Source organism: Ischnura elegans, chromosome 6, assembly GCF_921293095.1.
Source record: "Ischnura elegans chromosome 6, ioIscEleg1.1, whole genome shotgun sequence".
Classification (NCBI taxonomy): domain Eukaryota; kingdom Metazoa; phylum Arthropoda; class Insecta; order Odonata; family Coenagrionidae; genus Ischnura; species Ischnura elegans.
Window position 1 is genome coordinate 1,783,850 of NC_060251.1, and position 72,089 is coordinate 1,855,938.

The window sequence follows — 72,089 nt, forward strand, 5'->3', positions numbered from 1 at the left end:
TACCAACAACTGTCAGAATGTCGAGGAATACCTACTGGCAATATTGAAGGTAATAAAGTATATGATATCATGCTCACAACTATTGATATGTTTACTCTACATTTTTAAATTTTTGCTAAGTTGAGGAAATTTAACGCCTAACAAGGGCTACTTATTTTTCGTAAAAAATGCAAATAAATTAAATTCTCCTATTTGGGTCATCCATGTTGTAATGGATGTGATAAATATCTACTTATTCCGAACACGAATAACAGAGAAAAAGAGACATCTAAATGAGGCCAATTTAAAAAACAATTGTTTGAAATTATCATAAAATATAATTCATTCAGTGAGTGCTAGTGGTTTCAATTCATTTGGATGTCATTTCTCCATTTTGGATTAAGTTGTTTCATTTTTAGGCTTATATAATCAAGTTTCGTGTAGGTAAACGATCTTTTAAATCATTTTTATACTACTCTTGCAATTTCCGTGAGATTTTGTCTAATATTTCAGCTGTGAACGGAACATTTTCATTTACTATTTCAGTTAAATTGGCATTCACTCAGATGCAGAGTCAAGTTTAATTCAAATGCGTGGCTGATAATAATGCGAAAAAAGCGGTTCATGCCACATTCATAATGCAATTTCAAGGTTCGTTGATGCAATTAATCCGAGGAAAAATTACTCCATTCATAAATGCCAACTGAAGAAACTTCAGATACGATTACGCACTTTAGATACTCGCGCCGCTTTCATAATATTTATTTAATCTATGGTGTTAGAAGCTAAGTATGATAATTGTCATGATAATAAAAATCAAGTGATTATTATTAAAGTATTCTACATGTTAAGGTAGTTTTCCGTGGAGTACTTTTGAAGCATCCTGGCAGCCTCCCCTTCCTTCACGTATATTCCCTCTTCAATTCACAATAAATCCTACTTTCTAATTAATATCTTAAATACCTACCTCTTTCTATCAAAAATACTATTCTCAACCAAGTGATATATGCATTAAAACTTTACTTACGATATAGGTAATTTTTTAAGTGAAACGGAATTGCTTCCACTTTCGGAATACATTCGCAAAATATGTTAATTAGATTCCTCCCCTTGTTTTGACGGTTGGTGAACCACGGAGTCAATAAAACTCCATGTCTTGGCTTGCGATCGCAATATGATCTCCATAGCTTCGTTCGCATTACATTTCCATCCCTTAAGGTTATAAAAGGAATAAGAGAAGGCTAACTATCGAAATGCGTTCTGTATCGCTCGTCATAAAAACATTGATCCCATCCGTCGTTCAGATCACCCTTTGGGCTTGGGATGCTGGGAGATACACGCCGTAGTATCGCGAGTGGAGACGCAGGATCAGATGCGCTCACTGGAGGAGATGAAACAGCTCCCGGCTTTGTTGACGATCCAAGTCGGGCGGAATTCCAGTTGGGAAAGGAATGGAGCCGGGTGAATCAGGCGCGTGTCTGCATCGCGTGATGGAGACCGAGAATGGGGTGCGGGTCAAAACATCCTTGCACGCAGAGCGGAGCGAACATTATTTTTTTTGGAGCTATTCGTGATTTGAGTCACTTTAGGTTAGAATCATTCGCTCTGCTTGCAGGAATGCTTTGACCTGCCATCGCATTTTGTGTCTCCATCATACGATGTAGACACGCGTCTGATTTGACTATTACCTTTTATGTACTTGATCATTACTATTGACTTGCCTTGTAAAATTGAAGATTAATAAATTTATTATTATTATTATTATTATTGACCGGGCTTCATTCTTTCCCAAATTGGAATTCCGCCCGACTTGGATCGTCAACAAATCCGGGAGCCGTTTTATCTCCTCCAGCATCCATCTGATCATGCGTCTCCGCTCGCGATACCACCGTGTGGATCTCCCAAATAATGAAATATCGGCCTAAATTAAATATAAATGGCTCCTAACGGCAACAATCAATTCAAACAGTGACCCCTCACGGGAATGAAGCTGCCGAGAAAGGAAAAGTTGGAATTTTATACGAACACTATTACTTTAAACTTTGTTTAATTCAAACTAATTCTTATATTATATTAGTAATTCAAAAATATTAAGAACTTAATTATGTTTTGTGTCCAAAAATCATGATTTCATGAAATTTAAAACATCGAAAATATGACAGTTTTTTCCTCAGCTCTAAAACGTTGGTATGTACGTGAATTAAGTAAAACTGAACAAAAATGAATTGCTACTAGCTACTGAAAATGGCAGGCACTGAGGATGAAATTGCACGGAACATCGAAAAATGGAAAGGAACATCGGGCGTAGAAGAAATATTGACTCTTATAATCGCCATTCGAAAAAGAATAACCTATTTTCTGGAAGAATAAGTTAGAAAAATAATAACCTAGCTCTCCTGGAACTAATAGCAGGGTAAATATCAGGGAAAGGAGATTGATGCTGGAATGGAGCCTTTTATGTAATGAGTGAGAATGAAGTCATTGAGATTGAGAGAGAGCCGGAGGCGAAAGCCCCACTGTGTGATTTTACCTCAACGGTGGATGCAGAAGTATATGGCGCTGCCGATCGACATCACGAGAATGCGCTTTGGAGACGATGGCTGCACCTGCTTGGAGGCCACAGGTAGCTTTGCGACTCCCGACCTGGAAGATGCTGTCCTCTATAGTATTCCACTCGGGGTTAAAGACCATGCTTTGGAGTAGCATTATATAAGTTTTAGCGAACGAATTCTTCTTCTCCGCAACCAATTTAAAGTTGACCTAAATCTGAGAAAAATATCTACACAAAAGGGGGTTTCAGTGAAATGAATCAGAGAAATAAAATTCTATCTTTAATATCACATTTTTCATGGTCTTCCTTACAACTTGAAAAAAGTCTCCAAAATCCCTCTTAGATGCTTGAAACATAGCTATAATAGGGTCTCCTCATAGTTCGTCTCAATTGATAAAAGCTTTGTACATGCTCTCATGCTGTGCTCATGTATAATCTTGCAAATACCGAATCAATATTATATGTTTAAGTAAATTAATTAATTAATTTTAATGGTGCCAACAAATTTACACACATAAAACCGGTTCACTTTGATTTCACAGCTATTTTCCGTGGTCGAAAATAATACCATAACCAAGAGCTGTTTACTCGAATATAGCAAAGGGAAGGTCACCTAGCTCAGAAGAAAGGATTAAGATTGGAAATTTAAAAGGGCTAAATTATTTACCGTTCATGATAATAAATTTCGTAGGCAAGGTAATAAATAAATAGCAACTCAAACTGCCAGAGCGCTGAAACCACATCGGAAAATATTTGTTGCGGTGGAAAATATCTAGAACGTCAACACACATAAAAAACGCTAATCATGTCACAGATTGAAGCTCGAACTAAAAGAAAATCTCCTTGAGAAATGCGTGATCTTGCGCTCTTTTTTCTAATCCTCTCTTTCAATCTCTAAATCAAGCATTGCTCACTAATGGGTTTACGTTTTACGTCACCTTGCAGCTCTGCTCGACCGAAAACATTATCGATAGGCATATGAGGACTTGTGCCAAAAGAATCGGCTTTGATAACCTTCGAAAATAATTTTCTCTCGTACCTAATGCAGACGTAGGAGCCTGCGTCCGAACGCTTGCCCTGGGGCAATGTCACACATGCTTAAACTATGACACACAATATTTAAACTATGCCAATAACTGTAAATATGGCACATATGCAAATATCAATCGTTAAAAATTGAATCCCGTTGTTTTGGACCGTTGATATCATGCAAACTTTGTCACTAAGGTGAAAGATTTACTGAATTCATTATATACATACATATTGTTCACACTTTTCCTGTTTAATCCTTTCACTTCTGTGGTGCGTTCGTACGGCAGACTGCTGCGAACGTACGTACCTTTTCTTCCTGCCTGCCGTGCGCTCAGCGCTTTTACCGCATGTGACGGGTAGGCTTCCGAAGAGTGTGCTGCAGCAAAAGGGTTAAATTGAAAAATAATTGACGAGCATAATAAAATGCATCTAATTTTATGCAAATAATTGGTTACTGAAACGTTTATCGTAAAGGAATCCTCTTCCAGGATCCTAATATGGCATTTTAATGCACAGGATGCTTATTTGAAAATTTCTGCACTTTTTCTCTCACGTCAGCATCTAAAAACGATGCATAGAGGAAAAATCAAATTAATGTATCAAACTTTATTTCAAACTTTGCACGATATTAGCTAACCAAAACAAAAGGCCTCAATTTTAGCCATTTTTTTACGTTCTCTTACCACTGTCGTTATCATATACCTCACCTCAACTGAATTTTAGTATAAAATTAAACACATGGACGCTGTATAATTTATTCAATAAATAGTTAAAAAAGAGATAATGATTCCTAATAGAGAATATACTGTAAAAGGAATTGATACTGGAAAGACATTGCATAAAACTTACTTAAGAAGAGGGAAAGTCAAATCCCATTACAAAGAAACACAGGATTTACTTATTTAATTTATTTAATTGTAGTGATATAGTTACCTTGTAAATTAAGGCTCTACAGCTTTCTGCTAAGGCTAAGGCTCTACAACTTTCGAAAATGAAGTATTTTTCAAAGGAAATGACGGCAGTATAAACGTTTTGAAAACACAGTCATCCATATGCTGAAGAATAAGATTTGATGGAAAATTTTGATTCAAAATATTATTTTAAATTATTTAATGTCCCTATTTGTATTTTTTCCTGATTTTATACAGTCACTGGAGATCGGCTGAATCATGATAAATAATTATAAACATAAATTATAATTAGAAATAGTGTATTCCCTTGAAAGACTGATATCATTAATACAGTAGTAAGCTATTAGAATATTAAAATTTCCAAAGAATAGTTTCGTGACACCAATTCAACGCAATGTTGGGTATCTACCTACTAATGAATATAATTTATTTCGTAGGATATCGGAAAGGAAGGTTATTACATACGTTTGGTAAAACCTTCGATCACTATTCACGACAAATTAGTCTTCTGTCCAGGAAAAATTGACCGTGAGAGGAGAACTATCTATTCATTCTAACAATGCATCCGTTGGACGTGGGCATTAATTATTCCAGTAAACAAATTACATATTGCGAGACAGGCCAATAAGTTACCCGCACTACACTGCAAAGAGACGGATAATTCCGATTTCACAATTCTTACCCGCGATCCCTTTTCTAATTCTCGTCGCTGATTTATGTTTTGCGGAGCAAAGCCCTAAATTCTCTGATTTGGATGACAGACTTGGTTAAAAACCACCTCGCTCTACATTCGCAAGCAAAATAAGGACATCATTTAATAAATTCTTTGTGAATTACACTCTCTATCCCCGGCCCATCAACTATTATCGAACTAAATAGGGAAATAAAAAAATGTTGGTGGTTTCTTTGGTTACCAAACTTGAAAAAAAAATAGAGAGTCGGTTTTTCTCTTACGCATTCATAGATAGCAGCATGAGTCCTAGCCCTTCCTGAGACCAAGTGACTACTAACGAAGTTCACCGCAAAAGTCGGCGGACCAGATTACGAGCATTAGCGAGCAAGATTCCAGTACAATTACCAATTCCAGTACAATTGTAAGTTTTGCAGTACTCAGAGTTGGAAGGAGTTGCTCTAGTCCGCTAAGCTGCTTTTAATATTTCCTTAAATGGTCTCAGATTATAACTCGTCACGTAAAGAAAGATGTCTGCAGTGGGTTTTTAAGGCAAGCTAGCACACTCAATGCGGATGCCTTGAATTCAAGGCATCCCGCGCTAGCCTAGGACGCGGATGCCTTGAATACAAGGCATCGGTCTCGTTAGGTTTCTCGGCCCGCCATCTGCCTCCGCGTCTTCTACTAGACCCTGCCATTGTGCCCAGCGTCTCTGTGTGTCTTCTCCTGTGACTGGATACATGTCGTTTGCTTGCAGCAGATTTTTTGCCTTCTTTTTATTATAATATATTTATTATAATTTTATTATAATATTTAATATTTTTTTTATTAATAGTGAAAATTTTAATGATTTTCAACTATGTATGATTGTATACGATTAAGGAAGACACAATATCTGATATTATTGCAACATATTTTTTCCGCGTGGCGGTATGTTATGATAAATTTTCTCAGCATTGAGTGTGCTAGAGAAATGATAAATAACTTAGAATGGCCATGCGGACAGAGATGACGAGAAGTTTAGATGACGACATGCTCCATCCTCTGGCTGGAGTAATGGTGAAGACGCCCTGGAGATGTGATGTTTGTGTGCAAAGTGTATTACATGCTCCATCCTCTGGCTGGAGTAATAGTGAAGACGCCCTGGAGATGTGATGTTTGTGTGCAAAGTGTATTTCCAAGTTATTGATGTTGTTCTAATTTTTTTCGTGCAAAATGTTTTAATTTTTTTCTTCATTACGATCAATCTGTTCTTGAATCTTTTGCTTAAACTTCAACCCTTTTACCTCATGTCACAGCAAGCCAAATGTTTATTTACATTTCTAATATAAAAATCTTCTATGTTAATGTACTACTTTTATCTATTTTTCATCCTACTCTCCTGAGGGTGAAATGTTAATCTTTATAACTCTTTTGTTTTGCTGAATACGTTTTCATAATTCAATAGTGAAATACGCGGAATTAATTTTTTTATTATACATAAAGGCTGAAAGAATTGTCCTTTCAAATTTCTAACATTTAAACCTCTTACTTAATAGTGTGAAGGAATAAATATGAAGTACGTCATCTTACCCCTTCATCCCCCATATTTCTAACATTCTTCAGTAACTCAATGGGTGGCACTTGAAACATCTTTCACCAGTGGTGAAAGATAAGATTCATAATGTATTGTAATTAAAATGTTTACCAATAGAGCCTTTATATTTCCCACATTTACGCATTGCTTCCTAGTTTACATTTTTACTCGTAAATCTTCAATCTTAAATGGCGGCAGAAGTAAAACAAAGGACTGCTTATGCAAAGGAAAAATGATTTCTTAGTTGATGATCAACCCTCAGGAGGGCTGATATTTATTGCATTTATCCATTCGCTCATCTTTTCTGTGAGTTGGTTAACATCGGTATAGGATATGCAACCAATTCCTTCCAGTAATCTCTTTGATAATGCAATAATTCATTCTGAGTGTATTTAATTTCATAAATATTACTATACATAACCACGGATTTTAATCAAATATCCTATTTAGGCTCTCAAATTTTTGATTGTCATTACTAAATATGGTAAAGTTCCTGGAGGAAGATTAATTTACCGGTTGTCATAGTAAAATATAGAGGAAACATCAAAGTCCATCGTCCGTTCAAGCAGGGGCTAAACTGGAGCGGATGTGATTTGGAAAATACGCAATATATAACATATACTCTGACTGTTCGTCAATAACAGATATTTAGAACCATTCCTTTTACTGAACAGGATAAAAATGGTCAATTCATTAAAATGAACAGTTTAACCCTCCTCCAGCTCCAAGCCTTTACGCGTAGCGATTCCAATATTTTCGTGTTTGAGAGCAATACATAAAAATGCTCCAAACGTACATATGGACACATCCTCCCCTTAGGGTAGCGACTTAGTGACTTAATGGCAGTCTTTTTCCTGTACAGTGCTACTTTTGCCATTTTCACTCACTTAAGGGAGTCACTCCGTGGGATGAAGTGCACGCAACCTTCATGGAAATTTCAAAATACATCCTTCTTGTTTTAAATTCATGGCATGAATAAAATTTAATCTCGTTATCAGGCTACTTCTAAAGTAATAAGCAAATTAATTCCAAAAATATAGCATACCACCTGAAATTGAAGCCAAATCGTATTATTCATAAAAAAAAAAGTGCTAGGGTGGGTTCACGTAGCTGAAATTAGAGCTAGCTACAAATTTAATTGACTGAATTACCAATATTCTAAGTATCAAGCACAATTTTTCGTTTAATCTCGATGGACGTCGTCTTTCGCACAAAATCTAAGCATGAGAGGCATTCGGCTGCAGCTGCGTGTTACGCTGTGTCGAGCGAGCTTTCGCGGCAATTGCAGTTCACAATATCAAGCGATTAATAAGGCTACAAAGAAGCCTGCGCTTCAAATTACACAAAAACTCATATTTTGCAGGACATGGGAAAACTATTCGGTCTGAATTTGGCATTCGCATATCTTAATTTCTCTATATTAGAATGGAATTAGAATTTCAATGAGGGAAAAACGTCGAAAACGGTGATCATTTTTAATTCTCGATTACGTTGATGGAGAACATGTTGTTGTTGAAGTGGGTTAGGCTCGCATTCTGCGACCTTGGCCATCTTTCTCCTGCATCATTCGCGTGTGTGCATTGGCAAGACGCAAACCGCAAGCGATTCCGGCATTCCCAAGCCCTCTGGTCACGCGGGGTGACCGCAAACAGTGACCATCTCTCCCCGCTAGCCACACTCGCGACCTCCCGCCGACCTCCAGCGCAAACGCCTCATCAATCCACGCCTCCGACGACATACATCGCTCATCTCTCTCTCTTTCTCTCTCTCTGTGGAGGCGAGAGAGAGAGAGAGTGTGTCACTGTGAGTCGTGAGAGGCACCAGCCGTGCACCAGCGAAACTTCATCACATATGCACCTCTGTTTTGGGTCAAGCCTTCCTCCCCAAGGATTAGACATCACGGATATCACGTAGAACAGGTAACATGATTACTATCGGCATGACATGTTTATCCATACGTAGTCTAAGGTTTTTAGGCTGATACCTCCATTTCGTCCACTCCCAGGCCAGTTCCTTCAGTTTCCTAAATTTTATGAAAGTATGCGAATAATCCACACAGAAAAAAATCATTCGCCTTGAGCAGGATTCAAACCCGGATTTCCCGAAAATGGCTCCTCGGTAGCGTAACTGGATAAAGCACTCGACATGAAATCGGAAGATTCGGGTTCGGATTCCGGTCAAAGCGAATTAGTTTTTCCCTGTGGATTTTTCGCACAATTTTTGCATTGCGGGTGAATAAGCATAGCTATCACCGCGAGAAATCCTGGTTTGCATAAATTTATGAAAGGACTGAAAACGTGAAATAATTTAAAAATATCGAAAGAACCGCGACGTAAACGCGCTGTGTGCCGACGAGAAGATACACAAATAAACAGTATTTAAATGAAAGTATGTCTAATTTCGTTTTATTCAACTTGATAAATGAAAACAGTTTTTTCGTCCGAAAAAGGTATTTTTTCCATTGATTAAATACTTCAAGAAGACCAGAAACTATTGAAACTGGGACTAATATTAACTTGTAACATGAGATATGGCAGCCTGTTCAGAAGAAAAATGAGATTAAGACAGAAATAAATTAGGAGAAATTCTAGAAAAATTGTGTCATAGAGTCTTTGAAGCTAAGATATACCTGCAGTAACTTGAAGGAAAATTGCAAGAGACCCAGGAAAAGTAACAGGCAAATTTTACTGTTACAGTGTTACTTCTACATGGAATGGTAAGTTAAAAGATCAGCCCTTATTAATTCAGGTAATCGAGAAACTCCTCAGAGTCTTGTTTATCCCAAATTTTCCTCTCTATGAGTCACCGAGAGACTTTTTTTTGATCGAACACCTTAAAGTCTCGCGGCTGAGCTAAGAGCCACCGAGTGCGTCCACCGGGCTGCGGATGGTGGGTCGACCTTTAGATATAGATGTTAGCTGCGAGAAAAGCGAGTTCTCTCGTCGAATAAGCAGTCGTGGACAATTAGCGGCGGTGTTATGAGGGGGTATTGCGCTACCCTTGGGTAAGGTAGACCATTGAAATGATACCGAAACCAGTGACGATACCGTGACTTGGCGACTGGGGGCCGCCACCAATTATGCCTCTCATTACCCGGGGGAGAGGGCAGCAGCTCTTCTTCACATGTGCGAAGATGGAGACCATACTGGTCGGTACAGCGACACACATTTCACTACGGGCGTGGTAACATTTACTTTAACGGTTGTAATACTGCGATGTGGAAGGCAAGGGGAAACCACCACATTATCATCCCGAGGAGTCGCAGCTACTCCACTCAATTTATATGATGACATGATGGAATTCTCTCAAGTAAAATATTCCGGAGGTAAACTAGTACCCCATTCGGATCTGCGGGCGGGGACTACTCGAGAGGGTACATCGGTGAAAGGTGATAGAATGTTAAGGATAGGAACATGGAACGTTACATCAATTCGTACTAGCGGTAGGCTAGAAAACTAGAAGGTGGAGATGCGAAGAATGAACCTCGACGTATTAGGCATCAGCGAAATGAAGTGGCCCCAGGAAGGAGACTTTTGGAAAGGAAGCTACAGAATGATACACATAGGAATGCTAAACGGTAATGCTGGAGTAGCTATACTGCTTAAAAAGAGTGCCGGGATGCAAGTTAAAAGCTACCTGCGGAAAGGATAGTAATGGTGAAGATAGATACTAAACCCGCAGCTACTGTAGTGGTGCAGGTTTACATGCCTACGTCAGATTATGAAGATGAAGAAGTAGAAGATGTCTACCAAGATATAGCGGAAATTATCAAGCAGGTAAGAGGGGAAGAAAATCTTAATATTTTAGGTGACTGGAACGCCGTTGTCGGCGAAGGTCAAGACGGAGCAATAACTGGGAAATATGCGTCAGGTAACCGAAATGAAAGAGGTGAAAGGCTACTTAAATTCTGCACTGAGAACAGGCTAGTGGTTGCCAACACTTATTCAAACATCCCCTGCGAAGAAAAAACACGTGGAAGATTCCAGGAGACCTTAGAAGATTCCAAAGCGTCTACATTCTAGTGAAACAAGAATTCAAGAACTAGATGAAGGACTGCAAAAGTTATCCAGGGGCAGATATCAATAGTGACCATAACCTAGTTATGATGAAATGCCACCTTAAATTTAAAAAGTTGAAGAAAGCCGTGTAAAACATATGGCAGGTTGAAAAATTGAAGTGGGCTCAACATCAACTGGCTTTTAAAGAAGCTGTAGAAAAGAGAATAGGGGAGGATACGACCAATAAACCAGTAGTAGAGAGTTGGAAAACCATTAGAAGTGGTCTGCAGACAGCAGCTGAGGAAGTTCTTGGTAAAAGAAGAGTCGTTATGAAAAAAACATGGATCACGCAGGAAGTATTAGATCTCATTGAAAAGAGAAAAAAAATACAAGGCTGCGAAAACAGAGGAAGGACAGAATTGGTAAAAGAGAATAAGGAACGAAATATGTCGTAAAGCGCGGAAGGCTAGAGAAACGTGGATGAAAAATATTTGTGAAGACGTACTAAACAATCTTAAACATGGAAAAATAGAGGCCGCCTATAGGATAGTGAGGAACCACTTTAAGGAAAGGGGCGTAAGATGTAATATCCTAAGGGACAAAAACGGAGAACTAATGATTGAAAACGACGAAAAAGGGAAGAGATGGAAGGAATATCGGGAATATTTGTACAAAGGAAGCAGCCTAAGAACTATTGCTATCGAAAACGAGAGGGCAGTGGATGCCGATGACATGGGAGCCCCAATTTTAAGATCAGAATTTGATGCGTCTGTAAGAGACCATAGGATAAATAAAGCGTCTGGCATTGATGATATTCCCGCAGAGCTAATTAAAAATGCAGGAGAGAAGACGTTGAACCAGCTATACAAAATCATTAGTGAAATGTATTCGACAGGTGAGATACCAAAGGACTTCGATAGGAACATTATAATCCCTATTCCTAAGAAGAAACGAGCGGAGAAGTGCGAAGATTTTAGGACCATTAGCCTTTCTACACATGCGTCGAAGATACTGACAAAGATCATCTATAGAAGAATAGAATGAAAAGCAGAAGAGTACTTGGATGAGGACCAATTTGGATTCAGAAAAAACAAAGACACAAGGGAAGCAATATTGGCCCTTAGACTGCTCATAGAGAAGAGAATGGAAAAGAACAAGCCAACATTCGTTGCGTTTATGGACACAGAGAAGGCATTTGACAACGTGGATTGGAGCACAATGCTTAGAATCCTGAAGGAAATTGGGGTTCTTTCAATGACAGAAGAATCATTAATAGTTAATACAAAAACCAAGTAGCCGTGATAAAATCAGGGCCAAGCTGTGAAGAAGCAAGAATTAAGAAAGGAGTGCGACAATGCTGTACATTGTCACCCGTAATTTTCAACGTTTACATTGAAAAAGCCATTAATGAAATCAAAGAAAAGGCATTGGGAGTGAATATCCATGGAGAAAAAATAAGCATGCTAAGATTTGCCGATGACATAGCCGTTATAGCAGAAACAGAGACGGATTTGAAAAATATTCTGGTTAATATGGGTAGGGTAATGAGTAGATATCAACTGAAAATAAGCACGAAGAAAACCAAGATCTTAGTATGCAGCAGAAGAGAAGAAGTCAAGACCAACATTAAAATAGGGAGGCAAAACCTGATAGAGGTGGATGAATTCGGTTATTTGGGAAGGAAAATAACTGGTGACGGGAGAAGTAAGAAAGAAATTATCAGCAGAATAGCTCAGGTGAAGAGAGCATTCCACCAAAAGAGAGACCTGCTTACAGCGCGAGACTTAAATATGGAAGTAAAGAAACAATTTATAATAACCTACATCTGGAGTATGCTCCTATACGGAAGTGAGGCTTGGACAATGACCGCAGCGGAAAAGCAGGATAGAGACCTTCGAAATGTGGTGCTGCAGAAGAACGATGAAGATTAAATAGAATGACCGTGTCAGTAACGAGGAAGTCCTAAGAAGAGTAGGAGAGAAGAGAAGCCTCATGAAAACCTTAATAAGAAGACGGAACAACCTTATAGGCCACATCTTGAGACATGATGGCCTGATGAAGACAATTGTCGAGGGACAAGTGGAAGGCAAGAACGGAAAAGGAAGACCTTGAACAATATATATATGGAACAAGTAAAGAAGGATGTGAAAGAGAAGAAATACGTAGGTGTGAAAAGATTAGCTGATTGGAGAACTGGGTGGAGAGCTGCGTCAAACCAATCCTAGGATTGTTGACCAGTGATAACCTTAAAGTAAGGTGATCAAATATTTTTCGAAAATTATTAAGATTGATCTTTTAATCTTCGGATATGTAATAGCCCTTTCCCTTGGGCTACAACATTGTCGCAGTGGAAAGCCTTGCGCGTTCCTATGACCCCTAGAGCTGAACTGGCGGGATTAATTCTAAATTTTTCCCGGTAGGGCCACCTATGCCAGATAGGTCGAAGGTAGGAGCCTGACGAAAGGCAGTCCACGTGATGGTGTCACGTGAAAAACACTGTTGGAATGGAAGTGGGAAACCCTACCGACCATCCCTTCCCTGAAAACATGGAGTACAATCAAATGAGCCTCGGAGTATCATCGACCAGGACCCGTCCGCAAAGGACGGGTGTCGGTCACGGCAGTGAGGTCGGCAAGGTCCTCTGGGTCGTCAACATGCGAATTGCTTGCAGAGACTTATCATCATCATCATCATCAGCAGCAGCAGCAGAAATGAAGGAGGAAGAAAAGAAGACCAAAAAGATGGAGAAGAAGAAGTCGGCAATAAATGTAGGGACGTAGAATGTGAGGACGGTGATGAGAGCAAGGAAGTTAGAAAATATCAAAATGGAAATAGCTAAAGGGAGGATAGATATCTTAGGATAATGCGAGGTGAGGTGGAGGGATGCGGGGGACCTTTTGGAGTGATGGTTATAGGGTTATATAAAGTGGAGGGGAGGAAAGCCAGTGAGGGGTAGCTTTAGTATTAAATCGGAAGAGGGGTAAGCGTGTGGTAGGTATAGACCAGGTAAGCGATAGGATTCTGGTGGTAGAAATCGATGCTCGGCCCACAAACCTTGTGGTGGTCCAAGTTTACATGCCCACTAGCAATCATAGGGAAGAAGAAGTAGATGAGGTGTATGAACAGCTCCAGGAAATAATTAGAGACACACCGGGTAAGAAAAATCTGGTAGTGATGGGGACTGGAACGCTTCAGTTGGGGAAGGGATGGATAGACACGAAATAGGAGATTTTGGAATAGGTATAAGTAAAGAAAGGGGAAAGAAAGCAGCAGAATTTTGCAGGAGAAACAAATTATTCATCACAAACACGTGGTTCAATCATCATAAAGGGCGAAAGAACACATGGAAAAGTCCAGGGAATATGGGGAGGTATCAAATACACTACATTATGGTAAGACAGAGGTTTAGGAATAGTGTGAAAAACTCGCGCAGCTTCCCAGCCGCAGATGCGGATTCAGGCCACAACCTAGTACTTATGAAATGCAACGTAAGATTCAAAAGACTAATGAAAGTTAGGAAGGCGAAGAAATGGAACGTAAAAGCCCTAAAGGGGAGTATGAGGAGAAAATATCAGGAGCTAGTGGACAATAGTATACGGGAGATTGAAATTACTAAGACTGTTGAGGAAAGATGGGATAATATTAAAACGGGAATAGTCAAAGCGGCGGAAAAGTCAATTGGCTACGTTGACAGTAGAAGGATAAAGAAGCCGTATACAACGGAGAACATGATAAGGGAAATTGAGGAGTGGAGGAAGTGGTAGAACAAGGACACAGAACAGGGAAAAAGAATGCAAAGAATGTATAGAGAAATTAATAATCGATTACGGCGAGAAACTAAGAGAGCAAGGGAGGCTTTGTGGAAAAGACAATGGAAACGTTACAAACGAGGAAATGGAAACGTTCCAAAAGTATGGAGAAGTAGGCGCGTTGTACGCCAAAGTTTAGTCGCTATCGGGCGGCCAAAGAAGGAAAACCAAACCTAAAATTAAGGCTAAAGATGGAAGGATGCTAAGCGAGCGAGAAGAGGTAGAGAGTAGATGGAAGGAATACGTGGAGGATGCGGATTCAGACCACGGCCTAGTGCTCATGAAATGCAACGTAAGATTCTAAAGAATTATGAAAATCAGAAAGGCGAGGAAATGGAATGTAGAAGCGCTGAAGGGGACTATGAGGAGAGAATATCCGAGCGAGAAGAGATACATAGTAGATGGAAGGAATACGTAGAGGATATGTACGACGAAAGAAACAGGTCGGAGAGATTGACTGTATAGGAGTAAAGTTCGGTGGAGGAGGATAATCTTGGACCGGGGATATTAGATTAGGAAATAGAGAGAGAACTGAGGGATATGAAAGCTAGGAAAGCAGTAGGCGTGGACAATATCCCGCGTGAGCTTCTGAAGAATCTAGGGAAGGATAGTAAGAAAAGGTTTTTCGAACTAGTACACAGGATCTATGAGTAGGGATGTTGGCCGGAGGATTTCGTGAAGACGGTTTTAATTCCGCTACCGAAAAAGAAGATAGCAGTGGAATGCGGAGATAATAGGACTATCAGCCTAATATTGCATGCGGCGAAATTGGTACTGAGGATATTGAACAGACGTATGGAGGCGAGGGCAAACGAGTATTTGGGCGAAGATCAATTTGGTTTCAGAAAAGGGAAGTCAACTCGTGATGCATTAGCAACAATGAGGTCCCTCGTCGAGAGGAACCTAGAATATGAGCAGGACGTGTATGCCTGCTTTGTGGATTTTGTAAAAGCTTTTGATAGAGTGAACTGGGTAAAGTTATTGGATATTCTCAAGAAAATAGGTGTAGATTGGAGGGATAGACGACTAATTCGTAATCTCTATATCGCCCAGACTGCGCATCTGAGGGGAGCGGACGGAGAATCCGGATGGGCAGGCATTGGACGAGAAGTGAGGCAAGGCAGTCTTCTCTCGCCGCTGCTTTTTAACGTATACGATGAGGAGATGGTTAGAGAAGCGTGTAACGAGTTGGAAGCTGGAGTGAAAGTGGGAGGAATGATGTTTAATCGGTAAGGTGCGCGGATGATCAGGCGCTGATTAGCTAGTCAGCGAGGGGACTGCAGCCTGTAGTGGATGCTTTAGACGAGCAGTGCGAGGAGTATGGGATGAGGATTAATCACGAGAAGACTAAGGTTATGCGGTTTTGTAAAGTATCGCGAGCGAGGAATGTGAGATTCAAGATAAAAGTAGGTGGGGAAAAACTTGAGCAGGTAGAGCAATTCAACTATTTTTGCAGCACATTACAGGAAAACGGACAAAGTAACAAGGACATTAGGAAGCGAATTGCACCAGCAAAGGAGGCGTTCATGAACAGGAAAGAGCTTCTGAGAGGATCGTTTTGCAAGAGTTTGAATGAAAGGTTAGTGAAGAGTTTGAATGAAAGGTTAGTGAAGAGTTCGATCTGGAGTATAGCTCTCTATGGTGCGGAAACGTGGACACTGAGGAAAGAAGACGAGAGAAAATTGGAGGCATTTGAGCTATGAGAATGCAGAAGAATGGAGAAGGTGAAATGGACGGAGATTAGGAGGAACGACGATGTGCTGGATATGGTTGGAGAGAAGAGGCAGCTTCTAGATGAAATGCGGTGGAGACAGAAGGTATAGATGGGAGGAGCACTTAGCGGGTAAGGGATGTTGAAAATGGTGTTAGAGATTAGAATGTCATGGAAAAGAGGGAGGGGAAGTAAAAGAATAGGATTTTTAGATAGAGTGACAGGGAGTAGGCCTTACACTTAATAGAAGAAGGCAGCGCTGGAAGGAAAGGGAGGCTTCCAGATCACTTCTTTATTACGCCATGGAAACCTACAATAATCGGTAGAATACTATAATAAAATAAATATGTAACAGCCATTGAACTCTCTGAATTGACCTTTTTCCTGTTATTCCGTGCATTGAAATCACTCCTCAGCTATCTCAACGATATAGCTCACATAAATCCACCAATTCAGTTGCCGCTATGTAGAAGGTCACTCGGAGCAACAAAGATGACATGCAAGTTTAAAACTAAGAATCTTTTATACCATTTACATCACAAATTTAGATTCACGGTCAAGGATAGAAGCGAGGGGTATGCGCGTAATTGCACTTAATTCTTGAAGAATGTTCGCAGGCTTTCTCGGCGTATAGACTCGTGGAAGAGTATTCAAGAACGAATTGAGATGAACGAGTTGTCCATCTTACATGATAACGATGGATAACTCGTACATCGAAACGTCGCGTCGGCCGATATGGAGTTGGAGACTGTGACCTGGTGGAATTCCCGACTAACCGTCACTGCATTCTTAATCATTATCATTTTCCTCAGCGCTATTGGCAATTATTGGCAGGGAAGAATTAAGGTTAAGGATAAAAAACTGAATCTCTAACGGGAGGAAAACGATGTAAAACACTTGGAATAACTTATACGTTTCTTTCGGGTATTCTGCGTGGAATTAATTTTTAAAGTGCCATCTACATATCTTAACCAAAATGTTGGTTCATCTTCACTAGTTTCAAGTGTCTCCTTCCAAGAAAAAACTCAATACATAAATTGGCTATGACGGGAGAAATCGTGGAACCCATTGCTGCGCCACTTTTTCAAACCAGAAAAATATAAGACAAAAAAAGCTGAAAAATCTTCAAATGAAAGCTGAAATAACTGTTTTGAACCACCTTCTTTGATAAATTCTATTCCAAAACCTATCTTATTAACAGTGCACTCACATACGTAAACCACTCTTTGCTAATTCACTGATTAATTGATAAGTTAAATACTTGAATGCATTAAAACTCTAATGTTTTTTTAATTTTTCAGCAGGCATTTCAACCTTCAGCATGATTTTCGAGCGCCCAGTATTTTGCGCATTAGTACTTCAAAAAGGCGATGCCAGCTTTCTCTAATTTCATGCAATTCACTCCTACATCAAGATTCTTTTTTTTATAAGCTTGCAGCACCAATTGAATGGGTGGGTAAACCGTGCCAAGGCAATTACCTTGCGTTATGCGATCTCGAAAAAAAATGGACTCCTACATGCATATCTCATCCAGCTGCCATATCTACCCACAATAAGGAGGATGCATGCATACACAGAAACCGGTCTGGTGACATGCATGTTTTTGACGATTCAATCAAGGCTCTCGGCGATTTATATATTTCCATCTGATTTAGAATTATCTGTGCATCAATTGTTTTTCCAAATCATTTATTTTAGGCTCCGGTGACGTCATCCATCGGCTTTAGTTACAATTACTTACTTGACAAATGATTACATGAAGCTTTAAACACATTCTTGGCCTCTAACAATTCATTGCACCTGCAAACTCATTTTTCTTCCTCAACCCTCCCTGCTACCAAATACCCTAACCTCTACCCCTTTTTTCTGCACACACATCAGTTAGCGATGGAAAAATTAGATTTCGATTAAAATCGAAAATCGAGTTGTATCCGTGAAAAATGGAGGAAACCGGGATCGAGCCATTATCTTCGAGTTTCGAACCAAACTCGATTTTCAACTTCGATTCTGACCATTTCGTTTGATCTCAGCAACGTCACTACCGCCCCCTGATAACGTCATCCGGCAAGGCTTTTTCTCTCCGGCCGGTGAAATTGAAAAGGCACGCTCTCAATCATCAGGAAGGAATCTCGATCACAGATTTTTATTAAAACCTTTAGAGAAGCGAAATGGTTCCAAGCGGTGATCCCAAACTTTAATGTGTATGCATTCGTTAATTTTTCTACTATTAACTCAAGCAGTTATTCTGAGTAGATTTTTTCAATTAATAATATGTGAATTTTTAGTGGGTTTTATTATGAATTATTATTAAACATATTTTTGAAAAAAGTATTTTATAATAACAGTTGATTTTTTCGATAATTTGACCTCTTGGATCAAATTTCGATTTTCGTTGAAAACTCGAGATTTCCGTTTCGATTAAAAATCGAAAGACGTGTTTCCATCTCTAACACTAATGCATACTCTGTTCAAAATCCAAATTGCCTCTTTCATCTCATCACGCAGTTTCCTCTCCTCACCCACCACGCCTAGCCCTTCTTTCTTCCTTCAATTTAATTTTCTCCTCATTCTTCCATGCCTACATCTCCAAAGCCTCCAACCTATTCTCACCGTCCCACCTCGACTTTAAGCTTTCTTGCCTCGTAAAACATCACCATGCTCCCTTGCATACTCTCGGCTAACTTCTTTTCATGCGCTTACACAATTATCCTCTTGTCAGCTGTTTCCCGTTGATTAAATTCCCTCGGCCCTCCTGAAAATTTATGAACAATCACCAGAACCCGCTACTCAAGCGTTGCTATAGGAATAACGGCTGAGAAATACGCTATTTAAGCCTTCCACGAGAGTAAGGCAGGTGGCGAATTTAAAACCATAATTTACTACTTTCTCCACGGAGGAACACTTGGTACGGAAACTTAATAAAGAGAATTTAAGTCACGAATATTAATCCAGGTATATTTACGATGAACATCTTTTCCTGCAACACAAAGCAGCGAATCCATTAAAATCGTGAATTACGCCCGCAAAGACTGCTCAGTCGCGTATGACGCCTTTTGCTTTGCCAGTGTAACGAGGAGCTCCTGACGTCAATGCATATGAAGAAGCATGCGATGAAAGTCAGCGGCTTAAAGGGGCGATTGACCGCATCATCTAAAGCAAAGGTTCTTCAATCTTTTTTAATGTAATGGCCAAAAACCGATTTCACATCGTCCGGAGGACCACGATATCACGAGTTTTGATATTGTTTATTCTTGACGAGTGTATCGATATATACTGTATATTGTGTGCCGCGATACAATATTTTCTTTAGCCTCTAGGGGGCGCAAAAAATTAGCCGGCGGACCGCATTTGGCCCGCGGGCCGTGGGTTGCAGACCCTTGACCTTTTGCCTACTGTCTGGAGAGCGTTTCCCATTTCAGAGAGCTTGAAAATATTCCTCACATTTCGGAACAGTGGCAATACACAGGTTTATAACACACTCATTCAAATGACATAATCTAATGTGTTTCTAAGATTACTGTGACTTGGTGTATTCGAGTAATAGGCATTACAACTATTTTGAATACTTTCCCATTAAGCAATGGTAGAATCGAAAAGGAAATAGTAGAATTGCCCATGTAAAGATGGAATTCTTTGAGTTGAAGAATCTATTTCTTGCAAGGAATATGTTTCTCAAAGTAAGGAGGAAATTCTTTAGACCTTAAATTTTGTGCATGCTTTTTCTCAATAGCGAGGCATGAATGATGACAGTGATGGAGAAGCAAGAGCAGGAAGCGTGCGAAAAGATGTGCTACAGAAGGACGATGAAGATGATATGGATAAATCAAGAAGGTGATGGGAATATAACTGATGACTTCAGTCTTCACTGTGTGAAACTTTTCCTTCATGGTAAATGAAAGACTAAACTTAGTAAGGTTCACTTATATATTTGAAAAAGCACTACCCGGGTTTCACAACATAGTTACTTGACGATGTAAAATGAAACCATTGTCGTGCTTTTTCAAATATATTAGTGAACTTTACACAGTTTAATCTTTCTTTTCACAAGAATGTAGAGAGACATCTTTAGAATACCTTGGTAATAAGGGGGCACACTTTAATCAGCCACATAACGAGACATGATGGTGTGAACAAGACAATCGTTGAAGGACAGGTGGAACATAGGAGAGACAGAGAAAGGTCTCGCATGGGTTAAGTATAAGGAACGAGTGCAACCGTTTCCAATGAGAAATGCCAAATTCGTGCATTCGAATGAAAGGTTATAACCAGGAATCGATATCCACGTATATAAATTCCTTGACCTAAAAGCTAACCCGAAAAAAAGAAGAAATCGATCAAATCTACAATGCCTCGCCTTCACTACAAGGTGGTTATACTGGTTGCAGGATGGTAGGACACCCGATAAAACACTGATAAGTGGCTCAATTACTCATAACCATTCACCGAATTTATGAGAATCGGGCAAATGATTTTTCCTTCACGGAATTTTCGCTCGGCCAATTAGCAACAATAGTATTGACGTTAGATTCTCAACAATCCCTCGCCTTTCGCTAACTGCGCAGCGACCTTCTTTATATTTACTGGCTAGGGGTGATCAGTGTAAGATGAGCGAAGTGAAAACGGGACAGATAAGCATATCGTACAATATTTAAGCGTCTGTGTCACGTCGTACTTAGTTCTGTCCTTCACCGAGACATGGATGGCCCGCGGCGCTTCCGTCGACGGATTCAAGAACTGCAGTCTTTTCCACGCGCAATGTCCTGCTGCACCACTGCACGCATACAGCACCCCTCCCCATGCAACCCCCCCCTTGACCTCGAAGGAATCATTTCCCATTCGAGGAACGCATGACCAAAAAGGAGGAACGCGACGCCGCGATAAGTTTAACAGCGGCAACGAGGACTTCCGAAGAATGTGCATCTCAAACGTCCGCCAAATAAAAGCAGAGATAGTTCGTACCACCAGTAAATTTTTCACGCGGCTCCAAAGAGGAAATAAAGGAGCAAATAGGTAATTGAGCATTTGCCTCCATTCGGAAGCACTTTTTCACGAACCTATCGTGGGGAACACGCACAAGAAATGTTTGTGGCAGAGCCCTGAAGAAGCTAGGATTCGCCAAGCGAGTTGATTTTCGGACGAGAAAGTAAAAAAGAGGATTAAAATAAAAAAGAAGAACTTTGTGCTTTCACGTGAATATTTATTCACTCATTTACACGACCATGGTTTCTACGTTAGATGTCATCACCTGAAAATTTCTTCTTTCAAAAAGTTACGCCTCAAACAATCAATATTGAAAGAGAAGAGTTTCCTCAACTCGTTTGGCCCCACCTTTATCATGAAGCGAGCTTATGGGATTCAACTTAATCCGTGAACTTAATAATATACAAAGGAAAGCTGCGCGATTCGTCAAAAACTGATACATGCGTAGGCACAGAAAACGTTAACAGATGTAGGCAAAACGAATTATGCTGGGAATCGCTAGAGATTCGGTTGCAACGCACTAGGCTAGCATTGCTTGAGCAATTGAGCGACACAGAGAACATTACATTAGAACCCCACTTTATCTCCAAGTCCGACAGAAACGATGAATTAAGTAAGATATTTCGCCAAACGGATAGGTATAGAAATCCTCGTATTTTCCCCCGAACAATAAAGGTATCCAAAAAATGCAAGGTGAGATCATTCCCTTTTTATATGTAAACGGCTGGTGTCCTATCACCCCCTGCCACAGGCGTAATGAACCGGCTTGCGGGGTTTTATGTAAATGTAGATTTGGCCCGCAATGTGTTCTAAGCATTGGGAATATTTTCTCGAGCGGCACATTTAACCTAGGGAATAGCTTTGGGCTGAGTATCACAGTTTTTCTTTTCATTACTTGCTTAATATTAGCCATTTTACGCTCACATTTTTTAGTATATTCATAAGGGAAAGATGTATTTGTTCAGTGAACATGGGCAATCGTTCATTTGAACTCATCGGTTGAGGAAAAATGGATGTATACAAGGTTCCCCTCCGTTTTCCGACGAACAATCCTGACGTGTCGAAGTTCAAATGAAAATATCATCTAATGGTCGCAGATATTGTACCGTTAATGTCAGAGAAAAAGAGCATGCATTGCTCAATTTACGAATGTAGAGCTACATACTCGGCAATGCTAACGGATAACACGAAATTATTGACTGGTGTGTGCATGGCACTGTCGAAAATACTTAAAATATACGATTGTACCTACATCTTACACCTACCTTATATTTATGGTTGAAGTGCAGCGTTGCTTAGAGTTTCATACAATATAAGAGGAACATTCGATATTATTACTTTACGCGGCTTTTGCTTTCCGTGGAAAATTCAGCCCCTTTAAACAAAGTTATTCCACTGGATTATGAAATTTATGCCAAACAGAATTTTGACACAAGCAATTAAAATCATCGCATATGGTTAAAGTTTAGAACTAAGTTTAATTTTTAATGATAATCAAAATACAAATTGGCTGAGAAATTTCGGAAAAATAATATGAAGAGTAAATCTGGATGCAAAGTGACTTCTAATCCTTTAAAAGACAAAATCATATTCACTGCCGCGTAAAAATTCCCTGGGACCAAAAAGTGGCCTGTCTTAAATGGATAGATTTTCTGGACACTGCACAGGGAGCTATTCAACCCAGGTGCCTTGATCACAATGTTTATTTCCTAAGGTCCATGGCATTTATTGTATTGCATCAGAGAGAGAAGCATAAACCTTGGATTTTATATTATATCGTCACAATATTGTGCCAGAGAGCACCATGGCATATTAAAACTCGTAGGGCCATAGAGTACGACTATACTTACTCTATGGTAGGACGAACGGTGAAAGCAACACATAGGATTCGATGCACTGTTGAAGAGGCGTGGAATATTTTTTTGAAAATATGGAATTCCCTGAAAAATGAGCCATTAAATCAGGTAGTGAAGTAAAAATAGCTACTGCAAGCCAGAAAAATGTTTCTATTCGTTCATTTTTTTAGGTTTCAGCGAGTTTTTCAATTTTCAGCATTAATTATTTCAGAAATTATCCTACCTCTTCATTAATCCCCGTTACCCACCATCCGTTTGAGTAATTCACCTTTAATTTAATACACTAAATAAATATTAAATATGATAAAAATCTGTGAATATAAGCGTAACTGATAGCTCTTTTTTTCCCGTGCACGAGAGCTTGAGTAAATTGTTTACCAAGCTAGAAAAATGTCTTTGGAATGATAAAATTATGACGACGGAATTTAAATGACGCACCCTATTAAGGCCATTATATCCATCTCGGGAGAGTGTGAGAATGAGCCAAGGATAGGCGTTAAAAACCTCGCTTCCACGTGCGGCCGTTGTGAGCGGATGACGGCGCTCAGGGTCGGATCGCGGAAATGGCGCTTTTTTTTCGGAAACAATCTCGGATGCATTTGAGAACAGCACGCCGGAGGACACGTGGAAGAGTTGATGAGGTCACGATTCTTTGTTGAGGGCCCGCTCACCGCAGGGGCACAGTTCGGCGTGGACAGATTGCATGTCTCCTGCGCTTCGGCGCCTTGCATATATCCGACGTCAGGCAGGGAGGTTGCATGCACGAGAAATGTGGGTCAGGTATGGAACAACGGCTGAAAGCGTTGCGTGGCACTCAACCATAGATCTTTTGTCTGAGCCTTAGTAATCCACACTTTGAATACGGATTAATTTCAACCGATATTTTTAACTTTATCTGTGGGCATATAAATCGTGATAATACATAAATATAATTCTCCTCTCGTGAAATTAAGCGATAAATCCTTGCTACGGAAAAATCGAACGTAGTTCAAATGCTGGCAAACAGAATTAATATGATATCGATGTTAAATTTCTTTTTGAAAATAAAATCCGAAGACTAAGGCGTGATACAGTGGAATGTTTTTCCATATCGTAATAAACACTCGCAATTTTACACGATTATAAATTAATTATTCGCCTTGAAGATGATGTAGCAGCATTGAAACCCAGGTCGTAATAAATTTTCAAACTACGGGAAATTGCATGTATTTATTAACTCTTGAAATTTCACCGATTGTTATTTCTCCATTTCAATATTATTATAGGTGCCACGCAATCAACAATTGTTTCCATAAGGTTTCTCGGTGCACATTTTCTCTCTGGCGGAAAAAATCAAGGTTTCACTTACCTTTCGTTAATGCAGTTTATGCTGGCAGTTTAGAGAGAAATAATAGTTGTTTTCATTAAGAAAAATGATGGTTCGGTATTGCATCTTGGAGGATTCGGTTACAACTGCGAGTTTCATTTGATTCATAAATGAAAAGACAGAGAAAAGTGAGCTATCGTGAGACTTGTAATGTGATCTTACAATTCCGAGCTTCTGCTGAAGATACCGTTTATCAGTAGAATGATATGCTGTAGCACACTTCAAAAATATCTCTTTTAGCTAAATGATGTGATATTATATTATTACCTAGCAATTTACCCGACACTGCATAGCTAAGTACAACGGGAATACTGAGTCAAGTGGAAATGCCTGTGGCAGAGTCATAAAAAAGCCTGGATTCATGAAGCGAGTCGTGGGAAGACTTGAAAGAAAGGTGCTCCTTAGCACTCCTCAGACCTCATCTCTATGAGAAGCATGGACCCTTGGCGTTTTAATTTCCAGGTCGTAGTTTGATCACGCGTTTTTCAAGAGCAGGGAACAGAAAACGTTACACTTGCGAGTTATCAGATGAAAAATGGGTATTACCTCTGGGAATTATGGGTAATGGGTACCTCTGAGTATCTTAGTTTTTAGGAGATTACGAAATATAACTTAGGCTGCTAGCCACTGTAAACTCAGTAGTCTCGTTCTGTGCTTATATTGCTTGAAGAATTAAAAATTGATACTTTTCAGAGCGACCCTTAGACAGCGCGACAGAACCACGAAGTGCTTCAAGACACGAAGAAAACGATAAAATAAGAGAGATTTTGACCGAAGAATAGTAAGGTGTAGTAATTTTGGCTTGCCAGTTATCAGTTGAAAAAATGAGTATTTCAACACAGCATATCTTTGCTTTTAGTACATTATGTGTGTAAACATTTCAGACTCAGTAAAAAGTTAGGTTTGTTTACCTGACTATGGTAAATACTACGAGAATAACTGTATACACTATACTATACACTGAAAAACTTCTATGAAATCTTAGACTACGGGAATTCCATCAATTCTCTTTCATAAATAGCTTTTTAAATACACGATAGATTTAGTCAGCGACAAATATTTTGTCTAATTGAAGAATATTAAAATGAAAGGTATTGGTTGAAAAATGGTAAAGGAGAAGTCGCGTATGTTGAATTTAAAACATGTAGCTTAGTAAACTTTGAAATTGTTCAATTCTACCTAAACATTCATGGTAAGTTTCAAGTTACTGGGTTTAGAGGATAATGACTACAAAACTTAGCCCATTAAATTTTCACGTAAATCGTCTACTTTCATGGGGAGCTGTGACAGTTAATATTGAGATAAATAACACCACTTGACTTCTCAAATCCGTAAAGGGAGAAACTGATTAGTGCCGATGAAGATACAAGGAATGAGTAGTTTCTTGTGAAACTAAGCAAATATGTTTGGTTTTCTACGTAGAACTGGTTTCAGTAAAATACGTATCATTTCAAATGATCTCTCCAGCTTTAGGTGAACAGATTCTATCGCGAGTCAAGACGTCTCCATAGACACGGAAATTAGCAGTGTCTGGCGATAATCACTCGGCCAAGCCCCAACAACCAACGGTAATTAGAAAAATCAAAGAGATGTTGGAACGCTAAGAAATTCACTGTTTTCATACAGGAGGGATATAAAAAAAAACAGCGAGCGATTTTGCATTCGGCCATTAAAACGTCTCGTAATGAATACCTTTTGAGCCAAGTGTTAATGATTCCCAGTGACGATTTATGATTTGTTGGCGGCATTTCCATCAACGAAACGTGACTCGATTTTAATTTTTAGTTCCAGAGATCACAAATATTTGCCGGAGGCTAGGAAATATTTCATGTCATAATTTCCTCGATCCCGCATTATATACTTCACATGAATAAAGTAAACGAAACTAATCCCATATCGGTTTAAATATCATTATCGGTCGGCTACATTTTCTATATTCCTTTGAATTAAATACGGTTCAATCCCACAAAAATAATTGTGTCCACCTCTTAGAGTGATGCATCAATCAGTATCCCATAGATAGAATTAATATGTATGTAATATGATTTTCATAATTCACTAAGAAGTATTTAAAATAAGACTTATAGTAATTGATTGGACATTTATAGAAAATATCAAGATAATTATTAGTCTTTGCCCTTGAATACAATTCTAGGCTGGCTGTTGTTATCTTGACTTTCTCACTTTCCCCTCGCAATATGATGAAAATCCCCGTTGAAACGAAGAAAAGGTAACAGGAGCCGCAATATTAACTGTATGGGTAAGGTCTTAAGGTTGGTTACACGGTACATTAATTCTTGCGAGTTGATGCGTGAATGAATGAACAATGGTGGAACTGAACCGGGCATGTACGAATGCATGAACCAAATTGGAGCAGGTTCTATTTTCGGCCTATAATTAGTTGTTTCAGGCGTGACTTTATAGAATCTACTCAACGTAATGAAAAGTAAAGAAAACTTTTAAATTACACATAAATATTTCATGTGCATTTAAAATATTAATCTGTGCATTTGTACCAATCGATCCCATCCCACGTCAAATTCTTTGCGGAATTACAAAGCTTTCTTTACTTTTCACTATTTTCTGTTCATGCGTTCGCAAAATTTAGGCGGATACTCTGTGCATTTTCGTGTCCATTCACATGTTCACATATTTAGACATTAATTAATATGGTCTGGAGTACCGAGTAACCAGACCTTGATATATTTTTACACATGGTTCACGAATGCTTGAAAAAGTGTCGTTTTCAGTGCTGATCAATGATTTTCATCCATCGCTATCGATTAAATATGAAGGACAAACTGCGATTCCTTCCCTTCCATGCGAGACACTCCACTCGTTATCAAAATATTACTTCCAGGAGGTGGGCTATATCTGATGCTAATGCAGAAGTCTTTTCCTATATATTTATATCGATACATACATTCGCAGAAAAATACAGAAAACTACAGCATAAAACAACGAATTCGTAAATAATTTCTTCAGTTAATTACACCCAAATAAAGTGAAAGGGAGGACTGGTATTTGCGTTCCCTTCATAGGTAACCAATAACTGATCTCCGCACGCACATCATCTGGTAACTATTTCACGCTTCAGCGCTTAAAGTCACTCTCGACGGCCCAGTGGTGGAGAATCTTGAGCATCGCATTGCGGACTACCGTCAAGCATCCTTGAGAACACATATGCCCTCGCTTCCGTTTGAATTCACGTGTCTTTGCGCATGCAAACATCGCTATTTACGTCAAACACGCGCTCCCGAAGCGGAAGTGATTTCAATGGATCAAAAGAGGAGTGGGCAGCCAAGGGACGATGGAAAAAAGTAGAATTAGTAAAAGGAGGAGAAGGGCGTGTTGATTCACCATTGACGACTTGGGGGCGAAGTGCGCATGTTAACGAACCCAGCAGAAGTGAACCCACGAGACACGAAAGAGGCACGCGGACATTTCATTCATCACTGAATTCGTTCAAGGTCTGTTCGCAGTGCAAATATTTTGGATATTCGTGAGAGTGGTGACTTATTGTAAGTGAGTTAAGAACTGGGCTACTGCACTGAGGGTCCTGGGTTGAGATCGCGGCAGAAGCCTCCCTTTTTAAGGAGACCAACTCGCTCCACCCGCTCGCTCTCCCTACCCTGCCATCCGCTTATTCCCACGCAGATCGAATTCGCATTCCCTTAAGGAAGCGCTCGCCTTTATATCGCCTCTCCTCACTCCCCCCATCCATAATTTTTACTCGCCATGCAAGAAGTTAATCATACATGATTTATCCCATACGAATGCTAATTGAATGTTTTCCTCAACCCATCTATCTATCTATCTATATAATACCCTGCGAGCCACCTCTAGGGTGTTTGGCAGGGGGTGATCAATCACCAGCATGCAGCATGCAATTGGACTCCCACATGCACACCACACAGTCCAAAACACGTCACGAATGCTAACAAATTATACTACCATATGCTGTTTGAAATAATAATAAAATTAAGAAACATGCATTAAGTTTTACATAGGCTAGTAGGCTACACTCCAAGTCACCTATCTATTTATGAGTTCTATCGCTGCCGTTATAATCTCTTATTGATCGTGGGAAAAAAGACAATATGAATCTGTCTGTTCTACAGTCCATCTCTCTTATTTTATTTATATGATCTGATCTTCCGTAGTTTGTTGGCGTTCGTAAGATATGGCTAACTTCGTTAGAAAAGACACTGCTCTTGAATTTATCGAAAAGGTATTCTATTTTAAATTGTATTCTATTTTTCAATCTACGGTCCGACAGAGATTCCCATCCCAGTTTATCTAAGAGGTCAGTTACACTAACAAGACTATCGTAACGACATTTCAAATAACTGGCAGCTCTTCTTTCCCCATTGGTTTTCCAAGGGGTAATTTCTATATTGTTATTATATTTTGCTTCATTCATGTTCTGTTAAAATTTTCAGTATAAATTGGCTACATGGCTGTATGTGAAAAATTATTTAAACAATAAAGGACTCCACATGAAAATAAATAAAGTGTGTGAGCCCAAAGGACCTGGCCTCTCTGCCCAGAAAGTGTAATATCCGAGCACATTTGGCTGAATCCGAGATAAGCTCCACCATCGCCAATCCAAACCAGCCTTTGGGTTTAATCGTGCAATAGGTTTGGTTTAAGCTCAGAATAGCTCTAACCACATCTATGGAAAGCAATTTTCGGGTGACATCAGGTGAGAGAGTGAATAAGAGAGGAGGGTGAATTTGATTTCCAGCGCAGGGAATCGAACAGGAGCTGAATAGATTGAAAAATAAGAGTTCCTGAGTCGAACCGTTTCGAGTTTGCAACCGCCTTAACAATTCGGAGCGGCAAAACGCAGTGATTTCTTCGGCCGGGTGATGGTCAGTGTGGTGAGAAATGTTGGAGATCTGCCGAAGCGGAGCGAATTCATTTCCATCTCCGCTCCGAGCGTTTGGGGAGAGTCGCACTCAACGGATGCAACAACGTCTTCGTAGCGCAGGGTAGTGCTCCGGGCCCCGTGGAGGAGAAAACCACGCGGCACGAGTAATTTTTAAATGGCGCTGGCAGCTGGGATATTAACCACCGTCATTCGTCAGTATTTTAACCTGAAGGTTGATGTGCATAGAAAAATGCAGATCTAATCAAAGACAAGCGTTTGAAAGTCACAAAATAAGATTCAAGGAGTCAACTACTTTCCTGGACCACCTCCCACTTCGAGGACCTTCGAAGTCTTTCTTTCTGGTGCAGCGTGTCAAGAAATGCAAGCGGACGTTCACGACATCTCACCCTGTTCTATGACGGAGGCATCCACTTCATACTTGAGTTTTTGCCCCGAGTTGTTTCCAACCTTTGAATGTGTCTTTTTTTGGTCAATCTCAAAAGCCCGAAAGGTAGGACTGCCATCTCACTAGACAGTGGCGATCTTTTTTCACGCAATCGCTACTTTACCATTCCAGAAAACGAGTGTCTCAGGGATTAAAAATTAAGTTTTCGAAGAAAGGTTTCAAAGTCATAGGAATTCCAGAAAAATGTATCCTTTCCATTCTTCCTCATCTCACTCAATCGATCAATAATTCTATGATTTTAACGCACTTGTGGTGGCTTTATAAATTTATTATCCGACGGTGAAATTCTATAGTCAAAAGCTTCTTCATGTTCCCTATTCTTCTTATGATTACGTAAAATGATTTTAATTCCACATATCACTTCTCTATTATGTAATTAGCTGTTTCAGACGTGATTTCATGAAATCTACTTAATGTAAAGAAAAGTAAAAGAACTTTGCAAATCCACATAAATATTTAAAATACGATTTATGTTTCGACGTGGCTCGTCATCATCTAGTACAAATGTTATTCTCTATTATGTTCTGTACCATCACCACTATTACCACCAACTCCTGAACTCGGCATTCTTTTGTCAACTTTAAAGAGAAATGCAATCTCAAACAAGACGTGAGATACTTAAAAAATGCCATACTTATCTATTGTTAGTTTGCGAAGTAGGATTCCTCTTAACCGTCGAAAAAGCAAGAAAATCAGTTGAAAGTAAGTAATTGATTAAAACTTGATTCATAAAAATTATGCTTGGAATCACGAAATGCAGATTATTTATGCATGAAAAAACACATGTAGCCAGAAAATACTAATTTCCTTCTTAAAAATAAGTACCTTGTGTCCTAATGGGATGTAATTTTTGCAGCAATAATATTTGAAGAAGAAGAAGATGATACAATACAATGATCTCTTATTTTTCATTCATTAATAATGATGAGGGTACGTAGAAAGAAAGATGAAACTGATTTGGGTGTTACTGCGGAACTCATTGAAACAAGTGATGTCTCTGGCAGCCAGCACAACGCTATATTTCAAGTGAGTACTGATCTTTCACCAAGAATCCCAGCAGGCGTTTGATGTGGGGATTATACGAGGATGAATTTTAAGCAGGTGAATTCCCTATTATGTCAGCATCCTCAGTGAGGCTATCAGACGTAGATTAATGTATCGCACTCCGAAATACGGAGAGACTCTAGAGAGAGGTTAAAGCAAAGCACTACGTAATATACAGTGAACAAAAATACCACGGCAATGAATCTCCAATTTTGATAAAGGCTTAAAAAAAACATGGTTTTTCTTGTAATTCATCAAATCCAATATCATGCGACAGATACTGTGTCAATGAATACCTCGAAAAATCACATCATCCGTAACAGTACACAGTTTATAATACCTAATTAAGTATTCATTTTTAATCAAAATCTCTAAGACTATTTCTGAAATAAAATGATTAATGCAATTACATTCCTAAAAATGGAGGGAATCCAATCCAAGCGATACATTGGTGTGCATTCGCTAATACGGAAATTGAGATTTTAATCTTAATTTAAAAGCTCCCAACACAAGGAGATATTCCGTCTTTAAATCTGCTCTTAATATCACTTGAGGTTTTTAAAATCTAGTTTTTTTGCCTTTTACTCATTACTATAAGTTATTTTATTTCCAATCTATGCACAAACTGATACGCTTGACCACACGTGGACCATCTGCCAGTGCCATACTCACGAAAAATACTCCTCACGAAAACTAAATGATGAAAAAAAAGAACTCTTCACGCATTCTGGCATTTCTCGATTTGACTCAAGATACTCATGGTATGGTATTTGGATTAGGCGACCGACAGCTGAGGTCATTTGCACCATGAGGGAAGGGTATGGAAGGAAGGGTGGCGAGAAACCCGGCGTCGGCATTAGCCTGCTCTTAACGAAAGGCGCCAAAGGGACCACGGCCTAACGTCCCATCCGACGGACGCAGTGTTGTACTTGAATTATTTAACGATCTGATCGTTGGATTATTCTTCCTATTAGAATAATCCTCCAAGGTCGTTAGAATAATAATGGCTTTGCCTGGTTTCGCTGATGGTAGGACCCGCCCGCCTTGTGACGGTGCGGGATTCCTCGTCCTTTCCCTTCCTTACCTATCCACTCCCAGGAGGCGTCGTCGGGTTTCTATCGCGGCGGCGCCTCCTTCCTTTCTCCTTCCCGTCCTCCCCCTTCTGGGTGCAGAGGTGAAAAGCTCGCGCTTATAGATCCTGCCCCAGGAGTGTAACCTTGCGAGCCCGCCCTGGAGTCTCGTTTCCACTGTTGTACTTGAAGTCTCTAGCGATTTGATCGATGGATTTTTCTTCCTCATAGGAAATTCCTCTAAAATCGCTGGCACATTACTTACGCATGCTTGGTTTCACTATTTAGTTGGGCCCTCTTCGCTTCTAAAGCATTGGCGTGTCTTTCCCCCTTCCGTTCCTTTCGCACCTTTCCTCTCCCAGAGGGGTCGTCGAGCTCCTATCGCGGCGGCGCCTCTTTCCTATTCCTTCCCTCTCCTCCCCCTCCCCGGGTGATCGGGCGTATAAGCCACGGGCTTGGTTCCCGGCCCCGGTGTGTTGTACCCTCGAAGGGTTCGCCCAGAACCGTCATACTTTCTGTTGTACTTGAAGTGCCATCCACAGGAAACTCAAACAGGGTTCGTGCGAACGTTCCTGAAAATTCTCTCCCATCGCCGGGATTTGAACCCGAGCCCACACAGCCCACAAGCCAACAGTCAAGCCACCTCACCAAATCGATCCCCAGATACCCGTAGTATTAAACGCACAAACTCAGATAACTAATGAATAAAATTCATGTTCCTCCCCTATGAGGCATTGCCTATTCATCAGGTGAACAGATTTACCGAGGTTACTTCAAAAGCAATGGAAAAACCATGTTGTCACCTGCTATTTTGGTATTTTGACGGTATCTAATGCTTATCCAACTACTGTTACATAACGAAAACATACCATTTCTCCTTCCAAGGCTCGAGTCACCATGTAAGACCATTAAGAACGCTTTTTTGTGTAGAGAGGTGACTAAGGCGTTGAGTAGTTCTTTGTTTTTAGGTGAGAGTGTTCAATAAATCTGCAAGAACATTATAAGTTACATTATTGCAATCGAACAAACGATTGGAAAATACAAGAGAGAAGAATGCGGTTTTACACCCTCATTTACTATAGCATAATTGCCGAGTCATTCTATTAAGGAAGTTAGCAATCAAGAAAAAATCGATAAGCTCAAGTACTAGTAGTACTTTCGGTGTTAAAAGCAATGGCTAAGCCCGAAACAGACCATTTTGATAACCGTCTTGTGAAAATTGATAAAATGCCGTTACTTTTTTGCGAGTGAGTGAGTTCAATCGTCACACTCCATGCTGCATTCTTATGCTTAGATAGAAAAGAGGCAAGTCCTTGAGGATTGCATGTTTTTATAATTATTTTCTTAAATGCACTGACGTTTTATCGTAACTTAATAGTGGAGTCATATGAGTAAAGGGCTCAACAATCAAGATAAAGTTTCTGGGATGTAGGAAAAGTCTGGATTTAATAGCGTTATTTGCGATTAAATTAATTTTCCTGTTCCATACGCTCACTCTTGCAAGAACGAAAATCAAAAGCATTAATATCCATAACGCTTAGCATTCCTAAGGAGCAAAATCATAGGCATGCAGAGAAATAGAGATAGTGCAGGAGAAATTTCTGAATAATAGGGGTGTGCCATGTTTATGGCAATCATCCGCAAGTTTCAATAAAATTTAGGAAAAATTAAATTATAAAAGAGAAATTACGGACCACTAACGCATAGCATCAGAAAAGGGTGAATTCTCGCAACAATAATATAAAGTCGCATAAAAAACAATGGATTAAAACTCGGGGGCATACTCACAAACTGCTGAGAAAAACAATTTTTTATTAGAAAAATCCGGTGTGAATATTTTTTAAATGATGTGAGAAACGGTACAAAAATATTTATGAATGAAAATCAGCACAAAAAACAGGATGAACTGGGAAAGACAGCGGGCGAAGCTAAATTGTGGAAGATAAAATGATGGAAATAAAAAATAGAAGAAAAAATGAACGGTAGAAAATCAGAAAGACGTCGAAAAGGTGGAGGAGGTGATATGCAGTTCCCTCGTTAGCGTCCATCGATAAACATCGTTAACGAAGCTGTTGAAAAATAATTTAGCTTTAACATTGAAGCAATGAGCAAAATATCCGAAAGGTGGCTTCCATTATCTGAATTAAGAATTAAAACCAAACTTCTGAAGTAATATGAAAAGAGTAATTTGTATATGGATGAACGCTCAAGATTTCTATGCAGGAACACTTTCCGAATTCCTTAGGCATAACTCGCCTTGATTTTAAAATTGTAATAAAAGAGGAAACAATACTGGATAAGACGTTACTGTAGAACTAAAAAATATATAAATACGGCATACAACATAAAATTTGCAGAATATATAGAGTGTCCCATTTATCTTGGCCACCCGAAATAACTTTTTGTCCAGATGCAAATTCAAAAATGTGACAAGCAAATGTTCATGAGCCGTCAGGGGGACATTAATCAGCATGGTTGCCTTCCTTGTAGCTTTGTTATTTAAAAAGATATGAATAGCGGTATGTCTTTTTTAAATGGCACCGGCAGCGGTATATTTTTTATTCGGCAATTATTTCCTCTCCTATAACTCCTCCTGTTCATATCTTTGTAAATAAAAAAGCTACAAGGAAGGCAATCATGCTGATTAATGTCCCCCTGACGGCTAATGAACATTTGCTTGACACATTTTTGAATTTGCATCTGGACGAAAAGTTATTTCGGGTGGTCAAGATAAATGGGACACCCTGCATACTGCTTGATCCACAGCAAGACGGTTAGTGGAACGTTTCTTTTTTAAAATATTCACCTACTGAAACGGCATAAAATTTTTCATATGAGCAACAAAGCACGTGATTTTGATTTGATGGCGAGTAAAAATGAGGCTAGTTGTTTGAGCTGAATGTTGAGCAAGATGAAATCATCATTTCTCTCTGAAAATCCAGCAGTTTTAAGCATTAACCTTATTTTAGCTATTGACAATATATATCTTTCGCAGCCACACGGAGACTAACATATTAGAACCTCACTATATATCAAGGTCACACAGAAACGACAAATTAAGGGAGGTATTTTTACGAACGGATAGGTATGGGAACTCACTTTTTCCCCGAACGATAAATGACTTTAAAAAATCTTAGGCGGAACTTCGTATGCGAATTTCCATTCTATTTGTAAATGTTTGGTGTCCTAACACCCCCTGCCACATTTCTTACGGGATAGAAGTAGATGGAGATGTAGATAAAATTCATAAAAGACTTATTGTTTCAACAAAGGGATGCGTGAATATGATTTAACGCTCATTGCTGACGTTTCGCACGATTATCAAGCATAAAATTTAGTGTTTTCCGAGCGGCACATGACACACAGATTTTGGGAACGCATCTTTCCTTTCACAACTCCTATCTCTGCGGAGAGTTGAAGATGGACGGATGAAACGTTTTTAACAATTTACGATTTAAAATCAAACATTATTTTTATTGCTAGGGACAATGGCAGTCTTTCTGGTGCATTGCTGCAGATCAAAGGCCCTCGGATGAAACAAACTTTGCAAACCCTACGGAAATTAGCAATTCTGCACGAGTGAGCTTCACACGGTCGCAGTTGAGTCTGGGGCGAGCTCTGCCCTCGCATATCTCAATCAGCCTTTGAGTTGAATAACCTTTAGCCTTTATGACAATATACGGTGAAGAAACTAGGCATTGACATAAATAATTTTAAATTAGAAGTTAGAAAACCGAATGTGCTAAAATGGCCCGTCAGTGGTAGCGGGAAACTCCTGTTCTTTTCATTTTCTCGGGCGTAACTTCATGGAATCGACTTAACATAGAGAAACGTAAAGAAGCTTTAGAAGCTAGATCGTACAGCATTAAAAGGTTGTTTTACATTTACAATATTACTGAGGGACCATTCATTAGAAGGCACAATATGTCTATCCAACAGGAATAAAACGACGCTTCGGTTTTCCTAGAAACTCAACTGTAATCGATTCGTGGGAAAATTACGAGATCATGAAATTCACTGTAAGAGGTTATGCAAATCCGAAACTCTTCTCAACAACTATTTATTACTGCTAAGCTGTCCACATAGGTCAGGCATGGTGCAATAATGGAGCACAATTAGAAGCTGTTGACTTTATGAAACAAAATACATTATTGCTCCTTTCATCGTCCTAAGCATACATAAAAACCCACCGCTGATTGTAAGATAAACCGGATGACAGTAATCTCTGGGAATTATAACGATATCTGCCTATCTGAAATATGAAATTATCACCACGCGTGAAACTCAATAATGTCATAAAACTCAACACATAACTTAATACACTCACTTTAAAAAATAAATTACAGCTTTAAATATTGCGAATAGTTATTTGAAATTCCATGGCATCAAATTGCAAAGAAAAACTTACATGCACATTGAAATAACACATGAAATCCTTACTCATCCTAATTTCCAATCATTATGAAAGCATTAACTTTTGAATTCTGAGAGAGTAAAGCACATGTTTAAAAAAAACATGTTCGCAAGACTATATTTTTTCTGTTGCCAAAAAATATTAAGCGTTTATACTTGGATGTAAGTTTAGAATTACGAAAGAATCCGACAGACATGGAATAATAGACGGATTTAGGTAGCTATTACCCTAGTTCATTTCTTTTATTCATAAAAAAAGGTCTCGCAATAATTATTACCTCAATTTCGCTATATTCTAACAGCATCAGACTGTACTTGCACTTGTTAATCTTTCAGCATACCTATCAGTTTGACTTCCACGTAAGAAAAACAATGAGACAAAAATAATTCATATCCTTTCTATGTAAACGGATGGGAAACATTTCAGCCAAAAATGCATCATCCCATGTTGATTCCTAACGTCTTATCGAGGGCTATATTTTAGATGCCAAAGTGTCAAGGATTTAAAGCAGACTTACCATTTTCGGTACTTGGGCTGACGATTGGCGATCTTTCATCCCATTTTGCTGTTGACCGTGACTGGACAGGAACTCAAATTGACAGAAAATCCTGAAGGAGAATTTCAACCTATTATTAAATAAAATTTTCAATCATTTTCCTAGATCATCACTTATTTTCATTACCTATTTCCATAGATCTGTAAAAAAGTCTCCGTGGGTCGTTTATATCGGGGATAATAGTCTAGTTAAATACATAAAAAGGAAAATTATAAATATCCACATTCTGGACTTGAGACGAGAAGAGAAACCTTCTTGGCCTTCATTTTGGCAGGCGAGAACTTAACTGCGCCTACAACCACGGCGATATAATTTACCATAAAACTTTCGTTAAACGAGTGATTAGTAGACCAACGCAACCATTTTGTTTCCTTCCCCGTTGAGCAGCATATTTCTGACATCTTATCACAGCTAAGTGATACCTCTTAGTAATCGCGATGAAGCATTGATTGATTCAAACTGCCTAGAAATTCCCCGGCCTAGCATTTCACGTCAATAATAGATGGTCAACAACATCTATGTATTTGAGTTTCTTTTATCCCTTAGCCTCAATTTTTAACGTTAATTATTATCTTGAAGTATACCTATTTAAAATAAAACGACATATATTTGACCAACGTTTCAGTGTACCTTCATCAAGACTTTTTTTGCTACGAATATGATTTGTTTGTGATATTAACTGCCCGATGAAGGTATAAAAATGTATCAAAACTTTGGCCAAATATTTTTAATTAAATTCTTAAATATCTATAAATAAAAACTCTGCAGAGAGCTTTGGAACGGCCAAAACAATCAACATTCAACTTTATACAATCGCATTAAATCAAATATTTTTATCACACTGAAGTACTGCTACTAATATTAGAAATATTTTTCTATCAAGATAAGCTTTTCTAGGATTAAAAATAAAATTTCAATAAACGATTTAAGATTTTCCCAATGAATTGAATACATTAACTTTTTAAATTATTAAAATAAGACATTACAATATTTCTACTGAGTTTTATTACTACACAACGCGTTGTGTAACAATAAAATTCAGTGTAAATATTGCAATGACTTATTTTAATAATATTAAGAACTTCCACCATATCGTGCCAAACATCATACAAGATACGGTATTAGAAGTTCAAAATATTGTGCTATATTTCCCACAAATACGCCAACAATATGCCGACGGATATGATTTACAGTCAATTAATGTCAACACTTGAGAACTGCTGTTTCATCATAAAATAACCATTGATTCCAGAAGCCGAGGTCAATATGTCCTGATCTTCGTTAGATATATTCCAACATTGCTAAGATGCCTTTCAGTGACCTTTCAGCCTCACAAAGCACATGACGCTACCTTACCAATATCTCACAGCCTTACTCTATTGCCTTTCCCTATCGAAGGATTAGCTCCCGGAAAAACAGCAGATATTGATTAATGCTGCGGTATTTTTTCTAAGAAAATAAACCTGAAGACTAACCTCACCGATTGAGAAAACATGAAAATCTAAGCCGTGCTTGGTGTCACATTCAACTTATCCCTAATTATAAAAAACTCAATAACTTAAACTTAAAACTTACAAATCTTTGAAAAAAGTTAATCTCATGGTTTCTAAAATCTACAACCATCCATATACCAGTACAAATTATATATTTACGAAAGGAAAAAGTATAGACAACGAAAAACGCATCCGCAAAAGCAAAACATGAATTATTGAATGAAAAATTGTTGACTGAAAAACATATTTAAAAGCTAACCGCAAATATCGGTATATTTTTGCTTTTCAAGATCGGAAGGTGCTAGAATAGTATATATGAAATGAACATATCTTAAATTTGGAAGCAAGGCGATGTATTTTTTGCATTGCATGGACGCAAAAACACTTATTATCGAAATGCGCAGTGCTATCCTGGAAAGAAAGGAAATAGAGTTATATACATTTCTATCTAAAGTATGTACATCAGTGGAATCGATACTATACAGTTCCCACACTTAAATTATGGCTATATGACCCTTTTTTAGATATTTTTTTTTGCTAGTGATTCCAGTCCCCACCAAATAAGCCAAGAGATATGAATGGTCGATCCGATGTAACGTCATCACAAATAATGTCATTAAAAAATGACGATGTTATTTCTTTTTTTAATAGACTTAAGTTTAACAAAAGTATTTTTAGTACAATTTAGTCAAAATTTCACTTAATGCTAAAAACGCTCCTTAAAGTAGTTATTAAATAAAAAAATTTCTCTTTCTCACCATCATAAAAATTGAAGTCAATTAGCAAAACAGAAAGAGGAGAGACAAGTTCCTATAGCATAGTTTTTTTTATAGATATGGCACTGCTCATATCAATTATTGTTTCTAAATTGGAATACGCTAGGCGTTTTCCGTTAGAAATATAAATCCATGCGGTATGTATACCCTGCTTGCGTTGCCGTATGTGACCCAACTAAGGAATTTTCGACCTCATGCCTGCAAAACAAAAAAAAATGCTTAAAAACGTTTTCCAAACATCCTCATGAAATAGGGGCATTTTCTCCTGGAATACGTCGTGTGCACGCAGTTGGTGTACATTGCTACCGCACGCTGCGCGAGAGTACTTGGCTATATGACGGTCGTTTCCGTCGGATTTTCCGACGTCGCGTCGATGGCAAGAAGCAATTGTGACTCAGCTCGTAATCCCTCGCGACCCCCGACACTGCACTAAGGGGTCAAAGGTGCAACATATAAGGAAGTCTCCTCCTCGTACGGAGAAGGTGAGGATTTTTTTTTTCTCTTCTCCCACAACCTTTTCTTCCAAGCGATGAGAGGCTTAATAGGACGAAGGTCGCCGATTCACGGCACTTCCCTCGCATACTTTCCCGTCTTAATGAGTTACGCGCCCAGCACTTCTTCTCCCTTGCGCACTCGTTTGAGAGCGCATTCTTCTTTAAAGCCAATAGCTCATACTTTTCTCCCATCTTCGCGAAAGTAATGGCTCATTCAAGTGCGTTCGAGCGAGGCCTACGGCGCAGAGAAACGGAGACGATTAACTCGGCTGAACATTGATTGAAACTGCAATGAGGCGTTACCTGCTCTCGTGGCTTCCCATCGCATCAAATTTATTTATAGCCGTTTCGTTTTAGGTTTGAAAGGGCAGAAAATGAAATATGCATTCGGCGTTAGGGCATTACGCAAGTGAGGCAGCCATGCAAAAGACGCCTCCTTGGACCGTAAAACTGCAAATGAGACTGGCCATTAATCTGAGGGAATTCAAAAGAGTCTGTTTTAGTCATTAGAGTTAGTTTAACGTGGTGGAAAATTTCCTTCTTTCAGAAACATAGAAATATGATCTTTCGTGCTAACGTTTCAGACGAATATTTATTGAAAGATCCAGCGATCCAGTCCTCACAATATCTTACGTCCTCCTGTTGCGCAGGTCGGCGGAACGGAAATATGTAAGAAGGGTCAGGGAACAGAATGGAGGCAAAAACGAGCATACAGTGAGCAGAGTGACCAACACTTTAGAGAGGAAATAGAGTTCTGACAATATGTAGACAATAGGGTAGTTTCCTTCATCAAAGGAAACGAAAGGCATTGATTGCGATTCCTTACCCACTATTAGTGTATTCATAATTTACAAATTATTTGGTTTTAGAAATCCCAGTTTAGACGAATGTTAATGGTCAATTTTAGCCTCATTTGAAAAAGGAGTTTTACATCGTCTGAGATTATCAATACATGCATGAGGCACAGAGCTCAGGGTAACATTTCTTAATAATCACCTATAAAAACTGCCTAAGGTCGGAAAGTTTCCTTCGTTTGAAAGGGAATTAATTAATTAACCCTTATTTAAGCCAAGCGCTACCTGCCAGCAAGGCACTCTACACTACCGCCATGCTCGGCAGCAAGCAGCTTGCATTGTAGCGGCGTTCATAGCCTCGCTCCCGGGTGGCCTCTCACAGCAGAAGCCAGACGTTTACGCGGGCTTTTCCCAGCATTCATACTTATCCTTCGCGTTTTTGGCGCGCTTGAAAATTTTACTTTTCATTTAATCGCGAAAAATGGATGTCGTCATTTAAAAATCTAAAAGCGTGAAATACGTACTCCAGGAGTAATAGTATTTCCATGTAGGTCATAAAAAATAGTAGGAAACCACCCTATTGGCCCCCTGACCTCAAACTCTGTTCTTCATAAGCATGAGACTTAGTGGTGAGCTTAGAATGTGAGTATGAATACTTTAAATGCAAGGTGCTTCAAGAAAAGAAATCAGTCCCCTAATTCTCTAAGTGAGATATTCGCACAGCTGTGACTTTTTCGGGATAAGCTCTAATCTCGACTGTCCTAGACAATTTTCGGGTTGAATAACAGAGAGGTCTCATAAACAACCATGTAATTCACATTAATTGCCATGGAAAAGTAGTTTTCTGGATCGTCGTTTTTCTTTGCGCCTGAAGGTTGAGAGTCAAATCCCATTTCAGGGGGTGTTTTCCTGTGCCAGCATATTTTCGCTTATGTATCTTTTACGAAGCAGCGGCAACAGTCCTCTCAAACGGGATTTTTCTTTGTAACCGGACAGGAAAAAATTGGCTGTAGTTTAATTTTTGCCTTAACGGTTCTAGAACGTCAATGAATCGCTGATGCCGAATAATTTCGAATACTTTGTTTTTTTGCTTTTCGTTTAGTTCCACGTGAATCAGATCAGAAGCGCCCTTCAGAACAGGTTATGCAACCCTTAATTATCTACCCTCAATCTTGAAATAAATGCGTTAGGCACGCATGGACACCTCAAAATCACGCGGGCTACAACTCAGTTTTTTCTCGAGTTTCAGGTTGCTTAAAAAATTGGATATTTACGACGGAAATCCTCTTTTTTTTCGCACCATACCAGTTTACTGAATTCCATTAGATGGTTTAAAGGTTGTTCACATACATTCTATAATTTTTTAATCGGCAAGCTTTCGCTTTCTAAGAGATAAAATACCATTTTTTCGCTAAAGCTATTGCGGGTTATTGCTGCTGTTGGTAATGTTTTTAATGTGTGCTCCGTGACTTATTTGCATAAATATTAGAAAAGAGGATCTTCAAGTCGACCTCTAAATCTGCTGTCATCCACCGCGCTCTGAAATGGGTTTAGGAAAGTGGCCACTCGCGTCGCTGACGGACAAATTGATCCGAGTTTCACGGGAAAATAAGTTGTAGTTAGGAGTATTAAACGTAATTAATGCACATGATGATGTAATACATCAAATTCATTACTTTTAATTCTATTCCTTTCAATGACAAACGTTATACCCCAGAAAAATTGGAAAAAGTGGATCGCATTGCACTCATCACCGCGCCGCGGACATTTTTGAAAACCGATTGTTATGTAATTGAAGTGGTGAGAACTGAAATCAGCCCTCTATGGGATGGAATTAGATCTCTTATTTGAAATCCCCTTGCTTATTTGGCTCGCTGCCCGACGTTACGCGACCGTTGATGGTCACTCTGTGCTGCACAAAAAGCGACCACCAGCGGCCAGGAGACGTGGGGCAACCACCCGAATAAGTGGGACGGGCTTTCCCGGTAAATAATCACCAACACCATAGAACACTAGTTGGACACGGAATGATAAAGAAAGGCTTCACTCAATCTTTGAATTTCCCTATCGTGATGATACCTCAGTAGCCTTTTAATGACTAATCTCTGATTAATCAAAGTAAGCGCGATCAACTGGAAGAATCACAACTCAATCGCTTCTATAATCTTCATACATTTAAGAGCAATGTTCACGGGATTTTGACCTTTCTTGTCAAAAGATTTACCTCAACTAAATTTCATCAAATAAAAAGCCGTTTTGTCATCTTGCGCAATGTTTTTTTGCATCTCTTACCTCTTCTGAAGCGTATATGTATTGTATCTATTATAATAGATTAAAAAAAATGATGTTTCCTTCCAAAAATTACAATTTTAACAATTTTTTGAGGTAAAAATTCTCAAATTCATGTTCTCTTTATCCAACAAAAGCTTTTTACTTATAAATGAACACTGTGAATACAAAACTAGTCATGATAGGTAATGGAAACATTTCAGTGGAGAATCAAGTGTGGGCGTGGATAATGACTCGTTTCCATGTATTGTTCGATGGGACTTCAATTATTTTTTATAGGAATTTCATTATTTCTATGTATTGTTCGATGGCTCGTCAGCTCTGCCAGAATTGGCCATTCGACACAGAAGAGGCGAAAACTTGCGGCTGTCATCCCAGAACCAGTCATGTTGACTTTAAAATTAGTTCCTTTAGTACTACGCATTAGTTCAAGGCTTTGTCCGTTAATTGGGACATGTACACAATTTTGCAGAAGTTAGTTAATTCTATTCTGGTGTATACTCTGGAGAGCATAGTACCTACCCGTCAGAGTAAGTGCTTAGCTGCTGCTCAATAATTCCCTGAAGGATGAGGACATGTCTAATATTTCATATGATAAATTAGGACTGAAAAATACTTGAGTTTTGCTTCTAAAATTTTATGCAACGTCCAATGGTGAAAATTATCAAATTTATAGACAACATAATAGCAAAATGCTTATTACTTGGGTACATCATCAAATGTATAATTACTGTTTATATCTCCTTATTGACAATGTATGGCTTGCGCCTTGAAAATTACCCTCTCTGGCTCAGCCATAGTCTCAGATCTCGTTCTTCTAGGTTTTCACGGTTCGTAAATTGTTTTATCCGACCGCTTGTCTGGGATCATGCATTCAACTAATATACACGTAACCGAGCTTGGGTACTACCGTCACTTAGAACATAATCATGACACATTCATGATATATTATCGTTTCCTGGAATATCAGTCATAGTTGTTACGAAAAAGCATGAAAAAACCCTTTAGAAATGTATTCAGCAATCCAGAAAATTGCCCATGAGTTTTTTTTCATTATTATATGTTATCTGTATTATTATATGTATATTATATGTGACGGTATTATTATATGTTATCTGATTAATTATATGTATATTACATGTGACGGTATTATTATATGTTATCTATTTCTTAACGACAAAATTCAAACTTAACTTTAGACACTCAGTCACTGCGATCACCTCTGAATATGTTTTCACAAAAATTTCCATTGCATGCTCAGTAGTGTTCCGAAATGTTGTGTATCTTATTTGTTTAATTGAATTATAAGTGCTGTGGGCATCAGTCATTTAGTCCATATCATTTAAGGAATGAAACTTACTGCTTGTAATACAGAACCAAATGTTTTTAGAGGGTCCTGCAAAATTATTCAAACTATGGCTCTGCTAATTGTTGAATGTGCATTAATTTCAGTTTTTATTTTTTTTATTTCAGTCCTGTGCACCTATGCATATATAGTTAACTTTCGGCTTCTTCGCACTTTAACTAGTGTTACTTTCGGCAGTTGATAAAATCGACGAATGAAAGCTATCAGGTGCCTCAGATATTGTATGACGAATATTGTCAAGCCATTGCTCAATCGTTGAATTTTTTTTATCACCATGCAGCATGATATTGGACTCACACCACACGGTCCAAAAAACGTTGAATATACTAACAAATTATACTACCACATGCTGTTAGAAATAATAATAAAACTCAGAAACATGCATTGAGGTGCACATAAGTTAGTAGGCTACACTACAAGGAATCTAATGTATTTGTGAGTTCTAACGCTGCCGTTATAATCTCTTATTGATCGTGGAAAAAAAGACGTTCTGAATCTGTCTGTTCTCCAGCCTATCTCTCTTATTTTATTTATATGATCTACATCTACATAATACCCTGCGAGCCACCTCTAGGGTGTTTGGCAGGGGGTGACCAATCACCAACATGATTGATCAACCAACATGATGACCAACATGATGAATGATCTGATCTTCCGTAGAATGTAGCATTTACATTTTTTTCCTTCTACGTGGTGGTTATTTATTTCATTTAGTAGATGTTAAGCGAATTTTTATGCTGTTAATGGTGTAAACACAAAGGTGAAATGAAGTGAAGAGCCCGCGAGCTACGATAACTTGGAACTTATCGAGGGGAACACAGAAAAGGAATATTTGCGGCATAACCCCGAAGAAATTAGGATTCATGAAGCGTATTTTGGGAAGATTTTCGGATGAGAACGTAAAACTAAGGTGCCATTTCGCACTCGTCCATCGGCACCTTGAATATGCAACGAGAAAATGGGATCCGGTGCAGAAAAATAATCCGAAAACGTAGTAAAATACAAAGGAAAACAGCGCGATTTGTCAAAACTGCTGCAGAAAGCGTTACGCAGACGTGAAACGCATTGGGTTGGAAGCTGCAAGAGACTCAGAGGCTGCGCGCTAGGCTTAGATTGCTTGAGCAATTGAGAATAGATATCTTTAAGAGCGACACAGAGAACATAATATTAGAGCCACACTATATTTCCAGGTCCGACCGAGGCGATAAATTAAGAGCGATATGTGGTCGAACTGATATTCATGGGAGCTCGTTTTTTCCCGAATAGTAAAGGACTTCAATAAATGCTAGGCGTTATTTCGCTTGAGTATTTCATTTTTAAATCTAAACGGCTGATGTCCTAACAGCATCCGCCACACGCTTATTCAGGCGGCTTGCATTGGGGTAGTATGTAGATGTAGAAGACTCTAGAAGACGCTAGAAGCTCGAACGGTGCGAGCTAGGCTTAGATTGATTGAAGGAAATACAGAAGTATAACTTTGTAAGGTTCGCTATTATTCTAATATGGGCACTATATATAACTTCAATTACAGACGATGTAACTACGTTACGAAACCCGGGTCGTGCCAATATTAATATAACAGTGAACCTTACAAATTTTTGTTTCTGAATTTCCAATATGGAGAGGTTTCACCAAGTAAAGCCTGAAGTTATGAGTTACATTTTAGATTATTTGAGCTATAGGGAAAGTGAATCATTCGAACCGACACTGATAACATCACATTAGAAACCCAGTACATTTCTTGGTCCGATAGAAACGATAGATTAAGAGATATGTGTTGCTGTACGGTTAGGTTTCCTTTCCCAAACAACAGAGGACTTTAATAAATGCTAGGTTGACCTTCGTTTGATCATTCTCTGTGTATTTGTCAACGCCTGGTGACCTGACACACCCTCACCACACGCCTATCGAAGCGGCTTGCGGGGTAATATGTAGATGGTACATAACATATTATCAAACTATTTCAACCGATTCGGGCGTGATATAGCGGATGATCGACCTATTGAAATGAAAGGTAGGTGCGAAAGTATTTTGGGGGAAAAATGCAGCTAACTTTCATTTCAATATGTGACAAGTTTTCTTCAAAGAATACGACAAAGAATATTCGAAGGACAAAGATAATGGATTAGAAAACGATTCCAGGTGTTTCAATGGTGTTAAACATTCGGAAGTATATACTGTTTCAAGAGGGACAGTGAGTCGTACGTTTTCAATTTTAACTTTTGTATTCAATGTCACTTACAGATTTCAACCCGTAGGTTAATCAAAAAAGATGATGGTAGAGTTTGCCCCGGGCCAACCGAAGGCTTGTTGTCAAGTATTCAGGTGAGCGGGGGCCAGTTTTCCCCTGAGACTTATCGCACCTCGAGAATTTTTTTACTGTGTGCATTCAAAGGCCTCAGTCGTATGTAATTATCCCTTCGCTCATTGCTAGAGCCTTCTCCCCTTTACTAGGCCACTATCCTCACATTATGAATTTTTATAACACACTTTATTATGTTCATGTGACTCGTGTTTATGATATGGGGAGTGAAGCTTACAAAAAGGAATCATTAAAAAATGTAAATTTATTTATAAACTCTCATTTAAGGATACGATACAGGCATAAATGTTCATTCCTTGAATGAGTGTTTTAATGAGCTTAGATGTTCATCGGAGAACAAAACCTCGCCTCTCTTTATGACGAAATTACCCGAAGCCCTTTCTCTCCTATATTCACAATGGCTTTTACCTTAAGTGGTTTTGTGAAGGACTGCAGCTGATTAAGATTAAGATAGGGCGAGAATGCTTTCGGTGCTGGGGGGATCTGTTAATTAAGTTCACCTACAACTATTAATACCCTACGAGTAGCTTATCTTGTCGAGGTTTTCCCAGGATTAGTGGTAAATTTCGTTAATTATGGGTGCGTTTCTGTCACTTTTGCAAGAATTTAAAAAAAATTATAGATTCAGTGTTTCAAGTATAAGCATTTAAATGAGTGAATCTCATTCAAAGGCTTAGTTGTTAGCGGACGGCCAGTCGTCAACTCTTATCTTCAAGTTTATTTTATGTGTTACGCGGTTTGTGATTCAGGTGCTAAACGGGTTCGAAATGTTAAGATAAGGGTGATGTATTTAGGCGTTGTTTCATTACTTTAACCTTCATTATCGTAATCCTTTCAGAGCCTTAGAAATTCAAAATAAAGGCACAACGGCATCCAGTAAGTAACGAAGTACAAAATGGATTCAGTATGATCTTAATCTTCAAATACGCTCCCTCCTGAGTTTCATTCGTTACTTATTGTTAACGTAAAAGAGCAATAACGTTACTCTGAAGCGTGTTAAAAAACATCAGCAGGATTAATATCTCCTGCATTCCTGCGTATAATCCCGGCACGCGTGATGATTTTAAGTTTCCGGGGTCTTCAGCCGCGTTAAAAAGCCATCCTGCTTTCGTTTTCAGGTCTAAGGTGAACGTCGAGATATTAAATGATTTTTTGGAATCTGAGAAAAAAATTGTAATGTGTGGTTGTCAACGGCTTTCGGGAGCAGCTGCGTGTTGCGCTTTGTTACGCGAGCTTTCGTGGCCATTGCAGGTCGTATGATCAGGCGATGAATGCTAGGGGGACTTCATCGCCTGTTGATGCGATATGCAATGGCCGTGGCAAAGCGCAACACGCAGCTCTACCCGAAAGCCGTTGACAACAATGCATGTCGCTGCAAAAGCCTACATTCCAAATTGTAATGTGCATGATTTCACTGAATTTGACTGCCCATCGCTATTTATCGCTACTGGATTATGACAAAATAAACATTGATTTAGGACCTTGTCCTTTAGAATTTAAATTATTTGCACAAAGATTATTTGCAGTGAAAACAAAAAATAAGAATATCCTTGATTTTATAATGACTCCCAAGTACAAAATATTTATAAAGTAAAATCATTTTGTATTACACTGAGTTTTAATTATAAAATTAGTAATGGGTCATGTAGGATGGAGCCCAGCCCCTTCCTTGGCGGAATTGAAAGATGAACGGTGGGACATGGCCGCTATGTGCCTGCTCCCAAGCGAGTTCAATTGGGTGGTTTCCAATTATTTTTTTATTGCCTAAATTGAAAGATTATTACTCCTGGAGTACGCATTTCACGCTTTTAGATTTTTAAATGACGATATCTATTTTTCGCGATTAAATGAAAAGTGAAAATTTTCATGCGCGCGAAAACGCGACGGCTAAGTACAAATGCTGGGAAAACTCCGTGTGACGTCACTCTGGTTCCTGCTTTCGCCATGTGAGGTGACCTTGGGGCGAGGGTACGTTCTTCGCTGCAATGCAGGCTGCTAGCAGGTAGCAGAGTACCCTTCTAGCAGGTGGCACTTGGCTTAAATAAGGATTATTGATACCATATCAAGCGAAGAAAACTTTCCAACCTTAGGCAGTTTTAATAGGTGATTATTAAGACATGTTTCCCTGAGCTCTGTGCCTCATGCATCCATTGATAACCTCAGGCGATGTAAAAATGCTATCTACTCGTATAGCATCTGAGCAAGTGAGGATAAAATTGACCATTGCCATTCGTCTAAACCGGTATTTCTAAAACCAAATAATTTGTAAATTATGAATACACTAATAGTGGGTAAGGAATCGCAATCAATGCCTTTCGTTTCCTTTGATGAAGGAAACTACCCTATTGTCTACATATTGTCAGAACTCTATTTCCTCTCTAAAGTGTTGGTCACTCTGCTCACTGTATGCTCGTTTTTGCCTCCATTCTGTTCCCTGACCCTTCTTACATATTTCCGTTCCGCCGACCTGCGCAACAGGAGGACGTAAGATATTGTGAGGACTGGATCGCTGGATCTTTCAATAAATATTCGTCTGAAACGTTAGCACGAAAGATCATATTTCTATGTTTCTGAAAGAAGGAAATTTTCCACCACGTTAAACTAACTCCAATGGCTAAAACAGACTCATTTGAATTCCCTCAGATTAATGGCCAGTCTCATTTGCAGTTTTACGGTCCAAGGATGCGTCTTTTGCACGGCTGCCTCACTTGCGTAATGCCCTAACGCCGAATGCATATATATGCCGGCAAAATATCTCTCTTAATTCATCGCTTCTGACGGAAATATTGTGGGTTTCTAATGTGATGTTCTCCGTTGATATGGCGGCGCTCAAATTAGGGGGATTCATCTTTAGGGGTGCCCAACGGTTTAATCCAGTATTTTAACACTTCGGTCAGCAGCCAATCGCTCTGTCCACAGGGAGAACACGCAACCCCGAGTACACTCGAAATGCGAGAATCCCACAGTGAAAAAACTATATGTCCTAATAGGGAATCGAAATGGGAGCTCCGGAATTTCCTCCAAGTGTTTCACCACTTGAACAATGCCGAACTTCTTAGTTCTGGCTTTAGCTTAGCAACTGTGGTGGTATGTACATATGGGTGGACGCTGGGAAGCAAAATTATTTCAATGGGCACATATGACTTTTATTCGGTCCTAATTTTTAGTATTTTGATACATAAAAAATAAAGCATTGTACACGTTAAAAATCGTAGTTTATCCAGTAGTGCATGTCAGAAAAATTCTTAAAACAACCACTGCACACGATATTAAAACTTTCATTTGAAAATACCGACAAAGGGAACAAAAAAAGAGAATATTACATCAATAAACGGCAAAGAATGCAGTGTTAAAGATTATTTTGCTACATTTTCAGCAATTTGGCTTAGCGGTTATACACGGTTATAAATAAAGAAAATAGATGCCATGTACATTATCAATCAGGAAAAATACAAAGAAAGGCCAAATTTGAAAGATAATAACAAAATATAACGCAGCGCCGCCGCGGTGCCTGGAATACAAGGACATAACTAAATTCTTATCTCAAAATACGGGTTAGACATGCTGCTTTTTTGTATTTCCGGTCAGCACAAATCCTCTTGTCATCAAAAATCAACAAAACTCCACAGAGGGAAAAGATGCTTTGGTAGTTTACGTGGTAGGAAAATGGGAGAACTCCGATGAACGCAAATGATTTCTCTCCATTGTAATTTTCCTATTTTAGTATATATTACCACATTCATGAACAAAGGCATACATCACTGGAAATACTTACTGATATTTGGAGAGATTTCCCCGTGGTTTTCACGGCCTAGTAAACAAAACTCTAAAAAAAAGCGTTGGTGCGATCTAAAAAGTACACATATCTACATTATTATTGCAGTGTTGCTTACTTTTCTTACTAATAAAGAAAACCATTCCATGCTATTATTTTTGAGCGTAAAGGTAACGTCACCTCTTTATGTTGTGAAAACTGGAATAAATATTCTGATTCAACTCAACTTTTAATCGGTGAACAATGCTGTAGTTTTGCATGTGCTTCAAATGACTATTCCTTCTTATGTATTTACTAAGAAGTATTAAACTGAGAAATCACTAATAAAATGCTCAAATAGCATAATAAATATATAATATTTAAAATATATTGTTGAAATAATTAATATAATATCATCGAGCATTTTTGGGGAAAAAGTTAGTGGAATTATCCAGCAAATATAAGCGATTTTTTTTACACAAAATATATGAATGCATTTGATTTGAAATATTTTTTTCCACATCAATCAAAGCCCTTCTAATTCCGAAATACTTTGAAAACGAAAACAGTCTTCGCAATCAAAAGTGCAGAGTGATGAAGACATCACCATAATTAATCCGGAAAAAGGAATAAATAAAAACTTCGCTGCTTCATAAAAACGCAGCTATTATTAAGCGGAAACAAACCTGAATTTCATTTGAATAAAATGACTAACGCTATTATTCACTTCCATTGCATCGCGAAAAACAATTTCACACGACCTCGGAATCACGTGCCAAGGCTTGCAAAGCATAGCCGACAGAAAATGTCTGCAACACCATTGGACATTTTATCTCAACTCGCTTCAACCAATGAAAAAGGTCGCTATACACCCTTCTTTGATTATTCAAATGGCATCGCCAATCAAATGCTTCCTCTGGAAACTACGCTCTTGGCAACCATATTAATATCTCTCCAATATCAAATCCTTTGACACGTGCATTCTTATTCTCTAGCAAAGAAGTGAAGGCACTATATATCGCCACTTATATGGATGGTAATTTATCAATCATATATGAGGCAGCCATTGAGGTGTGGTAGGATTTATCAAGGCTATCTTGATAAATGGACTTGAAAATGTGATAAATATAATGAGCTTGTACTACGAAATAGGATACTCTTAAAAATATAATCATTTTCTCGTAAATAAACAATAAGCTGATAATCTTTCAGTAAATTATCACTTTTGAATAGAAAAGCAATTTAGGAATGAAAGAAGCTGTTCTTAAAATGTCAATGTATTCCTCATCTAATGCATCGCATCATGAAATGTATACTCTCCGTCTAAACGTTTATATAAATTTTTTCATTGTTTCAAATCAGTTATCACTATTTTTCTGAATTATTCAAATATTAACGAAGAAATTTTTCCTTATAATATTCACTTCTGTGTGTTTTTCCAATTCCTGGCATTCACAATCGTTTGACAAGCATAATTTGACGTTTATTTCTTTACGTGCTCTTCCCAGAAAGATGACACCGCAAAACAGCTGTCAAATGCTTTAAAATCCGTTCTTCAACGAAATATTATAGAAAATTTAAAAAAATAAAACTCTAATTTCAACTTCCTAAGCTGATTGAGACTTTCGCGCATTATGATATATAGCGATGTTCTGATTTGGTAAACCCGCATCACTGTTTAAGAAATACGCGCCAACAAATAAGTCTCCAATCCTAGAGACTTATTTTTTGATCCACACCATCGAAAATGGCGCTGTCCGGCCTTTACATTGGGGTTTTGATAATATTTAGCAACTAAACGTACACGAACATCAATTCCCTGGTTAGGGGCAACCTACCCAGGCGGGACTCGAAGCCGCGACCTTCGGATTTGGAGGCTATGACTTTACCCCTCCGCCATAGAGGCCGGAATATTCATGTAATATTTTCCTCGTAGAAACCACTCTCAATCACTCTAATAAATTTTATCATCACCATAAGTCAACAATTGAAAAGAATATTGAATAAGGGTAGTTTCACGGTTCCACGATCATTTAATTCCGCGTTGTGCGATTAAACAATTGTGTAAAAGTGGAACTACCCTTTATTCCAATACGTCGAATTTCCACTACATTTCACGCGAATCGCTTTATCTTAATAAGGGCCTAACGAGGGATAAATAGCTAATTCCTCTCTCTTTGCCGTTGCACTTTCCTATTACTCTTTTAACGAAACCCAATTTGCGATTGGCTTGACCGGTTAGTTCCCCGAATATTTTTATTCCACGATGGGTCATTATTGAGCCTAACTCCTAGATATTTGGTATACTCTGCTGTTTTTGCAATGAAAGACACCTCGTTACTTAGACAGTTTATTCCAAAATTCCGACCGGTTAATGGTAAAATTTGATATTTATAAATTAAGGGGTAATTGTGATTCTTGATAAAGGGACGAAAATTCAAGACAACGGCCAAGGATGATTCGTCAGCCTTCCCCCGACACCTGTTGGAGATGGGGTGCCAAAGCAACTTTGAAACAGAAGTACTGTATTTTACCGGGAAAGGAAGGGGAATGGATGCCATGGAAATTCTAGACATTGCAATAAACGGAATCCTTGTGAACGGCGTCCTTTCCGAACCCATCCCCCTTATTACTCATCACCTTCCCAAAACCGGAAAAAAATTGAAAAGTTTATTGAAAAATCTATAATATTAAATTTTCCTTATAAAATTATTAAACATTTATTATTAATTTATAAATTATTAAACAGTAACATAAAGAAAAATTCTTTATAACAAACACGGTGAGTAATTTCAATTACCGTATCCCAAAAAATAGCGAACGGAAGTATTATATTTTAGTGTAGGGAAGAGGACGGCAAACTAATCTTCGCCCCCCCTCACAAGACTCCTAGTTCTGGCCCTGCTGCAACGAAACATATCCACGCTCAAAAGGTTGTTTGCCAAATGATGAACACACTACTCAAAGTGCTCCAGATATGAAGGCACAGACCCGAGACGGAATAACAGTTTTCCCGCTGCTCTAAAGTTTCTATGCATCATCTGTCAATATTCTATGCCTTTCACAATTACCGTTCGGAGAAACCAAAAGCACCAAGGGACTTTCAATCTTCGCAAGGAAACGGCCGAGGTCACTCAAAGTGCTGTCTAACGCTATCGACTGTCGGCAGATCGTATTGCGATCGAGATACGTGCATTTGACGGGAGAAAGGCCACAAAAGCCCTCATACCTAGTCCCGTTAGCGCAATATAGGTACTCATGTCCGCGTAGAAAACGATATTTTTCGGCCAGGCTGTAGAACGGAGCGGAATGTAAAGTTAGGTGCAAGTTAGGTGCGAATTTAACTCACACTAAGTCATCACTGCTTCCATGAATGGCTGTCAATGAACATTTTCTAATTGTTTTCAGTGTAAAGTCTAAGATTTTTGGTTGAATACAATTCCCCTGCAAATATGAAGCATGCAAATGCATCAATTGAGATAATTAATCTTCATTAACTTATCTATTAAATTTAAAGATTTCAGCTCACAATCTTGAGTGAAATACTTTTGAAAAGCTAGAAAGTAATTTCAAAATAACGCTTCAAAGACACCAAAGTTAAAAACATAAAGACCACCCAGAGTAGAGTATTTAGGAGTTTTGAAAGCAAAGCCAATCAATTAAAAGAAATAATATGGCATAAAGACCAAAGGAATACCTAGAGGAGCCCCCAGACAGTCGCGATGAAACTTCATCTATTTTGCCTCTAAGGGAGCTTAACAATCGGGTTTCAAGAATATCTGCAGTGCGGCGAGATGGGTGTGAAGCGATCCACTTAAGTATTTTTCATATTTGCAAAAGAACATTTCCACTTATAAAACCATAGCATTGAAAAGATAGGAATTAAATATAATCTATCATTATAAATAGATCACTTCGGTAAACAACTGCATATCATAGCGTCTCTCCGTCATTTGCGTACCATTCAGCCGTCAGCGACGCCATTGGTCGCTTTAATAAACCTGTTGAATGCGTGGTGGGTGACAAAATAAGTAGTGGCACACTGGAGAATCCCTCTCGGAAAAATTCGTGCAAACCCTATTCATATTCACTAACATGATACGTACAGAAACGATACTCTTCGGCACCGGTGCAGATCGGAGCGAAATAAATAAATTAGATGCAAAAACTTTGAATTTCATAGCAACGAATATCCTCCGGTGGTAGAAAGAAGGATGTGAGAGAATTTAAGAAAAATATACCGTAGGAGCAGGTAATGACTGTGGTTTACAGGAATAGTTTTTTTCCTCATTCTGGGGAAATTGCGTCGCAAAATTCAGGCCCAGTAAAAAATTTCAAATGCCCATAATAAATACCATTAATTTATTATTGATTACTAAAATCTACGAAATTTCAATTGCGCTGCAACGCCAAACCTCCATCTTTTTCGATAACACAGGTCAACAGTGGTTTTGGTGCCGGAGGTTTTAAAGCTGATTCCCAGTATACTTGGGGTGCTGAATCCAAATATGATATTTGTTTTTTCCTATCAGCTCTAGTTTTCACGATACAGATATGTTGTTACTTACAAAAAAAATGTTCAATATGATGATATTACATAAATCATAAAACCCATAAAATATAAAAACTTGATTTATTTATAGGAATGCTAAATCACCTACAATTACAATAGTTTTACAGCACAATTGAATACAAATAGTAACATTTTTTACTGAAATAAAACAATTTAAAGAAAAAAAAGACGTAAAAACGTCACTCAAGACTACGGAAGCTCCTTTTGCGCGATTTTCTTGCGTGCACTTTGTTAAAACAGTCTCGTTTTAAGCACTAGCAGTAATCTGCCACCATATGTTTATCCCATCTTCCTTGGTAGCGATTCTACATTGTTTTGATTTCCTGGTGAAATCATTCGCCTTGTTTTTCACTTGTGTCGCCTAAATTTTCAGGAAAACAGTCTTAAGTGACTCTGTATAGTGAACTTTTATGCTAATATTACATCCAAGTGGTTTAAAGTTAGTGAGCATATTGTTTACCAGCTCAATATAATTTATCTCGGTTGCGATTTCCCAGAAAACATTTTATTACCTAAACAAATGAAAGCCAACTGTTTTTTTCAATCTCATTCAATGGCTTGACAAAAGCAGGATCCTTTGTAAGTTGTCTGATTTGTGGCCCATCAAAAGTACCAGCTTTAAGTTTTTCTATACTTATCTGCGGCATTTTTATTCTTATGTAGCCGAAGCATGGTCCATTCCTGTCAAGAACCTTTACAAATTGCTTCGTTAAGCCTAGTTTAACATGAAGGGGCGGTAAGGTGATTTTCTCCCGTTCACCAAAGACTCAGCAATAATGTTTTTACCCAATAATTAAGTTTTCTCTCTTAGACCACTCCTTCTTAATCCAGTGGTTTGTCTGTCCCTGCTAGCACAGAGGCACCAGAAATAAGGATATTTTGTGTTGCTAAATTGCTGCCCAAGAAGAAAGTTCACCAATTTTAAATCTACAAAAATCACCTAGCGATGTCCCTAGTATTTTATCTTCTGTAAGGCCAATATTATTGTATCATATTCTTCTTTCATTTCAGTTGAATGAGCGATTGGTATTGAGCCAAACTTGTTAACATTGTGAAGAACACATTTTAAACTACGCTTGGAGCTATCAATGAACAAACGCCAATCACTATCTTCATATTGCGGTAGTCCCATTCTTTTCAGAAGACCTCTAACGTCTAAACAAAATGTAAGATTGTCTTCTGGAGTAAAGAGGGGTACTTAACAGATCCTTTTCAACTGTGGGATAGAAATTAATTTTTGTACCTTGTTCCATTAAATTCTTTTCATGCATCCTTGAAGCTAGTAGTTCAGATGCTTCCTTCGGTAAGTTCAATTCTCTAACAAGGTCGCTTAGTTCATCTTGATTAAATAGTTGAGGATTTGTTGATACTGCCTCGTAGTCACTGTCACTATCGTCAATAGAATCAGGAATGTGTTCACATGGCTCATATTTATCCTCACATACATCTCGTAATGTCTGAAATATTAGGATCGGGATTTCTTCTGAATGGGGTACCGGGTGTCTAGCTGAAGGCAAATCTGTATATATCCATTTGTGGCGATTGTTTCGATTAATTCCCGAAACATTTACCATGCAAAAATAACAGTCGTCAATATGGTTTGTAGGTTCTCTCCAAACCATTGTCATACCAAACTTTAAACTTTTCCTTTTTCCTGTAGTTCAATACCGCTGATGTTCTGTACATGTTTTACACACAACATGCGGTGCCTACTTTTTACCTTGGTCACCAAGCTGAACACCAAAATATCCTAGGTATGCACGTTTCACAAAGTCTGTAATGTTTTTCCTATTTTCTTTTAAAGTATATTCCCCACAAATGTAACAAAACACATCACAATGATTTACACAGCTTCTTCGGATTGAGCTCATTTTTAGAGGCTGCTTTACAAAAACTTTGAGAATTTGACCATTTGTTTTCGGAAATCCCCTTACTGCTTACTTACTCCCGCTTCTCCATTTTCAAAGACACGCTCTCTTTTTACCCTATCTCCCCTTTTTTACCCTTCTCCACTTATCTGTGATTCTTCCCACGTGTCGTTATTCTACAGTTATGACTAGGGTCCTTTTCCACCGTGGGTTTCCCACATCCCTTAGTTGGTCCCACTGCCTCCGCTCTGTACGCCTGTCTCCCCCTTCTTCAAAAACGCCAAATCCTCCCCAACCCCTTTCTCAAAGGTATAAAGGTGATTTTCAAAGTAAATACTGCAGAGTGATTATGAATTAGTTAATTTATAGATTGATTAAAATTTGAAAAATATTTTCTGAAATATATCAAAAATTTGAAAGAATATAATCATAAAATGCGCCGTATCTAAAAAAGTAGAGCTGTTACATAAAAACGGATATCATATTTGGATTCAGCACCACTGATATTGTTAATATCAGCTCAAAAACTCCCGGCACCAAAAAAAAAGTTTTTTTTTGTTGGCCTGTGTAATTGACGTCACCTTGTACACATATCACGGAGTTTGTCCTTTGGAGTTCGCTAGTTTATTTTTTCTCTTGGTCGCCGTGTGCCAATAGCACCGTAACCCTCTCCTCATCCTGACACGCTTTCCCGCCGCCCATTGAAGTTGTCTTCAACTCAGTATGTACCTCAAATTCTACCGTATACCGCACCTCAAATACTCCCATGCTCATCACGGCAATCCTTAATAGGCTTTCCTCCGCCCCTTATGCCGTGTTATTGAGGCGCTAAAATTGAAATAATAGGGCCAGGATCGGTGGCAGCACGCCATATTTCTTATCAAATATGCAACATTGAAGCCAATAGACTGCGCGACCACCCATTTGGAAAAGGTATAACCTCACCGTTCATCTGCAGAACGTGTAATCTGAGAGGATGTCTTCGTATCAGTGATCTGAGTTTCGCATTCACAAACACGGATAATATCGCCCACACCTTTACACACGTACTCTAATCACGAGGTGATTCTCAGCGAAGTTATTATTTCTGATGATGGAACATCCATCCGTAGAATGAAAATTATGAGGTCGCTCCACTCCCCAGCGATGGGTTGTAGTTTTCCTTTCTTCGCGACGAATACTCGCTCGAAACTTGCTTCATTTCCCTGAAATTCAATTAAAGTTTATAATTGTGGTGGTGTTAACGTGACCATATAAAATTCTACAATTAATTCCGAATACGCGCGTATATAAACCATTCGAAATACAGACGTTCAAAAAAAGATTCCATCAAGAACAGAAGCTGTCAAAAAGACAACAGAAACGAGTAGGGAATCTGACACGGTGATATAACAACGTTCTGAGAATGGTAAGCAAGTCGTTCTCTAAAACGTTCGGGGAAATGAAGCCAATAACCTGGTGCAGATACCGAGAAGAATTCTTTAAACCATAATTATTCAACGGGAAGAACTAAAATCATACTTTATAAAACAAAAATCAGTATCGCTTCTCCAGCTGACCGCAGGCGAAGGATTGGATTCTTTCCCTGCGAAAGATGGCTGTGAACGTTTCTCGTGATTCCCCCCACGTTAGGCTCTCCATTTCTGCCGACGTTTCGATGAAATAGTTTTTCATCGTCCTCATGGGTTGTAGAACTATGCACTCATATATTCGATGCAAAAGTATTTCATCGAAACAAAATGGAGTGCCCAACACGGTGGGAAGCCCGAGAAACATTCACAGAGACTGCAGGTGGTCTTCGGTGCCTTAACACTGTAACTTTTTAAAAATCTCCTCTTCTTTATAAACAAATAATTCCAATACAATTCGAAACAAACTCTATATTTTGAAACTTAGAGCATAAAACCAACATCAAAAGCCACAATGATATCACAATTCCATTTATAACTACCACCACCACTCTTCTGAACCACCGCCATGAACTGCATCAGCGTGGATCCTGAGTTCCGCTATATTCCTCTCCTCCCGCTCTCTTCTCCTCTCGTAGGCGCCTCCCCTTCTCTGCTTTCTCTTCCTTTCTCTGCTACACCGCCACCTTTCTTAGTCCTTATCCCGATCCTTCCTTTAAACACGTCTGCCTCCTTCAACTCTCTATACACAACTCCCCTTTTCCTTCACAACAATCCCTCACTACCATTGTCAGTTTTAAATTATATAAAAACAATATGGTGGCTTGTTTATGTTATGTTACAACAGTCCCTCACTACCATTGTCAGTTTTAAATTATATAAAAACAATGTGGTGGCTTGTTTATGTTATGTTACAACAGTCCCTCACTACCATTGTCAGTTTTAAATTATATAAAAACAATATGGTGGCTTGTTTATGTTATGTTACAACAGTCCCTCACTACCATTGTCAGTTTTAAATTATATAAAAACAATGTGGTGGCTTGTTTATGTTATGTTACAACAGTCCCTCACTACCATTGTCAGTTTTAAATTATATAAAAACAATATGGTGGCTTGTTTATGTTATGTTACAACAGTCCCTCACTACCATTGTCAGTTTTAAATTATATAAAAACAATGTGGTGGCTTGTTTATGCTATGTTACAACAGTCCCTCACTACCATTGTCAGTTTTAAATTATATAAAAACAATATGGTGGCTTGTTTATGTTATGTTACAACAGTACCTCACTACCATTGTCAGTTTTAAATTATATAAAAACAATGTGGTGGCTTGTTTATGCTATGTTACAACAGTCCCTCACTACCATTGTCAGTTTTAAATTATATAAAAACAATATGGTGGCTTGTTTATGTTATGTTACAACAGTCCCTCACTACCATTGTCAGTTTTAAATTATATAAAAACAATGTGGTGGCTTGTTTATGTTATGTTACAACAGTCCCTCACTACCATTGTCAGTTTTAAATTATATAAAAACAATGTGGTGGCTTGTTTATGTTATGTTACAACAGTCCCTCACTACCATTGTCAGTTTTAAATTATATAAAAACAATATGGTGGCTTGTTTATGTTATGTTACAACAGTCCCTCACTACCATTGTCAGTTTTAAATTATATAAAAACAATATGGTGGCTTGTTTATGTTATGTTACAACAGTCCCTCACTACCATTGTCAGTTTTAAATTATATAAAAACAATGTGGTGGCTTGTTTATGTTATGTTACAACAGTCCCTCACTACCATTGTCAGTTTTAAATTATATAAAAACAATATGGTGGCTTGTTTATGTTATGTTACAACAGTCCCTCACTAACATTGTCAGTTTTAAATTATATAAAAACAATGTGGTGGCTTGTTTATGCTATGTTACAACAGTCCCTCACTACCATTGTCAGTTTTAAATTATATAAAAACAATATGGTGGCTTGTTTATGTTATGTTACAACAGTCCCTCACTACCATTGTCAGTTTTAAATTATATAAAAACAATATGGTGGCTTGTTTATGTTATGTTACAACAGTCCCTCACTACCATTGTCAGTTTTAAATTATATAAAAACAATGTGGTGGCTTGTTTATGTTATGTTACAACAGTCCCTCACTACCATTGTCAGTTTTAAATTATATAAAAACAATATGGTGGCTTGTTTATGTTATGTTACAACAGTCCCTCACTACCATTGTCAGTTTTAAATTATATAAAAACAATATGGTGGCTTGTTTATGTTATGTTACAACAGTCCCTCACTACCATTGTCAGTTTTAAATTATATAAAAACAATGTGGTGGCTTGTTTATGTTATGTTACAACAGTCCCTCACTACCATTGTCAGTTTTAAATTATATAAAAACAATGTGGTGGCTTGTTTATGTTATGTTACAACAGTCCCTCACTACCATTGTCAGTTTTAAATTATATAAAAACAATGTGGTGGCTTGTTTATGTTATGTTACAACAGTCCCTCACTACCATTGTCAGTTTTAAATTATATAAAAACAATGTGGTGGCTTGTTTATGTTATGTTACAACAGTCCCTCACTACCATTGTCAGTTTTAAATTATATAAAAACAATGTGGTGGCTTGTTTATGTTATGTTACAACAGTCCCTCACTACCATTGTCAGTTTTAAATTATATAAAAACAATGTGGTGGCTTGTTTATGTTATGTTACAACAGTCCCTCACTACCATTGTCAGTTTTAAATTATATAAAAACAATGTGGTGGCTTGTTTATGTTATGTTACAACAGTCCCTCACTACCATTGTCAGTTTTAAATTATATAAAAACAATGTGGTGGCTTGTTTATGTTATGTTACAACAGTCCCTCACTACCATTGTCAGTTTTAAATTATATAAAAACAATGTGGTGGCTTGTTTATGTTATGTTACAACAGTCCCTCACTACCATTGTCAGTTTTAAATTATATAAAAACAATGTGGTGGCTTGTTTATGTTATGTTACAACAGTCCCTCACTACCATTGTCAGTTTTAAATTATATAAAAACAATGTGGTGGCTTGTTTATGTTATGTTACAACAGTCCCTCACTACCATTGTCAGTTTTAAATTATATAAAAACAATGTGGTGGCTTGTTTATGTTATGTTACAACAGTCCCTCACTACCATTGTCAGTTTTAAATTATATAAAAACAATGTGGTGGCTTGTTTATGTTATGTTACAACAGTCCCTCACTACCATTGTCAGTTTTAAATTATATAAAAACAATGTGGTGGCTTGTTTATGTTATGTTACAACAGTCCCTCACTACCATTGTCAGTTTTAAATTATATAAAAACAATGTGGTGGCTTGTTTATGTTATGTTACAACAGTCCCTCACTACCATTGTCAGTTTTAAATTATATAAAAACAATGTGGTGGCTTGTTTATGTTATGTTACAACAGTCCCTCACTACCATTGTCAGTTTTAAATTATATAAAAACAATGTGGTGGCTTGTTTATGTTATGTTACAACAGTCCCTCACTACCATTGTCAGTTTTAAATTATATAAAAACAATATGGTGGCTTGTTTATGTTATGTTACAACAGTCCCTCACTACCATTGTCAGTTTTAAATTATATAAAAACAATGTGGTGGCTTGTTTATGTTATGTTACAACAGTCCCTCACTACCATTGTCAGTTTTAAATTATATAAAAACAATGTGGTGGCTTGTTTATGTTATGTTACAACAGTCCCTCACTACCATTGTCAGTTTTAAATTATATAAAAACAATATGGTGGCTTGTTTATGTTATGTTACAACAGTCCCTCACTACCATTGTCAGTTTTAAATTATATAAAAACAATGTGGTGGCTTGTTTATGCTATGTTACAACAGTCCCTCACTACCATTGTCAGTTTTAAATTATATAAAAACAATATGGTGGCTTGTTTATGTTATGTTACAACAGTCCCTCACTACCATTGTCAGTTTTAAATTATATAAAAACAATGTGGTGGCTTGTTTATGCTATGTTACAACACCCTCCCATAGTTCCATGGGGGTCAATTAATTTCAGGGGTGTTGAGTCGGGCGTAAACCGCATCCCACCGCCGGCTGGCGATTGGATCGGCTGCGGAGACAGGGGAAGATAAGTCTCTTCTCGACCGTCCATGTTCTGAGAGGGAGGGCTCTCTATCGCTCCAACGGACGCACAACAAGTCTCAGGAGGTGCGTTCACTCACAACCAGGTGCTGACGCTCCAAAAGATTAAGTACTCAAAGCGATACCATGAGACTCAATTCATGGCACAAGCAGGCCCGTTCTCACTTCGATGAAACACCTTCAGAGGGCGCCTCTCATATCATCCGATCGTATTTTGTCTTTTTTGCTCATATACAATTTAAGCTGTTATATTGAAATATTCGGGCTGTATACAGGTTGCAGAAAAATGGCTCTTGGGTCGAGCAAAGCCCCAACTTGGATTTGTATCGATGATATATTACATTTTTATTTTTATTTACGGTATTATTGTTCTTATATACCTATTTTATATTATTTACTTATCAAACGTTCTATTTATGGAGCCACAAGACTTTTTACTATCCAAGTATACAAAGTATTGCGATTTTTTTTCTGAAGGGATCCCACTAACAGGCAAAAGCGTCTGGGCTCATTGAAAGCTCTAACTTGGTTATGATCTATGATATTATCAAATATTTAAGGAGAAATACTATTATATTACTAGCTGGATCGGCAAACGTTGTTTTGCCGTAATAATTATTTCTAGTAAATATTTTGATGGCCAAATAAAAATTACTGACTTATTATAAGTATGTGGGGATGTGATATATGACTCAAAGAGGAAGATTCTGTGAACGATTTTGACCGACACAAAACAGTAAACATTCATACATTTTTTAATTCATTCTACTTTTATTCTCTTTATATTTATAAAAGAGGATGTCTGTTTGTCAACGAAAGTTAGTTCGTAGGTGCATCTCATGCTCCCATATCACGTAGTGCTACTTTTGGCTTTGTACGACACGTTTATTGAATCCTTATATCATTACCATTAGTTACGACACATCATGCAACTTCTGTAGTTGCTAATCCTGCTGGGTAGAAAAAACCCTTGACACGGTCAGGTAAAACATATTTAAAAGGATTCTACTCTTACCTATTAATACTCTTGGTGGAAAAATATTTTCTGGGGTATGCGTAAGTTCATCCTGTGTGCAATATACAGAAATCATAGTTTCCATTGTTTGCAGTTATACATGTGTACCATCATCAGACCTGCTTTGTTCTTTTACTCATTAAATCCTGCCATAAGACCATGAATTCCCAGTTGCAAGTTTCCCACTTCTCTGGGTACTACACTTCCTGCCTGCTTGGCCTGATATATAGGCCTGGGTGGCCTACTTGTAATCGGTAAATTTCAAATTACATCTCTGTCACAAATTATGACTTTAAAAAACATCATCAGCCTCTAAGTTCAATGGAGTGTACGATGTTTTTAGTAAATCTACCTTTAGCCAAAACAAACAAACCGGATTGTTTACCCACGCGTGAACATGCCACGTACAATTGTCCATGAGAAGAACATGGTGTGCCTCAAAGCCACAAAAAGACATCGTTTGGCCTTGAGACTAGTCATTGCGAATGCCAATCTAATTGTAAATTGATGACCTGATTGGCCTGATCGGCCCGGGGAAAGAATGAAAAATAGTTCACAACATATTTTCACTCCTACTGAGCAGTGAACACACACACAAAATTCCACAGGAATCGGTCCAGTCGTTTCGGAGGAGTTTGGAAACAAAAAACACTGACAGGAGAATTTTATATATCAGAGAAAGATGGAGTTGACCTTTATCAAAATCTAATATCTTTGCCTGTCTCGAATAATAATAATAATAATAGTAACAATGTTATTTTAGTAGAAAAATTATATTATAGCAACAATATTACAGGGAACAGATTGAAAAACACATCTACATTACAAATCATGCCAAATAATTGCACAATAAAATTATTTACAAAAGGGTCCTGTTAAGCTCAAAAGGATCTTATCAGCAGGTGCCAGCTTTTATCATGATAGTTGGTTTTGATGCGTTATAAAACATAATAATGTACATTTTCTTATGAATCTACTGATTTTGTATCCACTTTTTTTATCTTTCTTTAGTTTTCCAATGATTTTATTTTTTTTAACTTTAAGCCATACTTAAAATGAAGATGTTATATCAGCATTTTTCTTTTTACGACCATAGTCGGTATAGATTTTCGGTATTTCTACATTTTTATTTATTACACTGCGCTTTGTCTGATCATCGCTGCAACATACCATTTCCTCAACACATTTCTTTTCAACATCAAAGTAATAATCACATATTTTTTACTTATTTTACCTGTTTTCTGACTGGTAGAAAGTACAGCCACTTCATAAAAACAGGAATAGTAATAATAATAACTCGGATGCATATTGGTCCCTCCAATCACTAGCACTTCAATGTATCGACGATGTACGTTCAAAACCACCCATGCCGCAGTATCGTAACTACTCACTAAATGTACGTTTAAAAAACTCTTTACAAATTTATCCATTCAGTCGAGCTTCTAACATGCTCGTAAACATCTATTTAAATCCTTCATTTTTCGATGTATGTGTCTCATTTGAGAAAAGAGGGACTTGCTATTCCTCTTTTTCGCCTGTCATTTGAGCCTTTCAATTGTGATCTAGCGAAGATAATGATTCACATACATCTCCCCAAAGTTTTTATTCCTCTCTTTAGCTGCCCAAAAAAAAGTGTCCAATATTACCCGATGTTACACAATACGATGTCTTTTACTGAAGATTTTAAATACACAGCCTTTCTAATTCCTACTCTTATTAGGACCTCATTTCCCACACAATCGACCGATTTGAACTTCGACATTTTTCTGTATTACCACATTTCGAATGCTTCCACCTTTGACTTTTCTGTGATGCCATTGTCCATGTCTCACCACCTAAGAGAAGTAAGTTTGATGCAATTTTTTCCTCATGAATATTTTCGTCCTTCTAAACTTCAATTCCCTCTTATAAGTACATTCATCTTTGTTAGATATAAGTATATTCATCTTCGACAAGGCTTTTCTCTTTTTTATCTGGCTACACGACGCACAGTGGGCGGAAATCGGAAAAAGCCGGACAAAATTACAAAATGGCTTTTTTTTGAGTTGAAACTTCGCAGGTATACTAAAAAATGATTGAAATTTATTGATATGTACTTCATTTGACATAGATTCTACCCGTTACTGAGATACAGAGGCTCAAACGTGAGCAAATTTCCATAAAAACGCCCGTCTTCAATTTTCTCTGAAAATCTTCCAAAGTAAGTGAATGGTGAAGTTATGGATGGATTCTTGCCGAATAAAAAACCACATAATCTGTTAGCATGGTGTTTTTTCTTTAATTTTCCGTAATCTTAAAGAATACAGCCCATAAATTCTTACCGTGCAGTAACAAAATGGCGGATACTGTTTTTCGACGAAGTTTTACATTTAGGTAGAGTTTCAAATAGGTTTTCGGCAAGGTCGCGCAGAGTAACTTATATGAGAGCATTGTTTGAAGATTTCTTGAGGTCTTTATGCAGTTTTCTTTGAAATAAGTTTGCGTCGCCGGAAATTACATTGATTTTTCGATCGCGCGGCAGGGTTCTTCTCCGCGCGACGGGAGTTGGATTAGCCGCGCCGCGGTAAGGTTATTGAAGCTGTGAGGGTTTTAACGCTCAACATTCACCGTTTTTATGTTTTACTTCAAGACACCGATTCTCAAATGGTCTCTGGTGAAGACAGTGGAGGTTTTTCATGCGATGTACTTGCACGTTTCATCGAAGTTCATTTCGTTATCTTTGGATACGATCGAAGACCATGCTTCTATTAAAAGCGTTCAAACCTCGACAAAGTGAGTTGTTTTCCTGGGACTCATACAAAAAGACCTACCAGAAAGATACCAGCTGAAACCCTTATACCTTCTTCAATCACCGATCCCTGACCCTCAGGATTCTAATTTCGAAAACGGTCGTTTTATGACACCCTGGAGCGGAGTCCTTGGCCGTCTTAACGGAGGTATTTTCATGGGAACTTCTAGCTTTTTTTAAATGTGCATCATACCCTCAGTTCTACTTTGACATACAGATTACCATGTCTTTACACGTTTACCATACGTTCCTCCCCGTGTACGCATTCGGGCATTGGATAACCATAGGTTCGACAAATTTATTATTTCTAAATTTTACATAGGCTCCATCCGCCATTCCATAGAAAATGCCACCTCACATTATTACATGACTTGATATCTACAAAATAATATTGGAATTGGTAAAAAAATCATTCACTCGGTAAAAAATATTTGCTCCATTATTTATCGCGGAGGCTGAATTCAAGACAAGGCCCTGATGCTCTGAAATTTCTCAATGACTTCCTGACAAAACGCATCCTAGGGCCATACCTTAAGAAATAGGTAGAGAGTTCTCGAAATAATGAATGATTTTTGTGTCGATACAAAAGTTGGCTCGCTGACTCTATAACATTTCCAGAATTTGTTATCCATCACTTTCCCGATACTTCAACGACAGCCGGTTGAGTATTGTATTTTTGTAAAAATCTATTCCTCTCAAATTGATTGACTAAATAAAATTCCCCCTGTAGCTTCATGCTACAAAATTCATATTATATTTGCCAGGCATTCCAGGGCGGCCAAAAAAATGTCGCACCTAATGTGTTAGATCACGCAGAAGAAAATTCAAACTTTAAAAACTACTGCTACTACTGCTGAGCTTGCTCTCGCGGCATCTGTGAGTTTGAGAGAGAGGGGAGACACTGCAGCAGCTCACCTAATTGCAGAAATAACAACTACGACCCCTACTCGGGCTAAGAGAGTTCTTTCTAAGTGGAGGACGAGTGAAAAGGTCCACCCTGAGATGACAGTGGAAGAGGCACTGTCATTGATGATTGCCTCTGATTTGACCAAGCGTCAACATCGGTCTTTTCGTAGGACAGCTCTGAGCCATGGACACGAATTGTATCCCAGTTATGATAGAATAGCGATAGCAAAAAAAGGCACCTTATAACGAAGGAATTAAAATAACTGAGACCATGTGCGAAGTAAACCTTCAAGCACCACTGAACCACACGATATTGGGAACAATAGCCTGCTTAGCCACCACTTCCACCTCTCAAGAATTAAAATGTGTGGTGAACTACAGATTAATCTCTAAGTACGGTTTTGATGGAAGTTCGGGCCACTCTCAATATAAGCAAATGTGGCAACAAGTGGATGCTTCAGATAAATTCCTAGTCATGAGTTCCCTTGTATCACTTAGTTTGATTAAAAAGCTGCAGGTAACAAAGGCGCTACAGGTAACGACTGAAGTTTCCACTTTCTCTTGGTTAATTACATTTATCTCTAAACTTTTGATAAAGAATTTAAATTGCATCGGTGGCACTTCTCACATATAGGCTCTTCAATTTTAGATGACACTATCTGGGAAAATCCACTGCCGACGTCGACACGATTTTGTCATCCCATCCGCTTTAGGTGAAAAAAAGAGACAAAAGAAGTTACAAAATCAGAAAGACATTACCTACATCGAAAGGCAGGTGGATGGCCTTAATGATTTCAACTCTGGATTTTACACGGTCAAGTTCTGTTTACTACTGACCATGATCAACGGAAAAGTAATGCTTACATTTCTTACCTTATTTTTCTAATTTTTTCTTAATCTTAAAACCCATATAATTTATTATCCTACAGGGAAGTATAGTCATTTAGAAATTAAGAAAAACGATAGTTTTTAGTTTGCAACACACTGAAGGACAGCTGAATCATGGGGTTCTAAATCTGCGGTGCAATAGCGTCGGGTATGAATAACTTAGGAGATGTAAAGTATCGTTCACCTGATATCGATAAATATTCTGTTGGTTTGTGTACGCTGCACTGCCACATATGATTTTCTGAATGCATATTGGATATGTCGTAACGATTGGAATTTAAACAGTGGCATTTGATAATGTAAATTTTAATTTATTTTAGTTAGGAAAGGAATACTAAGAAAATTTTCAGCTAAATTTGATAATATAAATTAAAATAACTATTTTGAAAAAGATGTTCGGGGATTTATTCAAAAACGTACTTACAGACAAGTGGAAGTTTGAAATTTCTACGCTCCACAATCAAATCATAATCACTTTCACAAATTCTGCGCACTCAAGAGAACTTAACTTTCCTTCACCACAGTCAAAGTAGAACTGAGGGTATGATACACGTTTTAAAAAATCTAGAAGTTCCCGTGGAATTGTCTACCTAAACTACCCTGTCTTCATCGTATCTGCTTCAACAACTTTCTAGTGCCTACTGTAGGTGCAGAACATGAGATTGTCACGCGATCCATAATTTTCGTCCATAAAATTTTGATTATTTACTTGCCATCAGTAATCTATGTTCATGATTAGTAATGTTAAGTCACTGAACACTGCATTATTAGCCATCTTCTTGAACATTATTCTCTTCATCTCAAGAGTAAAACATTAGATTTAATGACGCTTTTTGCAGTTCGTTATTTGTTCAATTTGCCGACTTGGGTGGCGGCGGGGTAAAATGCTCGCCTGTCAAAGAAGTGTCGGGTTCGACTCCCGCATGGGTAAGTTTCCTTTATCAAGCGCAACGTGGTCGCAGAATAATTTATTCACGCCATTTATGTCAATATTGATCCGTCGGTACGTATGAATAAAGTATGAATTTTGTAACGTAAAGCTGAATGTGGAATAGTATTTATTCAATAAATTTGAAAGAAATAGATTTTTACAAAAATACCAACTCCCGTAGAAGTATTGAGAAAGTAATGCAAAGCATATTCCGGAAATGTTATGGGTTCAGTGAGCCAATTTTTGAAGCGACACAAAAATCGTTCATTTTTCCGTTCCCATGGAAATACCTCCGTTAAGACGGCCAAGGACTCCGCTCCAGGGTGTCATAAAACGACCGTTTTCGAAATTAGAATCCTGAGGGTCAGGGATCGGTGATTGAAGAAGGTATAAGGGTTTCAGCTGGTATCTTTCTGGTAGGTCTTTTTGTATGAGTCCCAGGAAAACAACTCACTTTGTCGAGGTTTGAACGCTTTTAATAGAAGCATGGTCTTCGATCGTATCCAAAGATAACGAAATGAACTTCGATGAAACGTGCAAGTACATCGCATGAAAAACCTCCACTGTCTTCACCAGAGACCATTTGAGAATCGGTGTCTTGAAGTAAAACATAAAAACGGTGAATGTTGAGCGTTAAAACCCTCACAGCTTCAATAACCTTACCGCGGCGCGGCTAATCCAACTCCCGTCGCGCGGAGAAGAACCCTGCCGCGCGATCGAAAAATCAATGTAATTTCCGGCGACGCAAACTTATTTCAAAGAAAACTGCATAAAGACCTCAAGAAATCTTCAAACAATGCTCTCATATAAGTTACTCTGCGCGACCTTGCCGAAAACCTATTTGAAACTCTACCTAAATGTAAAACTTCGTCGAAAAACAGTATCCGCCATTTTGTTACTGCACGGTAAGAATTTATGGGCTGTATTCTTTAAGATTACGGAAAATTAAAGAAAAAACACCATGCTAACAGATTATGTGGTTTTTTATTCGGCAAGAATCCATCCATAACTTCACCATTCACTTACTTTGGAAGATTTTCAGAGAAAATTGAAGACGGGCGTTTTTATGGAAATTTGCTCACGTTTGAGCCTCTGTATCTCAGTAACGGGTAGAATCTATGTCAAATGAAGTACATATCAATAAATTTCAATCATTTTTTAGTATACCTGCGAAGTTTCAACTCAAAAAAAAGCCATTTTGTAATTTTGTCCGGCTTTTTCCGATTTCCGCCCACTGTGCGACGTCCCAGATAACAGCACTCCAAACGATGTCTTACGAATAATATTTCATTAAATTTATTCATGGATTCCGTATTCATGAAACCAGTGTCATCAACTTGTCGTATGAGCGGAAAAATTGATGAGTTTGGATAAGCTCTTCAAATAAAATTTGATAGTTTAGTGGAAATATTTGCATAAAAGAATAATACGCATGTCTCTCAAGGAAATAAGCCCACAAATGAGCCCAGATTGACGGTAAGTATGACACCACCACCTCTTGAATGAAACGATCGGGAAGACGGGTGACGTTCCCAAGCTTGCTTTCCTTCCATCCACCCAGCGGTGTCCAGATGATTTCAGATGATGAGGATTTCTCGAAGCACGTGCACACAGAAAAGCCAATGATCGACCTGTTTCACAGAGACAGAACAGGTTTTCGGTACCTACTCCAAGTGTCGTTGTTTCCTGCACCAAATATCGGAGGGTGTCTGCACATTACGACACTCGGAGCATGCAGACGCAGAGAAGCGGAGATAGTAAAGAAATAAAGCGCACCACAATGGCTTAGTAATATTGGAGCTCAATTTTAATTTTGCTTTTTATCTAATCAAACAACTTCAACAATCCAAATCGAATTAGATAAAAATGCAATCTTCTGTTGCTTTGTGGTAATTAGAATCTAATTGCACATATTTATATCGCATTTTTTCATTGATTCTGAGTCATTTATTTCCAGACCATACTTTTGTGTAACTAAATCTATGTGAGCTGAGAGTGAGCTGTGTCCCTGTGAGCCACCTCCAGGGTGTTTGGCAGGGGGTGATCAATCACCGGCATGCAGCATGCAATAGGATTCCCACATGCACACCACACTGTCCAAAAAACGTTGCGCATAATAACAGACAATACTACCATGTTCATCCAAAGGCCAACTACTCATTAAGGTAATCTGCCAAAAAAACTAGCACACACAACACATGCTGTTATAAATCATAAGAAAATTCAGAAAAATGCACTGAGGTATAATATTAGTAAGCTACAATTCAAGTCATCTAATCAATTTGTGAGTTCTAACGCTGCCATTACCGTCTCTTATTGATCGTGGAAAAAAAGGCATTCCGAATCTGTCTGTTCTACAGCCAATCTCTCTTATTTTATTTATATGATCTGATCTACCGTAGTATGTTGGCTTTAGTAAGTTATGGTTAATTTCGTCAGAAAATACACTTCTCCTGAATTTATCTTAAACGTTTTTGCGGTCGATATGCTGTCAATTGATAAAACTTTTGGACCAACCCCTCCCTTTTATCCCAAAAGTCGTCAATTTTTCCTCCCCTCTTCACTTCGTAGCGCTGAAGGGGCCCCCGTCTGAAGAGGGGAAAAAAACATTGACGACTATCAAGACAAGGAAGAGGGCTGAGCCAGCATTTTTATCAATTGACGTGGAAGTGTTAATTCCATCTGCGATGGTAAATGGTCCATTGATAAAGAATACTAACACGCGTGTAGTGAAAACAAGACCAGAGCGCATGAGCGCACTCTAGTGCTTCCTCTATAAGCATAAGATCAGGGAGGGGCCTGGTCACAAATCGTAGTGTATGCGATAATCCAAAATCTAATTATTCCACCACCTTTCGCATCGATGAAATACTAGAATGATACGAGATTATATTTTGTACACATTTGGCAACCCGTAGACATTTATATCCTATTTTTAATAGTATTTAGTTCCTTAAAAATTTTGGAGCTAGACATTGGAATAGATATTAACCAATGGATCATAAAATGAAATGATGACAGTTTTAGTGAAAAACAATGTCTGGAGAGAATTTATAACATGGTCCGTGTAAGCGTCATTCCTAAACATAGAATGTGTGAATGAGTTGGCGTAAAAGGATGCAATCGATTCAGCTTCAAGGTATTCCCAAGCCACGTCAGTCAATTTACACCCATGAACTTGATCACTCATTTAATCATAATAACAACTTAATCTAAGATATCTCAGCCACGAGTCCAACTACATTAAAACTAAACAGAGATTTTACGATTCACGAAGCATCTAAAAAAGAACAATGGATTTAATGCAAGGAGAAATTTAGAGATAAGGAGAAATGAGTGTTGCGAGGTAAAGATTTTCATGGCGCGATATCCGGTTTTGT